The following is a 60,948-nucleotide window of genomic DNA, read 5'->3' as shown; positions in this document are numbered from 1 at the left end:
TAAAGCCTCTAATTCAGTGATTAATATAACAGGTGAGAGCAAACATTTTTATCTTATCACTGATCTTAGGAGAAAAGCATTTAGTTTTTCACCATCAAGTATAATGTAAGCTTTGGTGTTCTGCATCCTTTTTTAGGTTGAGGAGCTTCCCTTTTATTTCTAGTTTTTGAGAGCTGTTATCATAAATAGGTGTTGAATTTCTTCTGCATCTATTGAGAGGATTATATAGTTTTTCTTGTTTAGTCTACAAATATGGTGAATTATATTAAGTGATTTTCAAATGTTAAGCCAATCATGAGTTCCTGGGATAAGAACAATTTAATTAGGATGCATTAACATTCTTTCTTTCTTTGAGAGGTGAAATTGTTACTTGTTTATTTAAGGAGGAGGTAATGGTTCTTGTTGACAATCTTTTCCAGTGTCATAGTTTTTTGGAAAGGAAAAGGATTTGCAGAATTTTTTTAAATCCTTTTTTATATTACTGGACACAAAGCACTGATATTTTGTAAAGGATCTTGGCATTAATGTTCATGAGGAATATTGGTCTATAATTTACTTCACTTGTAATGTCTTATTTTGGATATCAGGGTAACTCTAGCCTCACAGATGAGTTGGTAAGTATTCCCTCCTCTTTTAATTTTCAAAATACTTTGATAAAAATTGGTAAATATTTCTTCCAAAATTGCTGAATAGAATTAAGCAGTGAAATCATCAGGGCTGGCATTTTCTTTATAGGAAGGTTTTTAAGTACATATTTTATTTCTTTAATAGATACAGAGTTATTAAGAATATCTATTTCAAAGGAAGAGAGTTCTACCAATACTACTATCATATCAGGGTGACTGTGGGCATACCCAAAGCTGTCCCTCCCTGAAGAGAAACAACAGAAGCTCAAAACTGTGTGTATGGGGAAATATATATCATAAAATAATCCAGCAAGTCACTAAATAAAGAAGCAAATAACAGTAACACGCCTCTAAGTGGGGAGGGGAGGTAAGTACACAGAGTTGGGGCAATTTACTATCTAAAATGTCCAGCTTCCAACCAAAGATTATGAAGCTTGCAAAGAAACAGGAGAGTATGCCCCATACACTAAGAAAAAAACAGCAAGCAACAGAAACTCCTGTGAGAGTGACTAATGTTGGATTTAACAGAGGAAGACTTCAAAGTGGCCATTATAAATATGTTCAACAAACTAAAGGAAAGTGTGATAAAAGAAGTAAAGGAAGGTATGACAACGTCACATCAAATGGAAAATATCAATAAAGAGAAGGTATAAAAAAGATCTAAATGTAAAGTATGAAGTTGAAAAGCACAATAACTGAAAAAACACTAGAGGGGTTCAACAATAGATTTTATATTGAAGAAGGAAAAATTAACAAACTTGAAGATAGATGAATAGGGATTATGCAAGCTGAAGAACAGAGGAGGGGAAAAGGAGTGAAGAAAGATGATCAGAGCCTTGGAGAAATGTGGGATAATACTGAGTACACAAACCTATGTGTAGTGGGAAGAGAGTAAAAATAAAGAGAAATAAAGGAGAAAAAATATTCAAAGAAATAATGGCTGAACCCCTTTTCCCCAATTTGCTGAAAAACAATAATATACACATCCAGGAAGCTCAATAAACTCCAAGTGAGATAAATTCAAAGAGATTCACAGACACATGAATCAAAAGTCAAAGGCAAGGGCAAATACTGAAAGTCAAAGACAAGGACACAACCTTGGAAGTAGCAACAGAAAAATGACATTACTTACAAGAGAATCCCAATAATATTAAGAGCTGACCTCTCAGCAGAAACAAGAATCTAGAAGGCAGTGGGATGACATATTTGAAGTGCTCAAAGGAAAAAAACCTGTCAACCAAGGATCCTATATCCAGCAAATCTACCTTCAAAAAATGAAGATGAATAAGAGACTGTCCCAGGTAAACAAAAACTGAAAGAATTTATTACTTGCAGATCTGCCTTAAAATAATTACTAAAGAAATTCTTCATGTTGAAACCAAGTGACCAAGATGGTAATCTGAATTCACATGAAAAAGCAAAGGACACTGGTAAAGTTAATTATGTAATGATAAAAAGCAGTATAAGTGTACATTTTCTCCCTTCTTATAACACAAAAAAATTGTATGAAATAATATGTATATAATATAATACTGGGCTTAAAACATATGTATAATTTGCTAATAAAAGCACAAAGGAGAAAGGCTATATTTGGCTAAGGATATGCTAATTGGTGGTAAAGTAATAATTATAACAATATGTTGTTATATTGGGTTTGTAACATTTAATAAATATAATATGTATAACAATACCACAAAAGGAAAGAAAAAGGAGAGGAGCTATAAAGATGTAGCATTTCTTCATATCACTGGAATAAACTGGTGTAAATCTGAAGCTGATTCTGATAAGTTATCAAGTACAAGGTCTGCCAATTAAGTTTGCAAACTCATCCTAGAAAAAGTGCTACATACCTCATTGCTGAATATCACCATGGTCACCTTCAAAGTACTCCCCTTGGGAAGATATGCACCAACATCAGTGACTAGCCCACCCATCAGAGCAATTTTGGAACTCTTTCTCTGGAATATCTATCAGAGCTGTCATTGCTCTGATTCGCAAATGTAATTGTCAGACCTTGTATACGGCAAACCCTAAAGCAACCACTAAAAAAAATAAGATTAAAGTTAAAAAAGAAAATGCTACAATAGAAAATATTCACTTAATGCAAATGGAAGTAAGTAAAGGAGGAATAGAAGACCAAATACGATATGAGACATAGAGAAAACAAAAAATATAATAGCAGACATAAATCCAATTATATCAATAACATTAAATGTGAATGAATTAAACAATCCAATAAAAGGCAAAGATCAGCACAATGAATTTAAAAATTTATCCAACTATAAGCTGTCTGTGGGAGAAAAACTTTAGATTCAAAGATACAAATATATCAACTGAGGGTTGCTAGATGGGAGGGGGATAGGGATAAGGGGGAAGGTGAGGGGATTAGAAAACACAAGATGGCCATGGGTTTTGAAAATTAATTTGGGGAATGTAATCAATAATGTTGTAAAGATTTTGTATGGTATCCAATGGACACTTGTCCCATTTGGGAGACCACTTCAGGGATGATGTAGATGCCTGATCACTGCACTGTACACCTGAAGCTGAAGCTGAACAATAATGAATGCCAACTATAATTTTATGTATATATGTATATATATATATGTATGTATATACTTACAAGAAGCGGAGTACTGCATTAGGAATAGAGACAGTGGAAATGGAATGGCTCTGGGCGATGTCAGAGGCATAGTGGATGGGGTGAGGGGGGTTCACACAGTGTGAGGGATATAAGTGATAAACGTTTAAGTATTACTTTGTTTTTTGCACCTGGAACTAATAAAAAAAAAGATACAAATATATCAAAAGTAAATGGATGGAAAAGAAATATCATGCAGACAGGATCCATAAGAAAATAGCTATACTAATATGAGACAAAATCAACTTTGAAACAAACAAAAAAGATGTTACTGGAACTAAAGAGGGAAATTGTATCATAAAAGGGTTGATTCATAAGGAAGATAAAAACAATTGTACATAGAAATAACAGAACTGTAAAACATGGAAGCAAAAACTGCAGAAATGAATGGAGAAATAGATAATTGAACAGTAATAGTTGGAGACTTTAACATTCCACTTTCAGTAATGAATAAAATAACTAAATAAGAAGTCACAAGTAAATATAAGACTGGAACAACACTGTAAACCAATTGGAACTAACAGACCTCTACAGAACAGAATACTCAACAACAGAATATACATTCTTCTCAAGGGCACATAAAACATTCTACAGAGTAGACTATATACTAGGTTACAAAACAAACCTCAGTATATTTAATGAAGTCTCTGAGTACAAGGCAATGCAATTAGCAATCAACAGCCAGAAAAAAATTAGGAAACTTACAAATATGCGGACATTAACACACTCCTAAGAAGCCAATGGGTCCAAGAATAAATCAAAAGAGGATTAAAAAACATACTTTGTGTTGAGTGAATATTAAGACACTACACACCAAAACCTAGTTAAAAAAATGCTTAGAGGGAAATTTATGCCCTAAGTGCCTATATTAAGAAATAAAATCTCAAATCAATAATTTAATACCACCTTGAGAAACTGATAAAACAAAAGCAAAGTAAACCTAAAACAAGCAGTAAAATAGAAATAATAAACATTAGCACCGAAATTAGGGAAATGGAGAATAGAATAGCAATAGGAAAAAAACAACAATATCAAATGTAGTTCTTTCAAAGTACTGACAAAATCGACAGACCTTTAGTAAGATTGACTAAGAAAAAAAAAGAAGACTCAAATAACTAGAATCAGAAATGAAAGAGGGAACTTTATATGAACCTTACAAAAATAAAAAGGGTTTTAAGGAGGTAGTAGGAGGTCTGACAATAAAGTTTGCAAACTTGTTGAAATGATGTTGCTAACCTTTTTTGATATCAGAGGGATTATTCATTATGTATTGGTACCAAGTGGACAAACAGTTAACCAACTTTCCTATTTGGAAGTGCTGAAAAGGCTGCATGAAAAAGTTAGAGTAAAACGACCCGAACTTTTCATCAACAGTTCATGATTCTTGCATCACGACAATGCACCAGCTCACACGGCACTGTCTGTGAGGGAGTTTTTAAGCCAGTAAACAAATAACTGTATTGGAACACCCTCCCTACTCACCGGATGTGGCGCCCAATGACTTTTTTCTTTACCCAATAATAAAATACTGAAAGGAAGACATCTTGATGACATTCAGGACATCAAGGGTAATACTACAACAGCTCTGATGGCCATTCCAGAAAAAGAATTCCAAAATTGCTTTGAAGGTTGGACTAGGTGCTGGTGTCAGTGCATCGCTTCCCAAGGGGAGTACTTCGAAGGTGACAGTAGTGATATTCAGCAATGAGGTATGTAGCACTTTTTCTAGGATGAGTTCGTGAACTTAATTGGCAACCTCATATATGCAACTATACGCCAATAAATTACATAAATTGGGTGAAATAGATGGATACCTAGCAATACTAAAAAGCTACTGAAAACTGACTCTAGAAGAAATAAACAACCTGAATGGAACTCTAAGTGAAGAGATCCAATCAGTATTAAAAAAAAAACACCCCACAAAGAAAAGCCCAGACACAGAAGACTTCATTGTTGAATTCTACTGAACATTTAAAGAAGAATTATTATGAATTATTCACAAACTTTTCCAAAAAATAAAAGAGAGGCAAACATTTCCCAACTCATTTTATAAGGCCAATATTATCCTGATACCAAACAAACAAACAAACAAACAAAAAAGAAAGAAAGACCAGACAAAACAAGTAAGACCTATATTTCTTATGAATATGAATGCAAAAATTCTCAACAAAATATTAGCAAAATATCCAGCAACATGCAAAAAAAATTATAAACCATGAACAAGTGGGATTTATCCCAGGAATACAAGGTTTAATATCAAAAAAATCAACTAATGTAATAAATCATATCAATAGAACAAACAAACAAAAGTCACATGGTTCTCTCAATAGACACAGAAAAAATATTTGACAAAATCCAATACCCATTCCTGATTTAAAAACAAACAAACAAAAAACCACTCAACAAAGTAGGAATAGAAGGGATCTTCCTCACCTTGATAAAGGCATCTATGAAAAACCCATTCTAACATCATATTTAAAGGTGAAAGTCTTTTTTTTTTTAAACTAGACAGAGCAGAGTTTATTCAATCTAGGAAACAATTTAAGGAGTGTCACTTTGGTAGTTTTGTTCAGTGGAATGTGCTAAAATTAGTTTTGGTAAAACCTGTTTATTGCATAAAGTATTTCAATGCAAATTATACTAGGTACAAAGTGAAATCTTTCATCAGTGCAGTCTAATTAATCATTTGTATAACTTAGCCAATATTATAAGGAACAAAGGAAAGTTAAAGATCTAATCCAAAAGTGATGTGTTTAATTTCAAAAGTTCCCCCATTCCAAGTGTAGAAACCTTGCTATACTGATTTTTTTCTTAAAAAAAAAAAAAAGAAAAGAAAAAAGACAATAACTAAGTTTACTGCATGGTTTTCCCCTGAGATGATGCACAAGACAGGGGTGTCTGCTCTCATTACTTCTATTTAACAAGGTACTGGAGGTTCTATCCAAGGCAAATAAGAAAGAAAAAGAAACAAAAGGCATCTAAATTAAAAAGAAAGAAGTAACGTTATCTTTATTTTCAGCTGACATGATCTTGTATATAGAAAACCCTAAGAAATCTAGTTCTAAAAAAAACTATTAGATGTAATAAATGAATTCGGCAAGTTTGCAGGATACAAGATAAATATACAAAAATAAATTGTTTTTGAATACATTTGCATGAAAAATTTGAAAATGCAACTAAGAAAATTCTACTCATGATAACATCCAAAAGAATAGAATACTTAGGGATAAATGTAGCAAATTCAAAACTTATACTCTGAACTACAAAACATTGTTGAGAGAAGTTAAAGAAATCTACATAAATGGGAAAACATCCCATTTTCATGGATCAGAAGACCTAGCATTGTTAAAATGGCAATACTCCCCAAATTGATCTACAGGTTACATGTAGTCTCTATAATATTCCCAGATAAAGTTGTAGAAATTGAGAAGGTATTCTAAAATTCATATGAAATTGCAAGGGACCCAGAATAATCAATAAACAATCCTGAAAAAGAACAACAAAGTAGGGAGACATACTTCTTGATTTAAAAACTTACTGCAAAGAAATGAAAATAAAGACACTGAAGAAAAAGGAATCTTTGTGTACCATTGGTGGGAATGTAAATTGATATGGCCACTATGGAAAACAATATGAAGTTTCCTCAAAAAATTAAAAATAGAACTACCATATGATTCAGCAATTCCACTTTTCGGTATTTATCTGAAGGAAATGAAAATACTTAAACTTGATAAGATATGCATATGTGCACCCTTATGTTCTTTGCAGCATTATTTACAATAGTCAAGAAATGGACACAACCTAAGTGTCCATTGATGGATGAATGGATAAATGAAATATGATACACATGCATACAACTGAATATTACTCAGACATAAAAAGAAGGAAATCTTGCCATTTGTGACAACAAGGATGGATCTTGAGGGCACTATACTAAGTGAAACAAGCGAGACAGAGAAAGACAAATATATATGATCTTAATTATGTGGAATCTAAAAACAAAACAAAAAAACAAACTCATACAGAGAACCAATTGGTGATAGCCAGAGGTGGGGGTGTGGGCGAAGTGGACGAAGGTAGTCAAAAGGCACAAACTTCCCATTACAAAATAAATAAGTCATGGGGATGTATAGTATGGTAAGTATAGTTAATAATACTCTATTGTATATTCGAAAGTTGCTAAGAAAGTAGATCTTAAAAGTTCTCATCATAAGAAAAAAATGTAACTATGGGTGGTGATGGATGTTAACTAGACTTACAGTGGTGATCATTTAACAATATACTCGTATACAAATATAGAATCATTATGTTGTATACCTGAAACTAATGTGTCATATGTCAATTATATCTCAAAAAATAAAAAAGATAATTGGAACATAATATGCAATAAAAGGAGATTAACACAAAATAGATAAATTAATTTAATGAGTATTTTGGAAACAATTCTGTTTCAGTTTAGAAAAAAAACTAACTTAGATCCTATACATTGCAACAAATTCCTGATGAATTAAAGACTTAATAACAACAAAATGGAACAATATACATATTCTGATTCTTGGTGGAGAAATACATTCTGAATATTAAAGAAGGGAAATACTCTCAGAATATATTTCTGAATATATAAAAACTTTAATAAGGTTTTCTGCAATGAATTCTTGAAATCAAGCAATAGAATGAAGAAAAAAATTATAACATAATAAGCTAATAATAAGGAACATTTGTTTTGCAGTATTTTAGCAAATACCTGCATACATACATATATAGAATAAATACATACATATACACATAAGTATATAAATCTGAATAAATATGTATGGTTTATAAATATCTATGGTATATACATGATCTATACTCAGATCTCAATAATATTTTATCAAGGAAGAAATACTGAAGAAAATACAAACATACAAGCACATGGCATTGCCATGGAGAAAACATCCTATGGCAAATACATTAATTCAAAAGTGTACTACATTTAGTAAAGAATGCAAGAAATTTGCAAAAAAAGAAATTCAAGAGCCTAATTTTAGTAGACAAGTGGCAAAAAGAGTACAAACACACATTGCTGATAGGCTTGAAATTTCATTCCTAGGCCTGGGGTTCTCAATTCCCAACATCTTTGGATTCTGACAAGTAGGACTCAACCACTTCTCAATATAGTGCCCATTGTCCGGACTGGAGATAAAGATTCCCGTTCTGGGGAAGCCTTGCCCAGGGTGACAGATCAAACCTTTTGCTCTCTGCTAGTCCTTATGTATTTCCAGATCCAACAATTCCTATTTTTACTTTCTAGGCCAAACTAATTTCTACATTTAGGCTCAGTTCAGGTCAGGGTGGGTGAGAAATTGTGTGGGGAGACTGCAACGAACTTTGGCAAAGTCAAACCTTCTGAGCCTTATTAGGGGCTTTACAAAATAAACAAAAACAAGCAAACAAAACTCCCTTGTTCAATTGTCAACATGGAGTCATTCGGAAACAGGTTCTTCATTTCTGCCATGAGACTCGGGTAGCAGTTTTTTAAATCGTTTTGTTTTTCAAGGAATGTGAACAATTTGGAATTTATGATTTCCCTGGAAAGATGAAACAAACAGGGAATATGCCAGCTTCAGTAGAAAGTTCGTCTTTAAAATTAAAGCATGGAGGAACTCTGGAGCTCTGCCAAGCGCGATCAGTGCAAAGGATGGTAGTGAGTTTTAGCAGCTGAACACTTTTGCACGTCTACACAGGGATACGTTGTGCACATACAAACACATGGACACGGTTTGCACTTGGACACATGGACACGCTTTGCACATGGACATACGGGCACATTTTACACATGGACACATATTTTGCACATGGACACGTTTTGTGCGTGGCGGCAGTGACAGCAGAGTTGGACGCAGATGACCACGATGTGGCGCTGGCCCCGAGTCCCGGGAGGCGCGCCAGCTGGGCAGGGAAACTACAACTCCCGGCGCTCACGGCCACCTCCGCCGGACGCTCGGCCCCAAGGCAGATCAGCCCGCCCAGCCCGCAGCGCGGTCCACGGCCCTCCGCGCAGGGACGCAGAACTGGGGGCGCGTGGCAGCAAGCAGCATGGAGCCCCGGACCCCGGATGGCTACTTCCTGGGTGACGTCGGTACGTGCGGGGCGCCGTGGGGGCTCGGGTACAGGAATACGCGGCTGGGGGGCTGGCAAAAGAACGAGGACCGCCCGCGCAAGCTTTCGGGGACTGAAGAGGTGCATCCGATGACATTGGCTTTGAGATCCTTGAAGCACCCTCCTCTGAGTGTGTCGTCAGGGGAGTTTTGGTGGGCCCAGGTTGGAGGGCAATGTCCTTAAAGACGTGGGGTCCGGTGATCCCATGCATTCAGAGGTGGTTTCTATGTCTATTCCTTGTCCCCAGCCAGTGCGTTGCAGGGCTGGTCATCATTGTGACGCGACAGTAGTGGGACTTCAGAACTGCAGAACCATCAGAATGCTGCGCACCTTGGGGAAGATGCGGGCTGTGTGTGTGTGTGGAGGGGTGGAGGTTAGGGGGTGGTAGTGCGTGGTCATTGTCAAGTTGGAGAAGAACCTAGGAAATGCCCATGCAGGACCGTTCATAGGGCAGCCCTGGCACGAACCCAGGGTGGGAGCTGGAAGGTCTCTGAGAGAAGACACCCTGTGAGAAGGCTGTGTGGCAGTAGTATCATTAGCAGCCCACAGATACACCCAGGTTAGATAGAAGGAATCAGCTCCAGAAGGAGGATGTGCCCTTGTGACACTATGTCACACTGTAAAAAAATGCGATCTCAGTTCTTCACTGAATCTTATCATTGGGGCTACCCAAGGATGAAATGGATTAGAGGACAAAGGGATATTTCTTTGGGGAAGCAAACTTTCCTACCTATGAAGTAATACTGTGGTGAATAAAAGGAGCTTTGAAAAGACTGGAAAGAAAACAAAATTGGAAGTATGTTTACACTAGTGAAAACAGTACGCAAATAAAAGTGAAAAATCTTGAGGGGAAATTTAGCTTAAGAGGAATTGCAGTCATAGCAAGGCAAAGTTATTTTCACTGGTTTTTCAAAAGAGCCACCTTCAACACCATCAAAGCCATTTAATAAACACCTGGTTTTACTTGGCATTCTGCCCCAGGTAAACACAGGACTTCGACCCTGCCAGTGTGATATATATTCGATTGGATCAATTAAGTAAGGAATGACTAGCTAGCTGTGGGAGCCTATTTAAACACATCTTTTGATATTTTGATTCATGTAGAGCATTCAATAACACAGCATAACTTCTGAGCATGTTTTCTGCATAGTTTAAGGAACGTGTCTTTAGAAGAAAAGCACATTGTAAACTAATGGATATACAGCTTCTGGGGTTCATGGATATTTTTGACTTTGTTTTAATATATTTCTTCAAGGTTTGTCCTGCTGACATTTTATTCTCAACACCGATGAAGAACCTCAGTGTGTTGAATCCAAAACAGCACTGCTATCTCAGGAGTAGTAGAAGTAGAGGCCCATCACAAGGCTGTTGAAATAGTCTGATCTCAAATTCTGTGTGTGTGTGTGTGTGTGTGTGTGTGTGTGTGTGTGTGTGTGGTGTACTCCAACCAAAGCGTGTAGGTTTTCCATTTTTTACTTTAACAGCTCACACAGGTAAAGATCGCCAAGTCTCACAATATGGCCTTATCAAGGCAGTACAAAGAATTTAGGGCAAGTCACACCCCAAAGTGAATCCCATGTTTATACTGTGTTTCCCCCAAAATAAGACCTAGCCGAACAATCAGCTCTAATGCGTCTTTTGGAGCAAAAGTTAATATAAGACCCGGTCTTATTTCACCATAATATAGTACCGGGTCTTATATAATATGATATTGTATAAGACCGGGTCTTATATTAATGTTTGCTCCAAAAGACGCATTAGAGCTGATTGTCCGGCTAGATCTTATTTTCAGGGAAACACAGTAACTTAGCAAAGGTAATACAGATCATTATTGACGTAAGGTATGTTTTTATTTGCAAAGTTGAAAGAGTGATCCCCATACTCAGCATTTGTCCTCAAGAGCTTCTGACTTGGTCGTAAGAGGCTGGCCGAAGATTAAAGGGTGTTTTAGGGACTTTGAGTTCTAAGCAAGGTGATCTGCTGCTGTTCTTCAGTTATACTTAGCCAACAACTCTAAACACAGTTCACTGCCATCTATGGTGTTCAGAAGGTGAGATGGAGAGAAAAAAAGGAGAGGCAGCTCCTGGGACCGCGATAAGAGCCACAGAGCTGCCGGGCACATAACGTGCCGGGCACTAGCCATCAGCCCTGGGACAGCCCCTAGACAGGTCATCATTGTTGATAATGTAAGGCGAAACTGAGTTCACACAGCTGGAAAGAAGCAAGCTGATGTTTAAACCCAGGTGGGGTTTTTAGTTTTTTTGGTTGCTGCTTGCTTTACGCTAAAAGGTGCATACCCTTCCCATTCAATAGGTTCATCTCTAATCGATTTATAGGGTTACCTAGAGTACTGGCCTAGTTTCATGACTGAATGGGTAAACTGTCTGCGGTAGGTTTCTCAGGAGACCTGGTGAGACAGGTTAGTTAGCATGTCGCTAGGTAGACAGGGAGGTCCCTGGTGGAATAAACAAAGACAGCCATATGCTGAAACTCCAGATTTTGAAATCACTCCTTCACTCCAGTACATAATGTAACAAGGCCTTGAGGTTAATCATAAAATTCCTTTTGGCCTGACAAATGGAGCAGATCTGATAGATAAGAGTGGTTTATTTTGCTAATTCCAGGATGGGCAAGCAGAACAATCCTGGTAGACCAATTTCATTAGAAGACACCAGTTCCCTTCTTCAAACAGTTCCACTTCCCCAAACAGGCAAGGAAAGGTATAAAAGTAAGAGCTTTTGCCTCAGTCACTGGGCACCCCCATTCGGGACCCCGTCCCACCGGGGCGCCCTGACTCTTTTTGCTTTCAATAAACTATCCTCTTTTTAAAACTCTTTGCCTCTCCTGGGTCCGTGTTTCCATTCTTCGGCCTCACGAGACACGATCCCAGCACTCACTCACTCACTCCAAAGTCCCCTACATCATTTGGGGACTCACGGAGACATATTCCTCCTTCATTGGGAGTGCTTTATCACCTACCTGCCTTCTCCGCATGGTACCTTATCCCCTTTCTTGCTGTGAGAAATGTATTTGCCTCAGGGATCCACAGTCAGGAGCATGCCAGTGCCCCGGAACCTATGTATGAGTTCATCCTTCTGCTGCATCTGTAGAATATGATTTTTAAAAGCTACAGTTGTATTGAAAGCATCTTGAGAGATTTAGATAATCAGTGCCCTGGCTGAGAAGTAAACTTCCTCAATGTCTTCTCAAATTGTGTTTCCATTTCTGCCTTAGAGAAAGCTGAATTCTAGAACTCTTTAGAAATGTCCCTTAGTGGAGAAACCTCTGGGCACTGTGTTATACTGCTAATAAAAATGTCTGAAGGAAATCTGCTTAGGACGATTTTAATACCAATTTGGGATTCTGAGGCAGTCGCTGTGGCTGGCAGTAGCTGCCATCTACAGCAGTACAAAGGAGTTTTAAGGTTTTGGTTTACCTTTGCTACCTTGGAGAATGGGGAGGGATTAGGAGTTTCTTTAGCTGGGGGTTAAGGAACAGTAATAAGAGCAGGATGTCTTGGGCTAGACCATAAAGATCCTTCAGGAGGAGAGGAGAAAGGATAGCTGCTCTGGAAAGCTGGTTCCAGGACACAGTGGAAGGGAAAGGCAGGGTTTTCCTACAATAGAGAGAGAACTGGACACTGATTGGCAATCTTGGCTGCACACTGAAACAACCTGAGGATCTTTAAAAAAATGCTGATGCTTGGGTCCCATCCCGAGAGATTCTGATTTAATTGGGGGTACAGCCTGGCTGCCACACATTTTAAAAGCATTTTAAAAGTCAGGTAATTCTAACATGCAACCAAAGTTGAGAACCACTGAAGTAGAAAAAGTCTTGGCCCATCCATCACATCCTGAAAACTTTAGCAAATCTGGAACAGGTCTATGGGAATGGGATGGGGGAAGGACGGAGGGAAGTGAAGTAAACCCAAGCACGTAAGCACAAGAAGAAGGCAACTGACTGTCACAGCAAGGTGAGAGATTTAAGCTTCTTTGTTAACTATAGGCATCTTTGAGGGAGACCCTGTGTGCCAAGCAGGAAGATGAAGAGTTTGTCAACTAGTTTCCTGCTCTGTAGAAGCTTGCTGTGGGAAGCTTCTACATTGGGACATTGCTCTCCCAAGGAGACATCCAGCACCTTCTTGGGTTTTCTCCCCAAGTTCTTTAAGCCAGGTGTTTTCAGCCCATATCTTGGGGTGAGTTGCTTCTGCGGATGGTTTATGATTCCTGTTTTTTCTACTAAGTCTGACTTATCAATATGGTAATCCTATTCCAAATTTAGGAGTGGAGTCTCACGTTGCCCTGTCTGTACTAATTTTTACAATGGATTTGAGGCATAAAAGGGCAAAGTAATGAATTTGGAGTATAAAAGGGCAGTGTCTAAATTAAAAGGCAGGATAAAAATAATTTTTCTTTATATGCCTTGTGAAGTTGTTTTGTGAAACGCTGGCTGAGGAATTCCATGACCTCCTTCTCCTTCTCCTTGCTTGTTGGATAGATGGCTTTGTTCCTCAGGCTGCTGGCAGGCCCCAGCTTGACTGCCTTCCTGGGACTCACCTTTGGAAAACATTATACATATTTTGGTTTTAAAAGATTTACTTTCCAACTTGTATTGGTGAAGTAGAAACAAAGATAAGCACTAATATTAATCAAGAATTTAATCAGTGTGATCTGATAGAAAGAAGGGAGGAGGCAAATGTTTTCCATCTCCTATTCCTACCTTCCTAAACATTTGAACAGCACTAAACTGTGGTCGGAGCAGTGTACTGAAGCAAATAGATGAACAAGACTAGGTTGAAAAGTAGGTCCTTCGAGATGCAGAAATCACTTACCACTATTTTAAGAAGCAGAATTTACACAAGTGATAAGAGAATTTAAATTCTCTGGATCTTCCCTCATGGCCACTGTAGGTACGGATGGAGAATACTAATAGGCAAAAGCTGACAAAACCCTTTTAAATCTGTGCTCTGAGATCTGCTTTCTCCCAGGCATTTTAATAAACCTGCCATTTAAAGTGCTCTTTTATACCTGATGAGGCTAACAGATGTTCCACGGCAGCGAGCTCAGCTGTGGCATCATGGTTACAGTTGAATCAGTAAAATTTTAACACAAACACAAACACATGCATCCTGCTGTGAGATGACAGAATTCTGTGTGGGTTGGATAGTTTGGGATCTCATTCAAAGGTACTTACGCTGAGTCAGATATCAAAAAAGGGTCTTTTTGTTAGGAGTTTCCCTCTGTGTGAGGTGAGTTTCATTGCATGGTTCCAGAGGTTCAGAATTATAGGGAAGCTCTAAGGCTTATGTTACGTTCCATGGATGGCAGCCCTTGCAATTCCAGAAATGGTAGACTGCCTGGGCTTGGGGGCGGTCAGGGGTCAATGAATGCTATCCACATTTGCAGTGATACGAAGGATCACTCAGAATCCACTGGGAAAAAGGACCCGTACAAACAGTTCAAGAAGCAAACCTAGAGTAACCCGTGCTTCTTGTATGTACACTAAAAAAAACACTGAAATCTATTCGATGTTTGTGTGAGTGGTCAAGCTTTGAGATTTTGACTTTGACGGGCTAGAAAGGCAAAGCCAGAAATAATCATGGCCATTTCGGCTACAATACATAAAATGTTTTTTAGGAATCAGAGCCAAGAATCCCAGAGGTGCTGAATGGCCCTAAATGGTTTTTGGTTTTGCATTGGCACAGAAAGTATGTCCCATGTTCAGATGGGCCATTTCCTAAATATAGGACACACTCAAAAACAGACACGCAGAAGCCTGGGGTGGTTTGAACAGCAGGGATTCCTATGCTGTGTGATCTTAGGCAAGTCTTTTGCTTTATTTCAGTTTTCTAACATGGGTTAAACGAGGAATTATAAAGGATTTCTTATTAGCATTTATAATATCTTATGGATATAAGAGTGTACATAGTTTAAAAAATTAAAGGAAGCCAAAGGACTTAGCATGAAACATTTCTGTCTTCTTCCAACCCTTCTAGCTGTTCATCTGGTTTACCTCTATTTGTCTAACCAAATCAGACAGTGTGACTTTCTGACTTTCAAACTTTACTCTCCCTACAGACATCTGTTATGAGAAGGAAGCCCTCGCCCACTTGGTGCTCCTCCACTCCCATATATTTCTCTCTGGGATCCTCTAACATAATTACATTTTCGTTGGTGTTGTTTAAATCAGCATTCAGCATTTATATTATTATGACTGGGAATATTGCACCCCCTGGCCATGATAGGATTACATTTCTCCCTTCGCATAACTTTTTGCTTTTCTTAGTGGTAACGACTTATTTTTGTTTGCTTAGTTTTCTATACACACAATCACTACCTTATTCCCAGGCTGCCTTTCAGTCTGCTTAGGCACCTCAGGTAACCCACCCATTCCACCATCTTTCTCGTCTCATGGATGATTTGGGGACACACCCCCAACAGCTTGCCCCTTCCTGCTCCAGCCTCGAAGGGTGCTCCTGACGTCGCTGCCCACCTGTCACTCTGGAGCCTCCCTTGACAAAATCCCAGGAATTCACCTCACCTCTCTCCCACATTGAATCCTAAGTCCCGTATCTTCCTCTTCCTTGATTTATCTCCTTCTTTCCGTATCTCCTTCTTCTTGATTTAACTCCCTCATTTTGATGAAACACATCTTCCAGGATCGTCCCCAGAAAGAGGGATGAGGAGGCAAGTTATGTGAGATCTTGCTTGTTGTCCCCAAATGCCTTGATTCCACACCTCATTGGCAGCCTGGCTGTGTTTGGAATTCTGGGCTGGAAATCCTTTTGCCACAGAATGTTGAAGGCATGGCTCCTATCCTCGAGTTTCCAGAACTGTTTTAAGAGGTCAGACGCCATTCTGAATCCTGATTCTTTGTGATTTTTTTTTTCCTCTCTGAAACTTTTAGGGGTTTTCCTTATCCTTGGTGTTCTGAAATTACATGACAGTGTGGCTTGGTGTGGCCCTTTTTATACATCACTCGGGCTACTCATAGGACTCTCCTCATTTATAGGCTCAGCCCCTTCAACTGAGAGACTTTTTAGTGTAATTTCTTTGAGAGTTCTCTTTTCTGTTTTTGGAACCCCTGCTAATTGGATCTAAGACTTCCTGGATGGAAACTTTATTTTCATACTATTTTTTTGTGTACTTTCCATCTCCTTTTTTGTTCTACTCTCTAGATTATCTGAACTTCATTTTCCAATTCTTTTATTGGATTTGTTTTTAATTTTTGCTATCATATTTTTTGTTGCTGAAAGCTCTTTCTTATTCCTTGAGTTTTTCTTTAGAAAGTCCCCGGATAGAGTTTCAGTATTTCCTCTCCTCTCTTCTGAGGGATCGAGAATAGTTTTTTAGACGCTTTTACCTGCATTGACCTAGTTTCTTCAGAAGTTCTTATGTTCTGTTTGTTTTGATCTCTTTTCTTATAAACGTTGGCTGTGCATTTGTGTTTGTGAGAGAGGTACTGCAGAGAGGTTTGGGAGTCAGGCCAGATGCTTTGATTGCATGCAGGGAGTTAGGGTAGGGACCTGACTCTCAGTGGATTGGGGGCTCTCTGTAGACTCAGTGTCAGCATCTGTAGCTCTTCCCTCCCTACCACCCCCATGGGTAGAGAGATATTTACAACCGAAAGCTTATCCTAAAATTGCGCTTCAAAGAGGACTTGTAAACAAACAAACCAAAGAAGCCTATTTAGGGCAAATGAAGGTGCCCAAAGAAATCGCAGGTAGTGAGTTACAAACTCTTACTGAGGTACTTTTCTGGGCAAAGCATTGTACATCATTATTTTGTTTTCTTCTTCAAACAGCCCTGTGAAATGTGATCTCCAATGATAAGAAAACTGAGACTCAGATGATTTCAAATGAAAAACTTCCCAAAGTCCCTGGGCTGAGACAGAGGATGACTGCTCAGTGGTTAGGATGCAAAGCCCCCACCCTCTGTGCTCTGTGGTTACCGAAGGGGGGGAGAGGAGGTGAGAGCAGGAGATGAGCAGAGCTGATGGTGTTTGGGGAGACCTGTCTGCAGAAGGACTGCATTAAGAAGCTGCCTCCTCCTACCTCTCTGCTTTTTCTTGCTGTCTGTCACTTCTTAGTAGTAATCTATTTTCACTTCTCTTTCGTTTTCACTTATTCTCTTTCACTTTCTTTTTTTCTTCTCTTACCAAGTTTTGACTGTTTTGTCTCTAGGAAGGTAACCTTTCCTATTTATTTTTTACCTAATTTAGCATATCTCAAAACCACACTGTATGCCATTTGTCCTCATGTTTACCGATACACAATACTTGGGTTATTATTCATAATTAAAACATTGAAAAAGACCTTGCTAAAAAATCTCTTACAAAGCAATGGATTATGTGCGATGTCAGAGGGGTAGTAGATTGGGGGGGTATCACTTTGTGAGGGGTATAGATGATAAATGTCTAACTATTACATTGTTTTGTATACCTGAAACTAATTTTTAAAAAATAAAGGTTAAAAAAAAAAAGCAATGCAACACTCAGCCCCAGTTCTCAAGTAAGTTTCTACATATAAAAAGAAAGATTTGTTTTCCTTCGAGAATCAAGCTGACTGCTATTTTCTGGTACTAAAACTGTAACTCAGACTGCACTAGTCACAATTACTGGTCCTGATAAACACCGTTTATTAAGTACCCACTTTGTGCCAGGCTCTTTCACATATATTGTGTTTTTGGACCTTAGAGTGTCCTGCAGAGTAGGATTTGTCATCCTTAGGTGCTGGTCTGTTTGTCCTTGTGGGTTTCTGACCTGCTTCTTTTTTGATTCCTTTACCGTGAGAGGGATGGGCATACGTTGTCGTACTTTTCTGGAAGTGTTGATTGTAAAGGATTTCTAAGGTCCTTGCAGCTCTTAAATTCATTGTTAGCTTTTACACAGATATCCTTGTCCTTCTGGCACCTTGGGGGCTGTGTCTGTCACTCAGGATCCCTGTCTTTCTCCTGAGAGCTGAGGGTTGGACCAGAGAGCAGGCCTCAGAAAACCATCTCCCCTGTAGCTTCAGAGTCCGTCCCGACCACTACATCCCTCAGGAATGGCCTCCCCTCCCTTCCATCTTGGCTGCATTTATGGATGGGGTATGGCAGAAGGTCGCCACGTCAAGAATGTTTGCTGGAATATTTGGGGGAAAGGCTTATGCCAGAGCCTGAAGATTATCTTCAATTCACAGCTGTGCCAGAGAAGGGCCTTCCTGCAGTGAGGACGCTAGGCTGCCCTTAATGACATTCTTGGAACAAAATTCCCAGCCCAAGCAACATGCAAGGGTGCTGGGTGGATGTTGACCTCAATTCATTGCCAGTGTGCTGGATTAACTTTGTTGTAAAGGTGTTCTCTGCGGTGTTTGGAAAACACTCTTTGTTAGAGCATGGCTGCTGCCCGTGGGGAGGCCGGCCCAGCTGGAGGAAGAAAGGCCTGGAGCAGGGCCAGGGTCACGGTCAGGGTCAGCTCAGTCAGAATGGCCTGGGTTCCTGTCTCAGGAGACCGTGGTAGGGCCGCTGAGCATCCTTCTCTGATGTGGGCAGGGACCTAGTAGGCTGCATACATCGCAGGCTATCTGGGGGGGTGGGGGGTGGGAGGCCTTGGAGGCTCCTTTGCTTGGAGGTTCTTTGTTTGACTCAATGAGCAGGATTCTGGTCTCTGTGACGACTAAGTGGATGCTGGTAAAGTGGCTCTCTGGAGGAAAAAGAATTAAAAAGGAACAAAAACAAGATCCTGATTTGCTGCTCCCGCTGGTGTAAATACTCACACCATGGCTGATTTTTGAGTCCCCAGTGGCTTCTGGCTGGCGGGATTCCTGGATATTTAACAGCTGGCTGTGGTGAGCTGGTGGAAGCTGGTGGAAATGCAGGCTCCATCCAGTGTCAGGGGGCCCAGGAACTGTGCAGGTAAAGCGGGCCTAGGCTCAGTGCAGGGGCCTCACACAGGAGCCAGTTACTGGAAGTGGGGTCCAAGGTGGAGCTTATTATGGAACAAGGACAGATAGTGAAGCTGGAACCCAAGATCCCAGCAGGGCGGGCAGAAGTAGTCACAATGATAATGATCCTTTCATAGTCATAGCGTCTGTCATTCACTGAGCACTTACAATTGGCTGGGCACTGTGTAAAATAGCGTCCATTCAGTTTTCACAGCCACCCTGCGGGCTAGGCAAAAATATCTCCATTTTATAAGCGAGAAAACTGAGGCTTTGAGAGGGTAACCTGCCCAAGGCCACAGAGCTCATGGTAAGGGACAGGCAGACATTGGGTGATTCCTGAGGCTCCTCGGTCACTGCATACTGTCCCGTTCAGGGCAGGTGGATGCAGAAACACTTGAAGTACTCCACTAGGGCTTCTTAATTCCTGATGGATGGGTTTGGGCCTGGGGCCCTCCGATGTGAGGTGCTAGGAGCCCCAGCTAAGGCAAAGAAGGTGCTGGAGCTGGGAGCTAGAAAGGTGCACCTGGGGTACACAGGATGAATCAATTAGGTCATATTGTGGGGCAGAGAAGTGGCACGTGTTCTCAAGCGCCTGTCATTCCTCCTTGGGTGACTGACTGCCTGTCATCCGGCAGTAGATGTGTAGAGGACGTAGGTGAAACTTCCTAGTTTTCAAGAGGAAGGTCTTTATTTAACCCTTCACGAGCTTGGGCTTGCCAGCAAGCAGCTGGTCAACACGAGGCCTGACACAAGTGTCATCATGACCTCAAATCAAAGCACAAGCGAGAGGCGAGCTGGGATGCAGCTCTCAGTCTGGGGCATAAGTGCTCAGATGTTCTTCCAGGACTGCAGCCTCGCTCTTGTTACAACAGACTATTTAATTGGTACCCTGGCACCTGGCTCAGTGTCATGGGCTGAGCAGGCGTGTAAGGGGCTGGGAGGTACTTGTGCTTTGGCGGGGGGGTTGGGGGGGAGGGCAGATCCAACTGCCAGGGGAAGAAGTTGTCTGGCTAGTAAAACCTGCTTCTGGAGAGTATTCATTCATCCCATACCTGTGTATCAGGTGCTGTGCTGGAACCAGAGGGTTTTTCCCTTGTCCTATCCTAAAAATGCTCAAGGAAGGACGGGAGAGGAGTGCAAATGATGCGCAGGTGTGCACAGCTATCTGTACAGAGATGGAGTAAAGACAGGAGAGGCAGGCATTCGACTGGGTCTTACTGGGTGAGGAGGAATTTACTCACTCAGGCAGAGGATGGGGAATGGGGAGCTGGGGGGCTTCGTTTCAGTTGGGGACAACAAGTATAAAGGCACAGGGCCTGGACCACTTGACCCTATGTGAGCTATATGAAGCTCAGTATATTGGAGACAGTGTGTGTGTGTGTGTGTGTGTGGGTGTGTGGGTGGGGAGGGCACGGGGGTGCCAATGGGAGGGATATGAAAGGGGGAAGACAGGGAAAAGGTCTGGAACTCCATCCTGGAGGGCCTACGTACCTGGCTGCGAAGGAGTGTGGATTTTATCCTGAAGAAAGGGCCAATTGAAGGGTCCTGAGCAGGCCCCACATGACCTATGCAAGATTTAGCTGCATTAGGCACGGGCCAAGGGAGGAGGCCAGGGGAGGGATGGGAAGACTGGAGGCTGGTGTGAAGTGGGGGAAGGGGGTGACGGGAGGAGGGGAGCTAGGAAACCAGTTAGTGGCTGGGCTGGGATTTAGGGGAATGCTCCTCCTACAGGGAACTTGCCAGAATAGGAAGGTCTCAGGTTTCCAGGGTGGCCCATCTCCCAGGGGGATGGGGTGTCATGTCAGAACTGGGGTCCAAGCACAGGGCTGGAAACAGAGCCTGAGGTCCGGCCTGGCAGGGGGGTAACTAATGTAGTGTCTCCCCCTGCTTTCTTCACTAACTATAAGAGGATGTTATCGTTTTGTTTTAAGGTAAATAACTCCTCACCTTTTCTCTGAGGGAAAGCTGGGCTCCCCACTAAGGGCCAGGGCATTCTCAAAGCTCTGTGGGGCACCATGCAGCCCCCATGTCCTTTATATAGGGGTGGTTCTCCCCTCTCCTTGCTTCTCAGCCCTTCCTGGAGTCCCCAGAGGCTAGTGAGGCCACCATCTCACCCTCTGCCCCTCCCCTCCCACTGTAACTGTCTCCTGTTGATGACAGCCTGCGGTTGGTACCAGCTGCAGGTGACAACCTCTCCACTCCCAGGGCTTCCTCCATCTTTTTGTTACGTTTTTCTGAAAATGGTTTTAAAATTTTTAATTGTGGTAAAAAAAAAAAAGCCACATAGAAATGGTTAAGGTGGTACATTTTAAGTTTACAGTTCAGGAGTGTTAACTATATGCACATTGTTGTGCAACAGATATTCAGAACTTTGTCTTCTTGCAACACTGAAATTCTGCACCTGGTAAACTCCTCCTTTCTCCCCCCAACCCCCCCCAGCCCCTGGCAATCACCATTCTACTTTCTGTCACTACGAATTTGATAACTCATGTAAGTGGAATCATATAAGTATTTGTCTCTCTGTGACAAGCTTATTTCACGTGGCGTAATGTCCTTAAGTTTCATTCATGTGACAGAATTTCCCTCTTTTTTAAGGCTGAATAATACTGTTTTATATGGATAAACCTCATTTCTTTATCCAGTCATTCATCCACGGACACTTGGGTGCTTCCACCTCTTGGCCATTGTGAATATGCTGCAGTGAACATGGGGGTACATGCATCTTTCAACACACTGCTTTCGATTCCTTTGGATATATACTTAGAAGTGGGATTCCTGGATCATATGGTAATTCTCTTTAATTTTTTGAGGAACCAGAATACTCTTTTCCATACTGGCTGCACCATCTTACATTCCCACCAACAACGCACAAGGGTTCCGATTTCTCCACATCCTCGCCAACATTTATTTTCTGTTTTTTTGATAGTAGCGTCCTTGTGGGATAGCTCATTGTGGTTTCGATTTGCATTTCTCTGATGATTAGCGATGTTGAACATCTTTTCATATGCTTGTTGGCCATTTGTATGTCTTCTTTGGAGAAATATCTATTTAAGTCCTTTGCCCATTTGTAAATTGGATTATTGGTGTTGTTGAGCTGCAGGAGTTCTTTATATATTCTGGATATTAACCCCTTCAGATACACGATTTGAAAATATTTTCTCCCATTCTGTAGGTTGCCTTTCAATCTGTTGATCGTGCCCTTTGATGTGCACAAGTTTCTTTTCTTTGTTATCACACCTGCTGCTTCTGATCTCTGCCATCCGTGGCTGCCGCTGGTTACCAGTAAGTTGCATTTCCTTTATACACGTAGACTGGTCATAAAGAAAGAAAATTAGCTTTTCTTTTAAAAATTTGATGTCCAGACTTTATAATATTTTTTAGCGATTCCCTCAATTCATTCATTCGCTTATTCTTAAACAAGTGGGTGGATATGACCATCTGTGTTGAGCCATATTCTGTGCCAGACGCTGGGAATACACAGCCAAACATGCCATGCTTGTCACAAACACAAACACACTGTAGCTTGCCTCCTCCATGATGCTTTCCTGACTGGCCCTGGACACGTGGGTGGTCTTGCTTCTAAGTTCTCATAACTTGAAATATTCCTCCAGTACCAAAGTCATCATGCTGTTTTGAATTATTTGCACATCCTCTGTGACCAGGAACTGCTTATTTGTCACATCTTATTCGTCTCTCTACCCTGCAGTGGAAGATGCCACATCTCTCTAGGTAGCTGCTGCACGTGGGAGCCATGCCAGGCTGCCTGCCACTCAGCCACAGGCAGCCCCAGTGCCCAGCATTCCTGAGCTGTACTTCCTTCTTGCTGAAAGCCCTAGGGCCTCGTCCTGCTCTCCTCTTTTTAGGGGTGCCACTGCTCATTCTGCCCTTGGGGTGTTGCTCCCCTCTGATTGACTTTAAAGTAACCCATAGCCACTTTTCACTACCCCCCCAAGACAGGCCCACGGGTGACTATTAATTACTACTGGGAAACACACTGGGGACCCTTCTTGAGATGATAAGTAGAAAGTTCCTTAAGCTTGGCTTATGTATTTTGTGGAAATCAAATCTTCTTTGCGTTTCAGCACTCCCTTCCTCTCCCCCACACTCCCTAATGGCCTCACTTTAGCTTAACTACTTCTGGGAAGGCCCTATCTCCAAATACAGTTACGAGTACATTCTGAGGTACTAGGGGTTAGGGCTTCAATATATTAAATTTGGGGTGGGGATCGGGGACACAATTCAGTCCATAACAAATTGTATGCCAACGAGTTAGATAACATGAATGAAGTGAACAGATTCCTAGAAAGGTACAACCTACAAACTACCAAAACTGACTCAAAAATATAAAATCTGAATAGAGCTATAACAAAGAAAGAGATTGAATTAGTAATTTAAAAACTTAATATAGGATAGCCCAGGCCCAGATGTCTTCACAGGTGAATTTGACGCAACATTGACAGATTTAATACCAATTCTTCAAAAACTCTTTCAAAAATTAGAAGAGGAGAGAATACTGACCAGCTCATTTTATGAGATCAGTATTACCTTGATACTAAAACTAGACAAATCCATCAATCACAAGATAAACGACACTTATGAAAATAGACGCAAAAATCCTCAAAGAATACTAGCAAACCAAATCTAGCATCATATAAAAAGGATTATACACCAAGACCTAGTGGGATTTATCCCAGGAATGTATGGTTGATTTAATATCTGAAAACAATGAACATAATACACCATTCTGATAGAATTAAGATGGCATGATCATAGTTATAGGTGCGGAAAGAGTATTTGACAAAATCCAACACTCTCTCATGATAAAAACACTCAACAAATTAGAAACAGGCAGGAACTTCCTCGACCTGATAAAACGTATATACAAAACCCCACGCTAACATTGTCCTTCACGGTGAAAGACAAAGCTTTAGCTCCAAGACCAGGAACAAGACATGGGTGTTTGCTGTCACCATTCTTGTTCAACATTGTACTAGAAGTTCAAGCTAGGGCAACAAGGCAAGAAAAAATAAAAAAGCATCCAGATTAAAAAGGAAGAAGCAAAATTATCTTTATGTGCAGATGACATGATTTTGTGTGTAGAAAATCCCAAGGGATCTGCTAAAATTGAGGCATTAAAACCTGGTCCCTACTTTCAAGGCACTCCCAGGCAAGGAGGAGGACAGTGTAAATGAGTGTGTATGTGCGAGTATTGTGGGAGAAGTGTTTCCCAGAGAAGGAGGTGTTTCAACTGGGCTCATGTGGAATATGTAGGTGTCTTAACAGGAGATTGCAGGATGGACGCTTGGGGTCGGGGTGAAGGTGGGCATTTCAGGCAGAGAAGAATACACACAAGGAGATGCGGGTGTGACATGGCAGGGGCAGTGATGAGCTGCCAGTGTGACTGCACAGAGGTTTGTGGGGCGGTGTGGGAGAGGGGCCAAGGAGGTGAGCAAGGCCCCATTACGGAGGCCCTCATATCCTGCCAAAGACTCGCCAAAGTCCGGTCTCCAGGAGTTTGAGTGGAGTATTTGGACCAACTACACAATCACACGTGGTGTCTGAGTTTCCTAAGGGGTCTCTGGAGTTGTAAGTGTATTCATCTGACCTTTGTAGAAGTGGCATGGTCTCATCACTAGGTCCATTGCCTTTCTAGGCTTCTGGGTGGAACGCACCCCCGTGCACGAGGCTGCCCAGCGTGGTGAGGCCCTGCAGCTGCAGCAGCTGATCGAGAATGGCGCCTGTGTCAACCAGGTCATGGTGGACTCCATCACGCCCCTGCACGCAGCCAGTCTGCAAGGCCAGGCACAGTGCGTGCAACTGCTGCTGGCCGCCGGGGCCCAGGTGAGCGGCCCTTTAGGACACCCCGCGAGACTGGCTGTGGCTGCGGGCATCGATGGGACAAGGTCAAGTGGCATGTAGAGGGAAGAAAAGAAGGGTTTTTGAATTAGCGTTCTGTGATTTGCAAATGCTTGGAAAGGAAAGAAACCCCTGCAGGAAAGGAGAAGGAAAGGAAAGCAGAAGCCAGAATGAGGCATGGTGGAAATCAAGGGCGGAGAGGGGCCCTTTCTGTCAACCGCACACTAGGATCAGTCAGTGTGGCCATGAACTTGGCTGGTAGGGGAGTCACTGGCGGTAAAAGGGAAGGCAGTTTTAGCAAAATGGTGGAAGGAGTGCCCTGCCCTGCACCCGGCAGGGGGCCTAACAGGCCGAGTACATCGCAGACAGGCTCTCTGGAGGGCTGGTGGGGCATTGGCTGAAGTGCTGCTATTTGGGCTCAGAGAGCAGGATGACTAAGTGGGATGCTGGCACACTGCTCTCTGGAAAAAAAGGTTAAAAGGAACATAAACAAGATTCTGATTTGCTGCTTTCCCTGGTGTAAGGACTCATGCCATACTCAGTGCCTTCTGGCTGGTGGGATTGCTGGATATTTGACAATGCGCTGGGTGAGCTGACAGGGGCTGGCCCGGATGCTGCTGGGATGGATTGCATCGGAGAATGCAGGCTCCAGGGTCAGGGTTCACGGTGTACTGCTTACTTTTCCCCAAAGTTTGGCCATGAAAGCGGTTCAGGAGGAAAGGGAACAAGCTTCAGCATGTACCCAAATAGCAGCTGAATTTGGACAAATTCTAAGCAGAACCTGCCAGTTGGGGAGTTGCCTTTTTCCTGCCGTGTGATTTTCCAGCTAGAAGGAGGCACACTAAGCAGTTTCAGGCACTCCTAGCTGAGGCTGGACTTAAAGCCCATTTTTACGCCCCGCCTTCCTCAGCCTGAACCTGGAGCTCTCCTTGCCTGCTTTGTGCATATTAGGTGTTGGGGTGGTGGCGAGAGTGAGGCTGAGTTGATACACCCTAGAAAGAAGGGAGCCCCAGACAGGACGACACCTGTACTTAGGAGGCTAGTAGGCCATCCCAACCCAGGTTCCTTTCCATCTGAGAAGTCCCATACCTGGCACGGCACCTTAGCACATACTAGAAAAACCTAAGAACTTCTCAAAGAGAGCCAAGAAATGTCTTTGCCACGATGAATATGCATCGAGATGAGAAAGCGAGTTTTCTACCCCGCCCTGTGATACCTGTTTCTTCCTCCCCATGAGGTGGACGCCCGGAACATTGACGGCAGCACCCCACTGTGCGATGCCTGTGCCTCAGGCAGCCTCGAGTGTGTGAAGCTCTTGCTGTCCTATGGGGCCAAGGTCAACCCGCCCCTGTATACGGCCTCTCCACTGCACGAAGCCTGCATGAGCGGTGAGTTGGGTGGAAGGGAACCGTATGGACGGGAATTAGAAGCCATTGGCTGGCCCAAGAGAGCTCCCTCTCTGTATCTGGTTCCTGGTCACTTGGCATGGAGATCCTCAGCTGTCCTCTTAGAGATACAGTCCTCACCCAGGACTAGGGGGCTGTTGCTTCCATGATAGGATTCTATTTCTTAGTAGATGCTCAGTGCCTTTCAGGCATTCACACTGGAGATTGGTCCACTCTGCAGTGTCTTTCTCGGTCTTTGCTGCCATTTTTGCCTTGTACCCCTGATCTCGTTGGGAGACGAGACCCAGTCACATCCCAGAGGACGTGCTCTCAGCAGGAGGGGAAGCTGGTCCTGCAGGCTCAGGGAGCAGGCGGGATTTCAACTGCCCTCCAAGATTGAATGGACCTTAGATGTGGGAGCATAAGAGGAAGGCCATGTCTAGGGAAAATGATGTCTAATCTTACTGGATCAGAAGCTCCCAAAAGATGAGCAACAACAGATAAGAATGGAAATTTAGGGCGAGACCATCTGGTGGAAAATTTTTTAATGACAGACTAAAGAGTTTGGAATCTACTCTTCTGAGCAAAGGTTGCAAACTTGTGCCCTACATTTGGATTGACCAGCACGGTGTTTGTCTTTGTTGTGCTTCAGTGGGGTGTGCGGTGTACCCTCTTCCATGCCTTCATGCAGGGCCACTGTTCTCTGTGGCCTCTCACCCCACTTCCCAGTTAGGTCATCTTTAGTCACCCACAGGCACTGGGGATTGCTACAGGCAGCTCTCGAAGATTTCTGAGCAGATATTGAATGACAGGAAAACAACATTTTTGAAAGATTAGTTTAGTGGTCATCCATGTGTAGTGTAGGGGAGGAAAAAATTTTTCTTTCACCTATCTTAGGTTCACTGGCTGGGCCCCCCCAATTAGGCTGACAAGGGAGTGATTAACAAGAGAAAACAGAAGTTTGTTAATGTGAGTGGTGCATCTCACATACAATAAATTTTTAGAGGAGTGATAAGACCAAAACAAAACAAAACAAACAAACAAACAAACAAAAATGACTTTGAGCTTCTAAGATGGCAAGTAGCGGGGAAGCAAATGCTGGGGGAACTAATGGTAGATGGGGATGATTTTAGCAACTCCACTTAGAGTGGTCTCTGGTGATTAACTTCTGTCCTTCCTGGTAGAGAGGGGAGGGGGACACCTTTATGAATATATGTCCTACCTTTAGGCCATCTGGGGGTGGGGCAGAGAGCTTTTCTTCTGTTTCTTCTCAATTGTCTTTAGCTCAAAATAAACCATATACCAAAGTGGCATATTTTGGGGCAGCATGTTCTGCTATCCTTCAATAGACTGAAATAGTGGTGGTGGTGGTAGGGGGGGTGACATCCTGGAAGTAGAGAGGTGAGTTTGGGCATCATAATGGTTCAAGTGCGAAGCTCTTAGAGCCTAAGTGGGAGGGATTCATTTAGAAAACTTTGAGAGAAGAATTAATGGGCTTTGATATGAGGGAGAGGAGAGCATGGGGTCAAAACTAACTCAGGTTGAGTGGGAAGTACAGCCAATGGCTGAGACAGATTGGCCAGGAGGAGGCGACCTCAGGAAGGGGAGGGAGAGGACTTGGTAGGGTCAAGTCGTCCAAATGGGAATGGCCAGCAGACGGCTGTAGATGAGGGGCTGGGTTTCAGGGCTAGAGGTGGAAACTCGGTAGTGTCAAAAGGAAGCGTGATAAGTGATGAGAGAGGATGGAGTCCTGTACATGGTAAACCTTGACCCTAATCTGCACCCAGAGAGGAGGAAGAGGCAGCAAAGGCAGATCTGGTCTGGGAACCGCGTGGTAAGAGAGTTCAGGTAGTTTACCCAGGAGGTTTGGACTGGGGGTGCCCTCCAGTCTCGGTGCTCCCAATGCAGTTTAGGAGGCAGTCCTGAGGCGGGGGAGCACCTTCTCTCACAGGGGAGCAGTGAGAAGAGTCTTCTCGTCCTGTTCAGAAGTGGTATTCCCCAACTTTCTGTTTTCCCAGCAATAGGCTGGCTGTGCGCTCCCTTTCTGCCACTGCCAGGCAGGCTTGGAGAAGAAGAACTGTGCACTCAGGAGAAAGGAGAACCATCCTCTTGCTCCCTAGGGCCACATGGGGTCCTGAACTGCTCTCTCAGCTTGGGATATAATCCTGGTTCCCCTCTCTTCCCCTGAAATCAAGCCTGGGGCTTACCTGTTCCAGCTGCTGGTCCTATCATGCTTGTCATTTCAAATGCATATGTTCATTGACAGTTTTCATTCTTTTCCATGTCTTTTAAGGAAGTTCTGAATGTGTGAGGCTTCTTATTGACGTTGGGGCCAACCTGGAAGCACATGATTGCCATTTTGGGACCCCTCTGCACGTTGCCTGCGCCCGAGAGCATCTGGACTGTGTCAAAGTGCTGCTCAATGCAGGTGTGTTGTGTTTATAGTTGCTCTGTTCAGTGTAGGTGCATCAATGTGTATATGTGCACTGCTCAGTGCAGGTGTGTCGTGTTTACCAGCACCATATGCCAGCAGAGAGCTAGGTGGTAGAGTCAGACAGCCCAGGTTTGAAGCTGGCCCTTCTGTTTGCCAGCTGAAAATAGGGCCTCAGTTTCTATATCTATAAAACTGGAAAAATAAAACCTACTTTGCAGATTTGTTGGGAGGATTTGTGATAACGTTTCCACAGGACCCAGTGCATAGTAGTGCTCCACAAATGCCAATCATTATTTTTAGTGGCCACAGGGGACCATCCAATACCTGCCTAATAAGGTTGCTGTCGAAATCAGAAAGAGATGGGGATCCAGTGGAAAATGGGGTTGGCGGCATTTGGAATCCTAGTTGTTGTCGAGTTTTCTAAAAATGCTCAGGATACTTCCGGTCAAGATGACGGAGCAGGTAAATGCTGTGTTCACTTCCTTCCATGACCACATCAAAGTCACAACTAAATTACAGAATAGCCATCACTGAGAACCACCTGAAGACTAGCTGAACAGAACTCCTATAACTAGGGAGATAAAAAGGAAGCCACGGTGAGACTAGTAAGAGGGGTGGAGATGCTGAACAGGTGGGTCCCACACCCGTGTGTAGCGGTTAAGAGTCAGGAGAGATGTCTTGGCTATGGAGGTCCCCCCTGAGGAGCGAGGGGTCCTAGCCCCACATCAGGCACCTCAGCCCAGGCCTCCAGTGCTGGGAAGAGGAGACCCCATAACATCTGGCTGTGAAAACCAGCAGGGACTCCGTCCAGGTGAGATGGAGAGCTGCAGGTGACAGAGGTGCTCCTCTTGAGGGGCCTGCCCACAGACTCACTCGCTCACAGACTCACTCGCCCCGGGCTCCAATGCCAGGGTGGCAGCTTGAAGAGTGCCAGGGACATACCCGGAGCTGAACTGACTGGCTTTAGGGTGAGCGATAGAGGGGAAGGGGTTGGGGAAGGTGTTGGGGCAGCTCTCTCCGAGGACGGAAGTGCTGGCAGGCGCCATTGTGCCTTTGTTGAGCCCTCCTCCCACCCAACCAGCAGGTGCCAAATCTGAGTTCTCCATTAACCTAGCTATCACCTCTCTCCCTGCCTTGGTGAATCCCTAAGACCCTGTCCCGCTCAACTCATGTGCCCAACCCAAGCTACTTCCAGGGGCTTTCCCACACAAATGGCCTGCCTCAGCTTGTGAGCTTGTGCTGTGGACTTTCCGAAAATCTCTGAAAGGTCCACAAACCCCAAACAAGCAGTGTCTCACCTTGGCATGCCCTGTACCTCTTACTAAGTGACCCCAAGCCTGGCATAAGTGGCTACCGGTCTCAACTTGCATTGTAACGCCCATCAGGTGGCCCTAATCCTGGCATAAGCTGCAGCTAGAGTTGGCCTGGAACATAGCTTCAACTAAGTAGCCACAAACCTGACACAGGAGGCAGTTGGCCTCAGCTCACATTGTGGTGCCCACTAAGCGGTCCCAAGCCCAGCATAAGTGGCAGCCAGCCTCAATTCACAGGATAGCCTCTCCTAAATGCCGTGAAGCCCAGCACAAGTGGCAGCCAACCACAGGTCACTTTGTAGCTCCCACTAGGTGGTCCCAAGCCAGGCACAAATGATGGCTGACCTTGGCCTGCACCAGAGCCCATTCCAAGAGACTCCAGAACCAATATACCTGGTAATCAGCATCAGACCACACCAGGGCACTACCCAACCAGCTCCACAAACGACATACCTGAAGGGCGGACTCAGCTGGCACTATAGCCTCGCTAAAGAGACTCCCACTCCATAGGTAGGTCACCCCTACATAAGCTTGTCTGTTGTAGTCACCACCAGTCCTCACAACCAGTCAGTCTGAGGGTCAAATCCATACACTGACATGCCAACAGCAATCAAGGCTCAATTACAACAGGAGGGCACACACAACCCACATGGGCACAATCCTGGAGCACCTGGCCCTGGTGATCAGGGGGACTGTGCCACTGGGCCTCACAGGACAGTTGCTACCTAAGGCCACTCTGCCAAGACTGGGAGACATGGCAGACCTACTTAATACATAGAAACAAACTCAGGGAGGCAGCCAAAATGAGGAGACAAAGAAACATGTCCCACATGAAAGAACAGGACAAAACTCCAGAAGAAGAACTAAACAAAATGGAGGCAAGCAATCTACCAGATGTTGAGTTCAAAACACTGTTATAAGGCTACTCAATGAACTTAGGTGGAAGAGTAGATGAACTCAGTGAGAACTTCAAAAAAGAGATAGAAACCATAAAAAAGAACCAGCCAGAAATGAAGAATATAGTAACTGAACTGAAGAACACATTAAAGGGAATCAACAGTAAATTAGATGAAACAGAGAAGCCAATCAATGATCTGGAAGACAAGGTAGAGCAAAACACCTAATTGGAACTGCAAAAAAAGGGAAAAAAATGGGGCTAGTTTAAGGGACTTCTGGCATAACATCAGCCATAGTAACATTCGCATGATAGGGGTACCAGAAGGAGAAGAAAGAGAGAGAACAACTGAAAACCTATTTAAACAAACAATGGCTAAAACTTCCCTACCCTGTTGAAGGAGATAGACATACAAGCCCAGGAAGTGCAGACAATCCCAAATAAGATAAACCCACAGAGGCCCACACCGAGACACCTCAGAGAAAGGCAACACCATATGATTTCACTTATATGTGGAATCTTAAAAAAACAAAATAAATGAACAAACAAAACAGAAACAAATGAATGGTTGCCAGGGGATGGGTGAAAAAGATGAAGCGATTAAGAAGTACAAATTGTCAGTTATAAAAACAGTCACAAGGATATAAAGTACAGCACAGGGAATATAGCCAATAATATTGTAATAAGAATGTATGGTGTCAAATGGGTCCTAGACTGATCAGAATGATCAATTCATAAGTTATGCAAATGTCTAATCACTATGTTGTACACCTGAAGCTAATAATATTGTATGTCAACTGTAACTGAAAAAAAAAAATTTTAATTAAAAATTCTCAGGGTAGAGAGGCTCCCAAGGTGAAAAAAGCAAACAAAGAACAACCCAGCTTAGTGAAGGTTAGATTCAGGACTTGTCTACCACAGAGGTTTTACAATGCAAAGTGGGTATTGGCAAGGAGCTTTTACTGTGAACCCAACTTCAATATTTTTGTTGAGAGAAAAGTTTAGCTCATTCATTCTGGGTACAGCTTAGGATAAAAACAAAACTGTTCAGAAATAGAAAGCTTATGAATTCTCTTCATGAGATGGTCATTTGAGCTTAAGTTGTATGTAGTTTTCTATTAGTGTTATTCACTTTAAGGTGTCACTTTTAAGTCTTTTCAGTGAAAAAGATTCATTTTTTGTAAGGTAGGTCATGGAGGCAGTTTTTATTTTTTATACAATGATAAAATATCTAGATTAGAAACAGTCATAAGTCTTCCAGTCAAGTCACTCATCAGATGGTTGGATCCCATTTCTGTCAATCATTATTGTTGAGCTTTTCCCACCTTTCAGTGAATTCAGTAGTGGGCCTCTTCATCTTGCCTGTCTGCTGTGCAGGGAGTCCTTTGTGGAGTTATTGTTGTTCGATTAGTTGTAAATTCCAGGGGAGCTTTACAGAGGCTCACCTCATGCCGCCATTTTGATGACCGGCTGATTTTGAGCTTTTCAAATAAAGATTTTACAGTGCATCAACTCTATGCAGAGGGCCTGGTAGTATATATACGTGCTCAGCACACCTTCATTCCATGTTTTTAGTTCTTTTTGTTGTGGCTATGGGGGAAGGATCAAATTAGTGGTTTTAACCCCAACATCCTCTCTGAATTAGTTAGGACTTTATAGACGTGATTTTCCCTTTGTAAGTAATAGGAGACCAACTCCACCTGGGTGAGGGGACTGATTTCTTGGTTCAGATAACTGAAAAGATCAGACTAGAGCAAATTTCTGGGTCAGTTTGACCCAGGGGTTCAACAGTGTCACCAAGAACTCACGTTCTTTGAATTTTGCATTTCTGCTTTCCTCAGTGTTCACCTGACCATCTGCCATTTACCCAATGGGATAAAATGGCTGCAGCAGAGTTGGGCTGAAATCCAAATGCTTTATTTCTTGAGGTTTCTGATAGCTTTCTCGGAAGAGTGAAAAACTCTCTTCCCAGATGTCTCCCTCACACCTCCCATTATGTCCCATCTGCCTTAATTGGGTCACATGTCCAAACCTTATCCAGTCCCTTTGGCTAGACTCTGCCAAATTTTGATTGGCTCCAGCCTGGGTAGGAGCAGGGATAAACCCAACCGGGGTCCACACTGGAAGCTGGACATTAGGTCATCCTGCCCACCCCCATCCTAGACCACATCCCATACTGTAGGGTGGCAGTTCAGTGGGGTGGGTTGGAAAGGAGTGGGAGGGAGACCATAATGTCCATGACAGCCTGAAACAGGGGACCTGGTAGGTAGATTTCAAAGGGAGTTTCCATACTCCTGGCAAATTAAAAGAGGAATGGACAGAATTCTCTTGGGGAAAGCTCCCTATGTGTCGGTGTTACCATGTGATGTGGAGTGCCGCTGCGCTGTCAGCTCTAGCCTCAATCCTTGATTGCTATTCTAATCTCAAAACGGTCTCCTTCACATCCCTTCCTAGATTACATGGAGTCTTTTTCTTTTTTAAGAAAACTATTTTTTTTGTTGTAATTTGTTTCATTTCAGAACACTTTTTAAACAAAAAAACACAAAACAACCACAGGAAAAGTAGAGAGAAAAGGACAGCATATGGATTCTTTTTAAAACAACGATTCCCAATCGTTGAAAGCAACAGACTTCATCTCTAGGAAAACAATGCATGCTGGTGCGTTTGCACGTGACTTCAGAGGAGCCAGGCTGTGGGTGCCCTTAGGGGTGGATACGAAGGCTGTCGGTCTTTTGTAGGCAATGAGACCAAGTGGCTGAGGCGCACATAGTTTTTGCGGAGGAGGAGGACTGGGGAAGGGGAAAGTCCATTTATTGCGGTGGGGTAACTTTTAATCTCATCACCAACAATAAATGTTTAACTCTGCTGGAAGCGCTCGGAGGAGCTGATTGAACAGTGTTTGCATCCACCTTCCCAGCACAGTACTCGTCACACATTTCTCAGTTGTTGTATCAGCAGCACAGTACTGAGCTCTGCCCAGGAATTGCACAGGGGTCTTGGTGGTGCTAAGCTCGTGACAGCCCCTCCTTGTTTTTGCCGGCTAAGGTTCACTCTGAGTCCACTGCAATCCCACTGTGTTTTGAAATCAGGATTTTGATAATGAGCAGACTTTGACTCCTTGTCTCCGAAGCATGAAGTTGAGAATTTTTAATGCCCTGATGGCATTAACTGTTTCGCTGATGCTCATGCTGTCTCATTCTCTCTCCCACTTCGGTTCAAGGCACATTGTTGTCCTTAGTCCACACAAAGCCACTTTCCCCCTGCTTCTCCCGCCCCCTCTTCTTTCCTCTGGCCACCCCCCATCCCACCATTCTAATGTGTATCTGTTTTTGTAAGATACGCATTGTCACATTGTCAGTTGAGGAGGCATGTCTTTTTAATGGACATAAATGGCATATGTTATAGATCTGACTTGCTTTCCTGTTTTTCTACTCAGCCCTGTGTTTTCAGGACCCACCCATGTTGCCACGTTCCTCTGGTCTGTTGTTCCCATCTGCTGCAGACCATGCCAGCTTCCCTCTTAGTCACCACGCCTTTCATTACATCCAATCAAATGATGCCAAGAACACATTTTCAAAAGATACTGTTTTGTACCTCTTGGAAAGAGTAGTCACGCGGTCGAGGCCTTGTATACTGGGACCATGTTGAAAGGGATGGAAGGGAGGTGTGTTACTTCCCCTGTACCCGCTTCTCTGTTGCTAAAATAGAGATAATCTCTTTCGTTCCCTATTGGCAAGAATATTGCAAGAATTAATGACCGGAGAGAAAGCTACTTGGACTTTAGATTCTGTAGACTTTACAACTTATTTTTCATTACAAGTTTGTATTTAGCATTCAAATTCATATTTGCATTATGATTGCAACACTATATAATTTTTTATTCATATAGGCAAGCATTGGAAGAAAACCCCTGATGTGGCAGAGTGGTTAGACTGTAGGCAAAACGTTTCTTTCACTTAATGTGTTGCTTTTAAATATTATTTTTGTAATACACATCTGCCAAATTAAATACTTAGGGAATTTAGCTTTCTTCTGAATTGAGGGATTGTTTCCTGACCTGACTTCTGAGTTTGGCTGTGGGAAGAGTAGAGAACATATCTTCACTTGTCTTATCATGATGGAATGCTTGCTGTATTCTTAGAATCGTTCAGTGACCACAGTCATGAATATAGTTTTTATGTTCCACTAGGGAGTTGAAACTATTTTAAGTCAGAAATCAAAAAGCAGGATTTTTTGAGCAGTGGGACTAGAAGATCTAATAACCTTACGCTCTCTTATTTCCTCCTATTTTGACCCTCTAAGTTTACTATTACATGGTCACATGCTAGTGATCTGATTTTTTAAAACCCTGCTTTAATGACATTTTATGATTGTGATTTGCATCTATTATTTGGGGATAACTTCACTGCTCCTGGGCTATTTGCTTGACTTTTTTTTTTTCTTTCTTGACTTCTTTAAAATATTTCTCTCCAGGGGAACCCTCATGCATTGTTGGTGAGATTGTAAATTGATGCAACCACTATGGAAAACAATATGGGGGTTCCTCAAAAAATTAAAATAGAACTACCATGTGACCTAGCAATCCCTCCGGGTATTTATCTGAAGATATTGAAGACACTAATTCGAAAAGACATATGCACCCCTATTTTCACTGCAGCATTATTTACAATAGGCAAGATATGGACGTAACCTGAGTGTCCATGGATAGACATATGGATAAATAAAAAGTGGTACATTTATACAATGGGATATTACTCAGCCATAAAAAAGAATGAAATCTTGCCATTTGGGACAACATGGATGGACCTAGAGGGTATTGTGCTAAGTGAAATAAGTCAGACAGAGAAAGACAAATACCATATGAGCTCACGTATATGTGGAATCTAAAAAACAAATGCACAAACAAAACAGACTCATAGATAACAGAGAACATTTTGAGGGTGCTCAGATGGGAGGAGGGTTGGGAAGATGGGTGTAAAAGGGGAAGGGATTAAGAAATATAGATTGCCAGTTATAAAAATAGTCATGGGGATGTAAAGTACAGCATAGGGAATATATAGGGAATATAGTTAATAATATTGTAATAACTATGTACGGTGCCAGATGGGTACTAGACTTATCAGGGTGATCACTTCATAAGGTATATAAATGTCTAACCACTATTTACACACTGGAAACTAATATAATATTGTACGTCGTCAACCATAATTGAAAAAAGAAAAGTAGGGTTTCAGGCTTCAAAAGGTTCAAACCAGTGAATGTAGAAAACAGAAACAAAAAATCTTTTGTTCTATCCCCTTTATTACCTTCTTATCTACTTAGGAGCAGATTTCAAGGTAGTATTTTCTTAAAAAAAAACAAAATTCCAAAGCTTTAAGAAATCTCATTGTATAGAACCGTGATGGCCGTGCCTGAAGGATGACGTTGTACAGAAATCATGTTTTCATGAACCTGTATATATTTTTAGTGCATCTAACAGTGCTGTATTTTATCTACTTGTGCACGTCTTTCTGAACATTGACTATTATCATGGGAAAGAGGTAGATGGCTGGGCTACGAGACCTCATCTCTTACCTGAAGTTCAGGGTATTTGGAGAACAATCCCCTACCTCTTTTCCTTTCCAGCTGCCCTTTTGGAAAAATATTTATATTTAAGGAATATTCATCCGTTCATGCAACACACGTTTTTAGAGCCTGTCCTGTGCCATCCATGTGCCTGCATGGTCATGTTTGTGTGTGTGTGTGTGTGCATGTGCACGCGTGTGCGTGCCTGTGTGTGCGTGTCCATGGACAGGCTGCAGAGCCTGAGTAGCTCAGTCTGAGCTTCCAGTCTCAGGACCTATGGGCGCAGACTGCGTAGGGCATTAGGACTGCCTCTTACCTCACAGGGAAATTTTTGTTTTATTTTTGTTTTTCTATCTCTCCTTACATTTCTTTATTATTGCTACCTGTCCTTAGCTCTCTTGCTATAAGAAAAAGAAAGTAATTATTGCTTTTGGATTTTTGAAAAGGAATTTTGGAAAGGTTGTAGCAGAGTCTGTCTTGAGTTTGTTTCCTGGGTGGAGGTTGCTTTTGTATGCTGTGCTGGACAGAAAGGTACAAGCCGATGTTTCTCTCGATTCCGAGTTCTCTCCTTGGTGACTTTTGTTTCCGCTCTGGACGTGCAGGGGCCAATGTGAATGCAGCCAAGCTTCACGAGACAGCCCTTCATCACGCGGCCAAAGTGAAGAATGTGGACCTCATCGAGATGCTCATTGAGTTTGGAGGCAACATCTACGCGCGGGACAACCGGGGGAAGAAGCCGTCCGACTACACGTGGAGTAGCAGTGCCCCTGCCAAGTGCTTCGAGCACTACGAAAGTGAGGCTAGGCTCTTGTGGTTTGAATGACGCAACACAGTTTAAGATAGCACGGGAGACAGTGACGCAAGAAGCCCCGATCTGACAATATATCAGATCATTTATGAGTCTGGAAACAATGTCAGACTCAGTCCACGTGAGGCTGAAATCATAGAGGCAGGCTTCAGGAAACAAAGTACAAACAACCTGGCTAAAGACCAGATTTCTTCTTGGGGTACAATTTTTTAAATGCATTTCCTTAGAATTAGAATCCCAAGAGGCTCTCAAACACTTATCGGTTTAAAAATGAACTATTTATTCCAATTTTTGCCAGCCCTAACTACCCAACCAAAATCCATTATGAACTTAGGGACCAACTCCATCCATACCTGTCGGCTCAACATTTCCTGAAAGATGATGTTTCTTTTCCAAATAATTGGGGGGAGGAGGAGGGAGTAACATGGGAAAATGAATTTCACCAGTAACTTTTTCTTTTCTTTCAAAGAACTTTTTATTTCAAAAATTTTCATAAAGTGAGAATACTCTGGTTAATTTATATTTTTATCAAACACAGATCATTCTAAAAGGCAGGTCCTCGAAGCCAGGATCTGTTTTGCAAATGTTCCCGAGCCTCAGCTGCCAGGGGCCTCCAGGCATCTTCCATCTCTGGCCCTGGTTTGTCGCATTCCTGAGCCACTGCTCCGGGCTTCTGATCCTCTGTCACTAGGACAGGCATTGCATACTGTTTGTCTGCGGGAGCTGTTTTGTAATGTGTGTCAGTTCTGGGGGTCCCCCTGCCCCTGCGGCACTCAGTAGTGAGAACAGAGCCTGTGGCCTGGAACAGCAGCTGCTGGCAGCCAGCACCTGCCTGACACTAACCTTCACGCTGTCCCTCATTTGTGTGGAAGTTCGACAAACAAGCCTACTATTGTAGATTACTGCTTTGCGGACAAATCCTTGTGCTAGGTTATAACATTATGGGGGTGGGGGGAATCACGAAAAACAAAAAGAGCAAAATGCCACAAAACCCCCACAAAAATGAAATGTCCGTGGACATTTCATTTCTGGCTCTTGTTTCCTCTCCCAGGCTGCCCTTCCTGGTAGCCTTCTAGGGAAGGCATGCAGGGCACGTCCTGTTTCCAAAAAGGGAGGCATTTCCAGTCCCACCTGTGGTTGTTTCAGTCGAAGGATGTTAATCTATGTTCACCTCTGTTACACTAACATCACGTGCTTCCTGTTCCCTTTTTTTCAGAGACACCTCTGACACTGTCACAGCTCTGCAGGGTGAGCTTGAGGAGGGCCACCGGCGTCAGAGGGCTGGAGAAAATTGCCAAGTTGAACATCCCTTCTCGGCTCATCGATTACCTTTCCTACAACTGAGCTGCAGGCACCGGAGGCGGGAGCAGGCTGGTGGAATCCTAGCTGCTCGCCTTGCAAACGAGCAGCGTCATTTGCAAGGACAAACGAGCCCAGCGTCGTTTGTCTGAAGCCCTCGATTGCTATAGATAGTACAAAGTTCCCTGAGTCCCTGTTGGCCGTTCTGTTTCGTCTTCTCTGCAGGCTCTTGGAGAATATTTCCAAGGCATTGGGAAGGCACCACCGTGGCTTCTGCTGGGGACGTGGCCCTGTGCTGGCTCTCCTAGGACTTTGCTCTAACTCTGGTGTCCCCAGATGTCCAACTGTCCTCTTTTATTGACATTTCTCAGAGGGACTCTCAGGAAGGACTCTTCCGGGAGCACAAGGGAAGGCCAGGCAGGGCTGGGGGTCCAGGCCACTGTGGTTGATTTCCACAGGCCTGGGAGGCCCAGGAGCTCGGCACCATCTCTGGTCCAATCAGCACCAGAGTGGCCCTGGGGCTTCAAAAGGTAGAGCCTGTGCCTCGGGAAGCGAGATCCTGACCATGTGGCCCAGGATGGCTTCATTGGGGGCATCATCCTGCCACTTGGATGCTTTTTTCTGGAGTCATGGTGGGCACTTTCCAAGGCCTACCTGTGCCCAGGTGTACCCATCACTCAGGGGCTTTGTGTGGTTCTTGTGGGGGAAGGCTCAAGCTCTTCCTTCCCCCACAACCAGCACAGCGTTTCATAGGAAGTTTTCCTTCAGTTTTAGGTCTCAACTCTCAAAAAAGTTTATGTCGGGCATAAGAAACTTTTAGAAGATATATATAGGCTGTAGCATACATTTTGTTAATGAGTCTTTAAAACAAAAGGTAATGTGAAGGCATGTTAGCTCATGTGCCCATGAGCCATCATTTCCAATGTGAATGACTGGAAACACTGTAGAGATTATTTTTCATGTTTTTTGGGTTGCCAAATGAATTCTTTCCCACCCTAAATTTTGCCAGCTCCTTGAAGCTCTGAAATTGGTAGAATAGATTGCCAGCAGCCAGTGGATGCTATCAGCCACTGATTTATGCATTTTACAGGTACTTCTGGAACATCTATCACGCTTAAGGCGCTGCCTCGGTGCTTTGAACTGGGTAGGAATCAGACTCATTACCCAAGGCAAGGAAAAACAGTGTTTCACAATCTGTTCCTATAGTAACAGAAACAAGTAGTTCTATAAGTCATGAGATGAACTATTAAGTATATTCTGACTGCATTTGTCTGCCTACGATTGTTTTGTCATTAAACAAACAAACAAACCAAAAACCAGTGAATTAAACTAGGGGACTTTGCATAATAAGTTCAGGTATATTCGGTTTCTCAGAAACAGAAAAGGCACCACTTGTGAACACTGTTGTGGATCATGGCCAAAGCCAGTGTCCCCACAAATGTGGTCATCGCCACATTCTCCCAGGTCTGCCTCAGCCACCTTCTCCCAGAGTGTAATAGAATGAGCTCGAATTCTGCAAGGTAATGCCAAGTGTGCTACACGACCAGAGGTGTCTGTACAGAGCTACTTGGGTGTGGCCCGAGACCCGATGGAAAGTTTCATGCTGGCTGCCCAGGTATTTTCCATCTCACTGTTGGAGCCGTTGTTATGTCAATGAATGCTGAGAATAAGAGCCACTCCCATTTGGTTACAGTCTTAGGTACAAGTTCTGGGTAAATCAGTGTTTTTGTATGTGCTAGTAACAAGGAAAAAAAAAAAAAGCATTGCATTCTGCCCTTTTAACTTTGTAACAGAAACTTGCTTCTAGCAGCGAGCTGGCAACATTTCCACAAGCGGGTGTGCAGTGAAGAATCTGGCCCCGTCCTGGCAACTCAATAAAAGGTGTTGACTAGAGTCCATCTGTGTGTTCTTGTTGGGAGCAGGAACACTAGATGGCCTTCATCCTGTGTAAGTCCAAAGGGGCCGCTGTCATCTTCCCCATATTTTGCAAGGTCAAGTGAGGGAGCCGTGCCTGTCTCAGGCTGCCATCTTCCTGCCTTTCTCCTTGTCCCCTAATGCTGATTTCAGTGCCGCCTCATGTGGAGAGATACCTCCAAGGGATCAGATGCCTGAGATTTTAGGGCCTCCTGTACCTTTCTCCCCCAGCTTTATGGAGCTGTAATGGACAAATAACCCACCTGTACCCTTAGGAGGGGTGTGACTCTCCTCTCCTCCTCTGTGCCTGCGTCTCCCCAGCTGCAGAAGAGGGACACAAGGTCAGACTTTTCTCACTAAAAAGACGCTGATGATCAACTTCTGAATCTTACAGATGAGAAATGAGGCCCTGCTAGCCTCAGACGTTTTTTGAGGCTGAAATTAGGTGATTAAAAGATGCCTTGTGGGGCGGCTGGATGGCTGTTGATTAGAGTGCAAGGTCTTAACAACACATGGGCCAGGGAGCTGCGCCCTCCACAATAAACTGAAAAACAATGACATGACATGAAGCTGATGGGTCCTGGAAAAACACACTGTTCCCCAATATTCCCCAATTAAAAAAAAAAAAAAAGATGCCCTGTAAAGAATGAAGTGCTCCCTAAATGTAAACGTTATATGGTAATAACTGGACTATGGCCATGTTGGTGTTTGCAGATCTTATAGCTGTGTAATGACTCCCTTCTGACTTTGGGGTAGTACTACCTATTTCAGGAGGAATATATTCAGAAGACCTCTTCCTTTACATTTAAAAACCCAACATGCAGCCGACAGATTTAGAGAAGATACTTGCAACATAGATAACAAATGATTGGTAATCAAACTATGTAAAGATCTTCTATAAATCATTACGAAAAAAGATTAACAGCCTGATAGAAAAAAAACAAAAACAGGCCAAGACCATGAAGAAGAAAATGTACAAAAGAGGAAACTTCAAATGTCACCTGACAGGAAAGCATGGTCAGTCATGATCAGGGAAACACAAATTAGTGAAGATTTAATTCAAGAAAATTATACCATCACATACAATCAGCTTGAGGAACATTAACAGGTCTGACAGTTCCTTCGTGGTGGTGAACCACGTGGGCAAATGGGAACGCATACACTGCTAATGGGATATAAATTGATGTGTGCATTTTGGAGAGCTATTAGATGATAGCTAGTGCCATTAAAAGTGCATAGCACATGTGCCCAGTACGTCTATTTTTACAAACATAGCTTAAAGAAACTCTCAGACATCATAAAGAGAATGTGAGGAGGTTTATAGCCATTTCATAGTAGTAAAAGCATCCGTAGCGTAGAAGTTGTAGAATATATTTGTATGATGCCTACACTCTACAAAAGTTAAGATGAATTATAGAGTCATATGTGTTAACACAAAATAGATCTAAAAAGTAAAACAGCAGAAAAAAAGTTGCCAACCTATTTATGTTCAGTATGAACCTATGTGTATAAATTGAAATACAAAACAGTGTGAGTAGCTGGGGATAAATGATGAGGGTAGCAAATGCATAAAATCATGGAACACACACACCAGCATCACCTGTGCTTACCTCTGGGTGAAGAAGGGACGTGTAACTCTGGGACAGGAACAAAGGGAACTTGAACACTCGGTGATATTTCATTTCTTAGAAAAAGATATGAAGCAAATACGAAGAATGCTGCTGTTTGTTCACGGTGGGTAGTGAATACATATGTGGGTGTCATTCTCCATGTGTTTCGGTATTTACTTTTTTCATGATAAAAATTTAATGCACTGTAGAGAGACAAGGGCAGACATGTCTTTAAGGAAGGAGGGAGATCTGTGTGATAATTGTAAGCTGGATTCTGTTGATGAATACCTTTCCGCTTCCTATTGGCCACCAAGTTGTGTTGTGGCACATAAGGTCTCATATGCCACAATAGGTGCTGATGCTTTTTTTTGACCAACCTCATTTTCAGATGCGAAAACAGGTTGCAGCTACTTTCTTAGATAAACTAGATTTTAAAAGCCCTGAGTGTGCTGTGTGGCTCACGGGGCCTACCCGCATCTCACTTGAAAGGAAGTGTCTGGTAAGGTCCCTTTTCCCTCTCTCTGGTTAGCCTGTCCTGCTTTGGCATGGGTCACTCCCTACATGACTGTGAACCTTCTCCATGTACCTCTGGGCCAAGTCCCCAGCTTCAAATCCTACCCTTTGGAGAGATCAGAACCAGTTCCTCTAAATTGGGGAACTGCATCACAGCAGGAAAACACAGCCTCGTTCCTGGGTACTGCCTGCTCTCTGCAGGCGGGGGACAGAGGTATAGGGAAGAAGTGGGTCTGCCAGCAGTGCCTACTGTCATCTTCTGTCATCTCGGGGTCCCCTCTGGTCTCCAGGGAGGGAAATGGAGTCTCCTCCCTGCTCCTTCCCTCGCTGACACTTGCACAGAAATGCCACGTGTGATAACCAATCCATACCTCAGATGAGTCTGCACAAAGCTTTGAAGTTGTTTGGGACGAAAAAGAATGCTTTGCATGCCCATTTCCTCCCCTGGGCTGCTTTGTTAGAACTACTGTTCATGCTTTCTTTCCAGGAGGCAACTTTACTTGCAAGCAGTTGAGTTCCTTTATTCATGAAAATGACCCTACAACTGGCAAGCTTCCTCATGTTGTGAGCAGCTGTGCTGCCTTATAGACTAAGCTGGGATGGGCTCGCCAGGGTGGAGCGGGCTCAGCTCAGGTCTCCCACCATCTGGGCAGCGCTGGGGCATTTATTGTTCTCCCTATAATGGCCTAGAAAGTACTTCCAGAGCTTGGAGTCTTTTCTCAGTGTTGGTACCACATGGCCTTGACAGCTAGGCCCCAATTATGTTGGCGTTAGTGTCTTGTGATCTTTGGCAATCTGAATGAAAATATGTCTTAAGTTGGTCCAATCAAAACAGGGTGCCTCCTAAAAGCCGAATGTCTCAAAACCATAAAGATTCATGACTGGTCTCTCTCTCTCTCACCCCCCTTCCCCCCCCCCCCCCCCCCCCGACACACATTTATTTATATAAAATTTTACTTTCCAGCAGCTGGTCTCCAGGTGTGTGGTTCTGGTGAACCACAGACTTCAGAGCTGAAAGAGAATTTGCAACAGAACTCTGAGCCAGGATGTACAATTAGTTTAGTTCTCTCCTTTGTGTGTGATCAGCAAGAAAACTCCCATTGCTTCTTGGTGTTACTCTGGATCCTGAGGCTCATTCTGCCGTGTTAGAGACAGAGGTTTAGGTAAAACAAGAAGCAAGGACATTCACTTACTTGTTGGTCCACTTTATCCATCCATCCATCCATCCATCCATCCATCCATCCATCCATCCATTCTGTTTTTCTTTCTTCTTCCTTTTTAAAGCACTTGTTCTATTTTAGGTTCTCTGCTGGGCACGAAGGATACAAAACAATCTATAAATACAAATCTTGGCCCTGAAGGATCTCACTGTTTCTCAGGGAGCAGATACAGGAACAAATGCTGCATCGAGAAATGTAGCAACAAACAGGAAGGAAGAGCTACCTCTGCTCTTGGGAGAGAAGGAGAGCAGAGATGACCTTGACTCTGCTTCTCAATTCTCAGGTTTAATAAATGCAACTGCGTAATACAAAAACCTTATTTTTATATTCATAGCGCGGTGTAGTTTACAAAGCTTTGTGAGGACTTGGGTTATTGGCACCGAAACAAGAGAGCTCAGGTTAGGGTTGTGGCATTCTGCATTTGTAAAGCGTTTACTGTAACCCCTTCTTATGCTTATGGTTCCCAAAACACTGGAAGGGAGCTCTACAAAGGGCCAGATCTGACCATTTAAGCAGCATGGAGATTTTGCCCTTCAGCCTGTGGGAATCCACACCTTGCAGAACACAGATGGGTGCTTTAAAAAAATTAATAAACTGAGCCACAGAATAAAATCCATCACAAGCCACCTCCAAAGGGTTAATCATTAGTTTTTCTTTTCTTTGGGGGGTGTCAGGGGGACCCTTGCTTCGTATGAAAAAAAAAAAAGCAGAGTGTAAAATTTTATTTAAGAAAAACAGCAAAAACATGATTGAGTTCCATATAATTGCCAAGTGGCAATGGGATAAGAGGGGCAGCAAAGGGAGAGGATGGAGGCACCGAGGAAGGGAAAGGAAGAGAGAATGCTGGAGAGCAAGTGGAGGGTGGGGGGCTGGGCCATGTTGTGGGGCTTACCAAGTCTGTGACTGCCCTTTGTGACATCACCTGAGGGAACACCAGCCAAAGCTCTGTAGGGACAAGAACTTTCCATTCAGAACAGCCTGGCTGTAACAGGACACTGTTTTGGATGAATATGGCACTTATCAGAGCAATATTATCGGAAAGGCTGGATGACATGAAACCGAAGCCCCATCTCTGCAACAGCCAGGCCCAGGGCAGTGCACCTGAAAAGCTGGGAGGCCTCCCCAGAGCACCTGACCTAGACCACGATCAAGTCCGTGTGGCCCTAAAACAGGGCAGCCCAATTGCCAAGACTTGATAAAGCTGAATGACATTTCTAATAACAAGGAGACTGACCCAAGAGGGGCCTTTGGTTCTTATTTGAACACATTTCTTCACGGAAACAAATGTTACCAATCCCCAGGTCAACCTACAACAATATATTCCTTTGCATTCCAGAACCATCCCACCGAATGCCTGTGATGGTTAGAGTGCTCTGTGAGGGTCTGCCCTGTCACAGAGGGACAAAACCTCGAGGAAGGAGGCAGCCAGCTAATGACACACACGAGGGCTCTGTTCGGGGATGACAGGACGACCACTCAGGAATGAGCAGCCAGCCACTTCCCAGAGGGACGGGCAGGAAACCCAGAGGTGGGACGGTGAAGAGACATAACTGTATCTACTAGAGTCTAGACAAAGCAAAATATGATTTCAAATATAGAGGCTTTTGATGTACACTGAACTTGAGGAAAAGCAGGAGGAAGTTGAGGAGGAGGGCAGAAACCTTTATGGAAATGTGCAAGGCATCTTGCTACTTGGAAGGGTTTTAGAAGTTTGTAACATGGGCCGTTCCTCGAATGTGACTTCAAAGTGGAGGTGGTTCCTTCTCCCTGTCGGGTGTGTTTCCATGACTACTGTGTGTCACCAGAAAGGCCAGTTGGGGGCCAAGAATGGGAAAAAGGGTGAGAGAGAAAATGAATAATGAGAGGGAGAAAAATAAGTTTCTCAAATTACTGGGCAAATGTTGGATGAGAAGGGAACAATTTAGGGTGAACGACATATTGGAAATTTGGCCTGGCATAGCTGAGGTATTCTCTGGGTCAGGATACCTCAGGATGGGTCAGGACAAAGGGGTTCCATGGGAAAGAAGTGCGATGGTTAATTTTACATGTCAACTTGACTGGGTCAGGTAGCTGGTAAAACATTACCCTGGGGGTGTCTGTGAGGGTGTTTTTTCAAGAGATTCGCATTTGAGTTGGTGGACTGCCCTCCCTATGATGGGTGGGCAGCAGGTAATCTGCTGGGTTCCCTCTGAAGAGAACAAAGAGACCAGAGGAGCCGTGTTCCCTCTCTCGGCCTAACTGAGCTGGGGCATCACCTTCTCCTGTGCTCACGCTGGGACTTACACCATTGGCACCCCTGCTTCTCAGGCTTTCAGGTTTGCCTGGACCACACCACCAGCTACTTTGTTCTCCAGCTTGCAGACGGCAGATGTGGGACTTCTCAGCCTCCATAATCATGCGAGCCACTTATAATAAATCGTGTGTGTGTGTGTGTGTGTGTGTCCATCCCATTGGTTCTGTTTCTCTGGAGAACCCTGACTAACACAAGGGAGCATTTTACAAATGTGATCGTCAGAATTCAACACAGTGGTACCCACTGAACATGAATCTAGGATCCATCATTTGCCAACCAAGAATGTTGTTTAACATTTGGCATTTAATAAACTATGTAGTATAGTCTATCGCCTGCTAAGCTGTGTGTTTAGTAGTGGGGGTAACGTAGGAGAGCAGCTAGGTCGGGATTTCCAGGGCTCAGGATCAGATGGACCTGAAATATCAAATCCCACTCTGTGATTTACCAGGGAGGAGTTGAAGGTGGTCATGGAACTTTTTTATTCTTCTATTCCAGGGCTTCTCAAACTTTTCGCGTGTCTCAGAGTCACCTGGGGGTGCTTGTTAGAATAAAGATTGCTGGGCCCCACTCCCAGTTTCTGACTCAGTGGGTTTGGGGTGGGGCCTGAGAATCTGCCTTTCTAGTAAGGTCGGGGAAGGGGGGCACTTCCACTGCTGGGGGGGTGCAGGGAAGAGCCTCACTTTGAGGACAGGCGCTCATCCAGTGCAGTTCCCTCTTCATCAGGCTCTCTCCTTTTAGTTTCCAGCCCCAGTTTAATGAAATGTCCTTGGAGCCTAGTATTTTAGGGAGACGTGGAGTCTCGAGATACCAGGCACAGCTCAGGCCCATTTCCTATTTTGGACCCCACTCTGGGCTTCTCACTTGGATCCAGGTTCCTACAGCTGGAAATGTGCTTTGCAGATCTTGGCTCCAAGGAATACAATTGTGTCTTTCTCTCGGCCACCATTTGTTTAGATTCCCAGCTGCAGCCAAACATTTGAACTGCAGGAATGGAATACCATAATTGTATGTACTTTGCGCTGACAGATGACGGCTGATTACCTCAGACCAGGTGTGACTCATTACTTTACACAGGACCTTCCAATCGCTGAAGGAAATGATTGATGCACAGAAGAGATCCAAAGTCGTCAGGTAAATCTCCATCTCAGCAGTGAATAAGGACATGCCACAATTAATTGTGTTTCCTTTTGTGTTTTTTACAGTCATCCCTTGGTGTCCATGGAGGATTGGTTCCAGGATCCTTGCAGATGTCAAAATCCAAGGATGCTCAACTATCATATAAAACAACGTAGAGTATTTGCATGTAACCTATGCCATCTTCCCGTATAGTTTAAATCATCTCTAGGTGATTTATAATATCTAATAGTGTAAATGCTACATAAATAGTTGTTGCACTGTACTGTTTAGGGAATAATCACAGGAAGAAAAACTCTGTACACATTCAATACAGACACCCGTCATAGACTACATCGCACACATAAGCAACAGTGTAACTTTTTTTTGGAATGGTTATGATCCCAGGTTGGTTGAATAGGCAGATGTGGATGGAACCCATGGATACAGAGTGCCGACTGTATTTCCAAGTGAATTAAGGCCCTTTGTAACGTTTGGCCCCTGAGCAGCTTCATGGGATGAAGGAAAGGAGTTGCCACCATCTTTTGGCATGGAAACACTATGTGGTAGAATAAAAATATAACTTGAGAAGTGACTATATCGAAATTCGTGGCAGATGGGGACAGTCTCTCTCCCTTTGGGGAATTTGCCAGACTGAGGTTTTGGCTGCACCCTGTCTCCTCAGGAGGTCCTTTTGCCCAAACTGGGACATCTAGTCCCCTTAGGAAATCAGAATGCTCATCTGGGCTTGTGACGTGTTCCCAGGTGGACAAGGAAGGCAGCTACCTGGGGATTGTTTCTGAAGGTGCTCAGGAAGGTACAGCCAGGACCCACCCCCTGCCCAGTGCAGCCAGGACTTTTTACATGGCTTCAATAGTACCCCCTCTGAGGCCAGAGATAATGCTTGTTCGTTCCCAGGACGCAGGGGAATTCTACCCTGGAGACAGAGGGGACCGTCTAAAGAATTTTACTCAGGGAAGAAATCGAGCGGAAACGTGTGTTCTGTGAGATGGGAAGATGGGCGGAGACTGGAGGCATGAGGTCTGTTAGAGGTTCTTTCAGGAGCTGAGGGGAGTGATGAGAGATGAGAGGGAGAAGAGTGAGGAAGGTCATGACTGCCAACTCAGAGGTAAAATCCATAGGATTGGGTGACTACGTGGATTATGTTTCGGTGGTGGTGGTGGTGGTTTCAAGGGATTCGAATCTGAGTTTCTAGGAAAATAGTGATGCAATAAACAAACAAACAAACAAACAAACAAATAAGGGAGTCAAGAGATGGAGCCGGTTGACCAGCAGCCACCTCTCAATCCACTTAGCCTCCTAGTTCCACCTGCGGCACTTCCAGCTCTGCAAACACTTGATGGTTTAAGTCCCTTGTCCCCTGCTGATTCTATCAGTGAAAGCCCATTTTGATAGCAGAGGGTGGAGAGGGAACTTGGGGCTCCTGGCAGCCCCTCTTTGGTACGTGGAGATTCCTCCAGACAGACTTATACCTGGGGTGGGAATCAGAATTTTCCCTTAAATCCTGGAGCTGCTGTGACTTGCCTGACACCCTGTAGTCTCCTGGCCTGGGACAGAGGGGAGCAGTATTGATCGCTCTACAAGACAGTCCCTCCGACCGCCAGCATTTAAGGTCTTGAAAGGCTCAGGCATTTGACCCTGCTGTGTGGGGTTGGAAGGCAGAAGCAGTGACGTGGCCAAGTCAAAATGGAAATGAAGACTCGCAGACTTCAGACCTGGTGGAAGTGAGAGCTGGGGCGCTTTCATTTTACCTGTGTGCTAATTGTTTAACTTTCTACTCAGACTGTAACATTAATAGAGCCAAGGTTCCCAGAGTCAGGAATTCCCCCAGAGTCAGGAATGTCCCCACTGGGGCTCAGGGTCACGGTCCTTGCTGGCATCCAATAGCTAGAGCACGTCCTTTGTTCTCTGACTGTTGCCAAGCTGGAAACATTCTCTCGACTTCTATGTAACCCAAATGACGATGGTAAGAGTTTTTGCAAGCTTTACTTTGGGAAGTTAGTCTCCCCAAAAGTGGCCCCACAATTTCTGTGTTTCCCAGGGGCTTGGCCCATAGGTGCTGGGTCAGGGCAGGGTGGGAGGTGGTCTTCAGATCCTTGCATTCTGGCCTCCTTCTTGTCCTGTCACCTTGTGTTCCTGTGCTGCCCATAACCCTCTGAAGGTCACTGTTCCCTGGGGACTGCCACTGACTCTCGCCATGACCACTCTCTTTCTGGACATGGGGATTAAGACCCTACTGCCTGGTCTTCTTTGCTCCCAAGAACAGGACAGTACTCTCTCCTTAATGCCTCCCAGCCCAAGAGTGACCAAGCTAAAACATCAATGAGAATCTATTGCAAATCTGGGGGTAGTGTCTGTCTCGTTCCCAGGTTGCCTCCATGTGACCGGGTGGTGGACCCGCCTCCTCCCCGGACACCCTCCTGGTGTCTACTACTGACCCGTTCATCTGGATGGAGCCCCAACGCAAGACAGAAGAGGAATGGTTTGTTCCCATCAAAGACTTGTCTTCCAAGTCCTCGTCTCCCACCCACAATAGCACTCTTGATGTCCTCCCGGGACAATTAGTGAGAATGGCCACCATCTTCAGGGGACTCCCATGTTTGCTCACAGAGTACTGATTGATCTTATACCCCGGACAAGAAAAGCACAGTAGTGTGACCTGGGCACCTCTCCTAATTCTGGATTATTTGGTGTTGGATAATACGACAAGCAGAACATCCACAGCCCATCCCAAGAGGGGGCATATCCAGCTCAGCCCAGTTCTTCACTCTCTCCTGTAAAAACCCGGAGCCCAGAGCCGTCACCTTGCAAGTGGGGTTGCTCAGGGTAGAAGGTATGGGACTCTCCTTCCTGAAAGATGGGGAGTTCAATTTGGACCCTTTCTAATGCTCCATTCTCAAGTGTCTGTATTTGTCAGGAGAGGCCAGCTGCTGTAACAAACAGCCCCAAATCCCAGGGGCTTCATAAGAGAGATGATTTTTCCTTCATGGCACAGGAACGTGGGTTCATGGGGGGCTCTGCTCCTTGCCATTAGGGACCCAGCATTCACGACCATCTGGGACCCTGGAATTCTCTGAATCTTCTGGCCCACAGACAAAGGAGAGAAACCATATGGAGGAGACATGCTTTGCTCACCTACCTCAGCCCAGAGGTAACACGCATTACTGCCACTTACAACCTGTTGGGGAGAACAAGACCCACCTAGAAGCAAGGATGCTGAGAATATCCTGTCACTGTACAACAGGGAGGATGAAAGCACGGATACGGTGGACAGCTAGCCTGAGTCTGCCACAGTCCCCTCAAGCTGTCAACTTGAACAGCATGTGGATCAAAGAGTGCCAAGCACAACCTCCTTCTAGAACTTCCCCCATCTCTACTGTCCTGAGAGGATCCACCCTGTCGAAGATCTGGACCAGCCTTTTCGGTACCCCCTGCATATATAATGCGGAAGGAAGGAGGAGGGCCACGAGGGCCAAGAAGTGTTTGTGTCCTTGGAGCCAGACTTCCTGTTCTTACTCTTGTCTTCCCTTTGGGACAAAACACACAGCTGCCCTCTTCCTAATCCAACACTTAGTTCCAGCCCCACAGGCCACCAGGCAGAGCAGAGTCCACATTTTCTTTCACATGGCCAAATGCTGACACAAGGAGAAGGGACACGAGGCAGCAGAAACATTCCCCGGCTGAGCTCAATTGAGGTTAAGAAAATGTTATTTTCCAAAATATTATAACATAATATCAGGAAATCAAGCATTAAAAGGAAGACAGAAACTTCAAGTCCAACACAAGGTAACTGAATAGTTCAGGCACGGCAGCATAAGTGAATAAAGAAAGCTCCAAACAGTCCCTCGTCAGTTTGTTTTTCTCCCTTAAAACAGAAAAGGGCTGTTTCTTGTAGACCAGAGAGAATACATTACAGCAAGTGAATTCGCATCTCCCACGTCAATACCAGCTTCCCAAATAAAACATCAATCAAGGAAAATCTCTGGATCAGATGAGGCAGCCTGAACTCAGGGAACGCCGCGCTCACCGTCTGAATGGAAACAGGGGCTGTCACATCTCTGTCCTCAGGGCTAAGCTATTTTCTATAATGTATTTACCTCTCTGGGACACCTAAGCCCAAAGCACCTTGTGGTATGTTTATATACTGTCTTGGCTGGCTCAGGCTGCCATCAACAAGATACCACAGACTGGGTGGCTTAAACAACAGACATTTGTTTACTCACAGTTCTGGAGTCTGGAAGTCTGAGACCAAGGTGTCCACAGGGTCGGTTTCTCCTGAGGCCAATCTCCTTGGCTTGTAGGTGGTCACCTTCTCACTGTGTCCTTACGTGGTCGTCCCTCTGTGAGTATGTCTCCCGTGTCTCTTCCTCTTCTTATGAGGGCACCAGTCCTATTGGATCCAGGCCTGCTTCCATACTTGTGTAAACCCTAAGTGCCTGAAATGTACGTGTTATTATGTCAATCAGACTGTGTGTAACACAAACCTGACCTCATGTCTTAAATACAAGATTACGTATTTTTACATAATAACTCTGTGGTTTAGAGCAGAGGTTGATAAACTTTTTCTGTAAGGGGCCAGATAGTAAATATTTTCAGTGTTTTGGGACATATGGCTTCTGTCGCAACTACTCTACTCTGTCATGACAGGACAAAATAGGCCACAGACAAATAAATGAGCATGGCTGTGTTCCAATAAAACTTTATTTACAAAAACTGGGGATGGGCCAGATTTGGCTCATGGGCCATAGTTTGCCAACTCCTGATGTAGAAGCTCAAGTATGCCAGGGCCAAGGTTTTACAATTTCCTTGCCTTTCCCTCATGTTCCCGAGATGACTGCTACAGCTCCAGTCATGTCCATGTTTCAGGCAGGAAGAAAAACGAAGGAGCAGACACAAAGGTGTGTCTGCCAACTAAATAAGCCTTGTTTTCTGGAGTCCCATCTGGTAGCTTCTGTTTCTATCTCACTGGCCTCCCACATGTGTATGCAAAGAAGACCGGGATGTGTAGTGCTTATTATTATTGTTGTTGTTATTATTATTATTATTTAGTTTGGGTTCATTGCTATCCCAAACAATATACGTTTTCTCTTATTAAGGAAGAAAGGAAGACTAGAGAGTAAGTAGTACCTAGTAGCTCCTACCACCACTGCTCCTTTTGTTTTGAATTTCCAACTAATCAGTCAATAAACTCTCCCCAGTTTACAAGTTTCTGGTCACCTCTAACTTCTCTTCATTATGAAAGAGTACAACCTTCAGCCTACCTCTGCAAAAACACTGCTCAACTTTTCCTATTCTCATTAAAACACACACACATACACGCACACAGCCTCAATAGTTTATTTAGTGCTACATCAATTTCCAGGTGGGGAACAAAGAAGAGGGAGCAGAGAGAGGGAGTTGCGTCCTGCTAGCCCGGCGGTGATTGTTAGCAGCTAGAGGAGAGGAGAGGCAGAAGGTTGCTGTGCCTCCTGGGCATGACTGATGATGTGTGATGGGGACCAGGAACTAATCGTCCTGCTTGTTTGAGGGTCTGGGAAAGCAGATCCTACGACATCTCTTGATTATCATTTCAATGCTCCCTCATCCAAAAGTATTTTATGAAAAAGCAGGAGTTCTCCTGGAGCCCCAGGTTTTACTCTGTTTTTTTTGTGAGTCTTTCTAAATGAGAGCGTTGAGATCCTGCAGACTCTCTCCTGGTCCTCATTTAACTTCATCACCTCCTGCCACACACCATCTCCAAATATAGTCACGTGCGACATTGGGGTTTCAACATGTGAATATGGGTGGAGGGGAAGCAATTCAGAATGTGTCAGGCAAGCACAGCAATGCATCAAAAAACATGGACAATTGAAGGGAGAGAATGCCAGAGAGGGAAGAGTCAGGAAGAGAAGGGGCCATCGTTAAAGTGGTCGTGTGCTGCAGGCAGTTCCTGAACTTGTAGATCACAGAGACCCATGTCCTGCTAGGATTTAAAGTGTAATTGTCTCTCTCTGTTGTCTTTTCCATCACCCCTTCCCAGAATGAGTTTTTTGAGTCTATGGTGACAAGGGCAGGATGAGACCAGAGTCAGCATTAGGAATCCAGCATTAGGAATCCAGGGAAGACCAGCATGCACCTTTTCAGCCTTTCCCCTGGATTTAGGAGTGGCCCCTGATGGTGGTCTGAATCCCTGCTTTTTCACTTGTCTTTGGTGGCTCTCCCTGACACCCATCTTAGAAGGCCAAGATCAAGGTGCTGGCTGCTTTGGTTTCCAGTGAGGGCGCGCTTCCTGACTTACAAATGGCTACCTTTTCCCTGTGTCCTCACATGGTGGTGAGAGAGTGAGCTCTGGTCTCTCTTCCTCTTCTCATAAGGACACTAATCCCACCATGGGGGCCCCACCCTCATGGCTTCATTTAACCCTGATCACCTCCCAAAGGCCCCACCTCCAATCCCATCACACTAGGGCTTAGGACTTCAACAGAGGAGCTTCGAGGGCCACAGACATTCCGTCCGGAATGTTATGATCATCCGGCTCCCGTTTCCTGAGCATCTGCGGGGCATCACAGCAGCTGTTTCAGAAGATAGGGAGGCATTCCTAGCTTCTTTTTTCCAAATAAGAGAAGGTCCTGAAAGGTTAAACCATTTGCTCAAGATTTCATTCTAAGGAAGAGGCAGTGTGTGGAGAGGAACCAGGGTGTAGCTGGCTTCGCGTCTCTTCTTATGCTTCAACATTTGTGGTGAGGGTCCCACCGTCTGTCTGCCCAGCCCTCTGAGTTTTCTCCTCTCAAGATGAAACATCTCGCGTTCCTCCACTGTTTTGCATATGACTCCCACCTTTCTGGTTGCATGGCCAAACTATGCTCCCCGAGTTGTCCGCCCTGCCTCAGCCTCCGTGACAACAAACAAGGATGGGCTAATTAGGTCCCTTCGTTCTGGGAATCCAGTTTTCCCTTAATAAAGACTGTCTGGAGACACAAGCCTTTGGGCCTACCCTACGGCTGACCCTAGGCACTTTTAATTTCATGGTCTCTTCCTCCATTACAAAAAAAATGTAAAAATTACATTTTACAACTATGTTGGTACAAAGATGAATTTAATCTAGGCTGGATTCATTATTATATATTCATTATTTCCTTCTCATTTTCAAAGAGCTTAAAGTTAAAACATTTTCATGGGTCCTTAAAAGTATCACGGGCCCGAGGTCCTGTCCCGACTGGGCCTGGAGATACGTTGGTTCCGTGGGTCTTAGTGGGGAACTTAGTGCTGGGATGAGCAGCGAAGGGGCTGCTCCTGGAGGAGTGGCCATTTTGGGATTCTGTACCTGCTGAAGACGGAACCAAGGGGGGGATTCTTGAGGTTGGCTTTTTAAAGTCACTATTAGGCTCCTTGAAGCTTGAGGTCCTCAGCTTTCACAAATAAGCCAAGGGTTTACCCCCAAATAATGGTCAGCCAGTGGGAGGTACAAATTTATGGCCCAAGTCTCCATGCACGTAGACGTCCTCAGCTTCCCTGGCCAATGACCCACCATGCGGGTGAAGGGTGCGGGTAGGGCCAAGCTCAGGGGAAGCGGCCCCCGCGGTACTGGTCCCCAGACTGGCATTTCAGCATTTGGCCACATGGGGGCACCGAAGCACTGGCCTGCTGCTGGGACTGCCAGGCCTGGCTTTGCACATCTGCCCAGGTCTGAGGCCTGGGCCAGGGCAGGGTGTTCGTCTGGAAGGCCCCTCTCTCTCGGCTATCCTCAGTAACCCCCCATAAATCCCAGGACACTAAAGGCAAAGCAGTTCCAGGAAAACGTTCATCTGGGTGGTGAGCTGGGCTCCCACCTCAAGTGTCACCACTGAGCTGTGTGGCCCTGGAAAAAGAATCACCTTCCTGGGCCTCATTCCTTATCAGAAACACTCAAGGTGGCCTACAAAGATTTCTCAGGCTCTTTCTGCTCTCAAATTTTAATTATGGTGGAAATACAGCAGGGCTGGTGTGTGTGCTACACACGCTGCCAGGGCCCAGAAGAGGCCGTTTCCCTTTTCTGCTCTTCCATTGTCTTGACTGGGTGAGTTTAGACAGGTTCCCTCTCTGGTTCTCATTTGCTCTGTCTGTAAGAAAGAAGCGTTTCCATGGGCGACCAGCCTGTTAGGGGTGTCCCTGGGGCTCATGTGACCTTTGCCTTCTCCCATCTCCCTTTCAGAAGTTGGCAGAGAAAGAGGTGGCTGGGGCCCTTTCAGAGGAAGGGGACTGGCTGGATGCAGGCCTCCAAGCAATCCACACCTGAAAACTAGAACCTTCCACCTTCCTGTCGCTGAGGCCTGAGGAACCGCTGAGTTTTGGGGATGTAGAAAAGCCAGGAGAACCGAGCTTCGGGCACAAATTCCACCCTCTCCTCTGGCAACAGACCTTCCAACAAGGGCTCTCACTTAGCTTTGCCCAAACCCACTGTGATGAGTCACATCGATTGGCTGCTTTTTGTTTGAAGGACCTTCATGGCACTGCACATTCTCTTGTATTTAACATCGTGCTGTTTCCAGCATCCGGCCCCGGGGCTGGCAGCAGCACCCCCATAAGCCAACTGAGGTGCTGACCGACAGAGTTTCAGGCCCTGTTCCTGAGATTGATTTCATAGGTCTGGGGTGGGGCCCAGAAATCGGCATTCTTTTAACCTGCCGCTGAGGTGAAATAAGGCCATAGAAATGTTGTTGAAAGCATGAATAATGGTCATTAGTGGGCATTATTATTTTTCTATCCTTTCTTTGTTGTTTCTTTTTGTTTTAAATCATATCTTAGTACCTTGGAACTCTGGGAAGGGGGATGCAAAAATAGCCATTTTTCTGAGCCAGCCTTTTCCCGTCTCATGTTTGGTCTGGGGCAGCATTCTTGGCTTCTCCTGGGCTGTGGTGTCAGTGTGGGATGCTGGTAGCAACACACACCCCAGCACCCTTCCTCTCCCTGGCACTCAGACTGTAGTTCTAAGGGCTAGGAGCTGGGTCACCACCAGGTATGTCCCTGGGAGCTGGCCAAGGGCACACATGGTGCTTCTTTTGTCCTGGTGGGCCCCGGAAGCCAGAACCTAAATCCTACCCCTCAATCATCCCAAGCACCTGAGGAACAGTTCGAAGGGGATGAATGTCTCCGCTAGGAGTACATCTAAAACGCAACATGTGTTTGAGAGAGGGTTCCCTCCTCAGGAGAGGGCAGATCTGTTTTCTCCCTTTTCCCCACTCACTCAATCGACCCTGTAAATCCCAAACCCCTTTCTAGGCGGTGATGCTGAGTCTGCTGCCCCTTCCTCAAAAGGCTGCTTGCCCTTTGGGATGTAGCCCCATCTCGGCCAGGGGCACCCTGCCGGAGCCTCTGTCCACTGCTCGCCAGGGCCCCCCCAGGTCCCCTTCAGGCTGCCCTCCCCTTCTTAGGACCCTGCCACCTCCCACAGCCTACACATTCTCTCCCCTTCTGTAAGCCAGGCTCCAAAACCAGTCATAACAAGCTCACAAAACAGGAAAGGGGTGGGGGGAGTTAAAAAATGTACCTTGGCCTCAAAACCAGAACCAGATTCACTTCCAAACCACTTAAAAGAGTGACGTGCCGAGGTTCCAACATGTGGGCTGAGGTCTCTGTTTCAGCGGGGTCCCCCTGCCTCAGAGAGAGGTCTCTACTGGGGGCGGGGCTGTGGGAATGGTGCACGGGAGGGGAGAGTCCCCGAGGAGCAGGGCTGAAGGTTAGCCTCCTTTATACGCAGCGACTCAAGGGGAGGTACTGGGATAAGTGTCAGACCTGCTTTTACATGGACTCTTTTGTACCCCACCCCCCTTCCTTGGCCTTCCAGCCAACCCCAGCCTCTCCAGAGAGCGTCTGGCTTGTGGGTTCCCTGTTAACTCTCTCCACATGTGTCTCTGCCCCAGGCCTCGCAGTTCAGCACTTTCTGGGCCAGAGCAGGGGCCCAGCCCCCCCAGCCCCCTGCCTTCTTCTGGAAAGGAGCCTCCATCCTTGCTCACCTTTTCCAGGAGGCAGCGGGCAGGCCCTGTGCTGAGGCTTGGAGATGGTGTCCAGGTACCGAAATACCCTCACTGCCGGGACGGACGCAGTGCACAGGTAGGAGTGAGTGATCACTGGTCAGGAAGGAGCTGGACGCCTGGGTTAGCCTGTTGCTGCTGCTGCAATTTGTGAGGCGTGAGGGGTGGGTCCTCTAACACGGCAAGACCTCCTTTTTTTTTTTTTTTTTTTTTAATGAGGGCACAGCTCACAGTGGCCCATGCGGGGATTGAACTGACAACCTTGGTGCTACCAGCTCCACGCTGTAACCGGCCACCCCCACAGGCCGCCTCTTTTAAGCACAGTGCTTGAAAAGCCCATGAACCAGACCATAGCTGCCCGGCTATGCCTTTACCATAGAAGAGGGGGAGGTCTCACTCACTCATTGTCATTGCAGAATTTCTGTTCCAGGCTCTTTCTTAGAGTGATAGACAGCCGTTCCAGACATCGGGCTGGAGAGATGCGCTCGGGCTATAGCAGCAGCTGTCAGTGACAGCTCCGCCAGGCTACAAAACCACAAGGAGCTGGACCCTTGACCCTTGGCCAGCGCTGCAGCTGGGACCGATTACCACGCCTGCACGGAGCGTTTGGCCACCTCGGGGTCAGGGGTCCTTCTTCCACTGAAGAGGAAATTCGGATGCCGCCCACAGCTGTGGAGAAGTGCAGGCCTGTGTGGAGTGATGGAGCCAGCCAGGGTCCTTGCCTCCATGGCCTCCTCCTCTAATTCTGCCCACATGCACCCTCCAGGGACGCAGCACTCCAGGACTTGGCTGCTCCTATTTTGTCCGCCTTCCCAAACACTAAACCTTCTGTAAGGCTCAGGCCAGCACGTCGCTCCTCCCTACCAGGCTCAGTGATGGAAAGTGGGGAGGCCTCCTACCTGAGTTTGGCCCCTTGTACAGCTGTGCGATTCTGCGTGTAATTTAGCCTGTGGAGGTCTGGTTTCCTCATCCGGAACATGGGGATAATTGTAGTTTCGACTGCCAAAATTCTCAACAGGCTCACTGTTATTCAATTTTCCAAAGACAGTTTCAAAGCCAAATACTGGAGAAATAGATCACCATAATAGCTCTTTTTATGGTCTTAGAGTATGCCAGGTGCAGCTGAAAGTGTTTTACACGTATTATCTCATTAAATCCTCAGACTGTCTGTCTGGGGTAGATATTACTATGATCCTTCGTTTGCTAATGAGGGAATGGAGGCACAAGGTCACACACCTATTAGTGGGAGAGCTGGGATTTCAACCAGCGTGGGCCTGCAAAACCCACGCTCTCAGTTTTCCAGTTTAATTGAGATATAACTGACACACAGACACACCTCGGAGATATTGCAGGTTTGGTTCCAGACCACGGTAATAAAGCGACTATCACCATAAAGTGAGTTGTAATCTTTTTGCTGGTGGAGGGTCTTGCCTTCCATTTGTAAAAACGCAACACGTGTGAAGGGCAATAAAACGAGGTACGCCTGTGTAACTCTAAGTTTAAGGGTCATAACCCGAGAACCCAGTTCTGTGGTGTCCCAGATAGACTGACTTAGGGAGGGACAGGGCATGAGAAGGAACCCACAGAAGAGGGACTCACTGCACACAGCCCAGGGCTGGCAAAGGGTCGCTAAAGACTACCCGACTATTCTCCTGCCAAGAAAACCTTCCTTCTCCCTCTCTCCGCAGATTGCTATATCCCAACAGAGCAAGCGAAGGCATAATAATGAAAAAACAAAATGAAACGTGTCTCCCCGAACCTCTAAACCCTGTTTATTACACTTATCTGAAGGATTAAGTAACTGACGGAGACCACACAATTTTAAGCTCCGGCTCGTGTGGTCAGACATACACCTGGTCCTGAGGGGAGAAACCCAAAACATGAGAAGACCAGAGGGCAAGCAAGTGGGAACTTGGCAGGAGCAGCACGCTGCTGTTTGTGGCGGCAGCCAGACGAGGAAAACTGAGATGGTGTGAGCAGAAATGGCTGGAGGGAGAAGCCTTTCCAAGGAATTACAGAAGGATCTCCTTGCGAGGGGCTGGGGCCTCTTCAGACATGATCTCAGAGCCCCTCCCACATGGCCTCAGGGGGCCCTGGGGCCCTGCGTCTCTGCCACGTCCCAAGTCCAAAGATTCAGACCTTAACTCTCCTAAGAGACCTGAATCTGACGTCGCTCACTGACACAGGAGGGACCAGAAAGTTCCCTCACGCCCAAGAGCTGATCAGCAGAATCTCAAGCTTCAAGGGTCCTTAAAAACACTTGAATTCCCTCAGGACAAAAATGACCCCCAAAACACTTGAATTCCCTCAGGACAAAAATGAACCCCCAAAAAGCAATTATGCAAAGAGAACTGTTTCATTCTGTACTAAGGGGGTTGATTGTCTCCTTTGCTTTGGGAAGAGAAGAGGGAATGGGACCTGGCTGCATTAGTCAGGGCTCTGAGGAAAAACAGAACCAGTAGGATATAAAGAGAGATACAGAAATTTTTATACGATTTGGCTCACACGATGATGGAGGCCGAGAAGTCCCACAAACTGCCACCTGCAAGTTGGAGGCCCAGGAAAGCGGGTGGTGTAGTTACATCCAAGTCTGAAGGCTGAGAACCAGGAGCGCTGGTGTCTGAGGGCGGGGAAGACGGACGTCCCAGCTCAGACAAACCACCTTTGCCCTTCCTCCACCTTTTGGATCTATTTGTGCCCTCGAAGGACTGGATGCTGCCCACCTGCATTGGTAAAGGCTGTCTTCTCTCCTCAGTCCAGTGATTCCATGCTAATCTCTCCTGGAGACACCCTCACAGACTCAGCCAGAAATAATGCTCCCCAGTTCTCCGGGCATCCCTGAGCCCAGTCAGGTTGACACAAAATCAACCATCACATCAGCTGCGTGCAGGGCATTGCAAGGTGCCCCGCGCTGTGGGTAGGGTTGACTAAGCAACATGTCTGGGCTTCTTCCATGCCCTTAGCTAGATGCTGGAGGATACAAACATGAGCCGGAGCCAGACCTTATCAGCATGTCTGTGTCATGGCAGTAACAGCCGCACATGTGGTGGGTGAGGAATGAATGTACAGAGTTAATTCAGAAGAAGACAAGTTTGGTGGCCATGGGTGTTACGAGGCTTCTTGGGGTCCTCGTTACTAACCAGCCCCCATCTATCGATGCCAGCTATGTGCCCGCACTGTACTAAGTGACCACGTACCATCTCGTTGAATATAACAACCCTGGAGCCCCTTAGCAGCATTTAGGGCAGTGCCAGTCACTTCCCACTGACACTCGAGTGAGTGGTTGACAAGATGCCATTACAAAATAAGGAGAGTGAAGCCATAGAAGGAAAGTAATTTATCACCAGTTGCTGAGTATATGAAAAAGACCAACACGCCAGGACCCCAGGG

At 44.7% G+C, this 60,948-nt stretch overlaps 1 protein-coding gene and 1 long non-coding RNA gene across 4 annotated transcripts; one reads left to right on the top strand and one right to left on the bottom strand.

Annotated features, from left to right (window-relative positions):
* Positions 1 to 9,188: 9,188 nt before the first annotated feature.
* Positions 9,189 to 40,778, top strand: ASB13 (ankyrin repeat and SOCS box containing 13). 3 transcript variants are annotated; one of them, XM_033100742.1, is made up of 7 exons: positions 9,256 to 9,388; positions 22,503 to 22,612; positions 24,984 to 25,171; positions 26,424 to 26,574; positions 28,865 to 28,999; positions 37,381 to 37,572; positions 38,803 to 40,778. In XM_033100742.1, exons 3-7 carry the CDS (start codon positions 25,085 to 25,087, stop codon positions 38,928 to 38,930), a joined length of 693 nt encoding a protein of 230 aa, XP_032956633.1. In that variant the 5' UTR covers positions 9,256 to 9,388; positions 22,503 to 22,612; positions 24,984 to 25,084; the 3' UTR covers positions 38,931 to 40,778. The 3 variants fall into 3 exon arrangements, with proteins under 3 accessions (XP_032956632.1, XP_032956633.1, XP_032956635.1); XM_033100744.1 differs by lacking the exon at positions 9,256 to 9,388 and adding an exon at positions 22,009 to 22,117; XM_033100741.1 differs by lacking the exon at positions 22,503 to 22,612 and having other exon boundaries at positions 9,189 to 9,388.
* A 6,840-nt stretch (positions 40,779 to 47,618) lies between these two features.
* On the bottom strand, positions 47,619 to 57,628 carry LOC117019096 (uncharacterized). The gene is made up of 3 exons (XR_004422426.1): positions 57,541 to 57,628; positions 51,793 to 52,005; positions 47,619 to 47,706 (listed from the first exon to the last, which is right to left on the bottom strand). It is a non-coding gene; the product is annotated as an uncharacterized LOC117019096 (long non-coding RNA).
* Between the last annotated feature and the right edge of the window lie 3,320 nt (positions 57,629 to 60,948).

Source organism: Rhinolophus ferrumequinum, assembly GCF_004115265.2.
Source record: "Rhinolophus ferrumequinum isolate MPI-CBG mRhiFer1 chromosome 5 unlocalized genomic scaffold, mRhiFer1_v1.p scaffold_110_arrow_ctg1, whole genome shotgun sequence".
NCBI classification, from domain to species: Eukaryota; Metazoa; Chordata; class Mammalia; order Chiroptera; family Rhinolophidae; genus Rhinolophus; species Rhinolophus ferrumequinum.
The sequence above is the reverse complement of the archived record's forward strand: the minus strand, read 5'-3'. Positions and strand labels throughout refer to the sequence as shown.

Excerpts from the sequence above, each read along its gene's own strand:
- ASB13 (XM_033100741.1), top strand. The coding sequence starts at position 9,346 with ATGGAGCCCCGGACCCCGGATGGCTACTTCCTGGGTGACGTCG. Across the intron at positions 9,389-24,983 it reads CTACTTCCTGGGTGACGTCG|GCTTCTGGGTGGAACGCACC; the intron begins GTACGTGCGGGG and ends TTGCCTTTCTAG. Across the intron at positions 29,000-37,380 it reads CAAAGTGCTGCTCAATGCAG|GGGCCAATGTGAATGCAGCC; the intron begins GTGTGTTGTGTT and ends CTGGACGTGCAG.